The following is a 72,089-nucleotide window of genomic DNA, read 5'->3' on the forward strand; positions in this document are numbered from 1 at the left end:
GAGATGTTGCTTCAATATATCCACATAATTTTCTATTTTGTGAAGTGCACCAGTCCCTCCTGCAGCAAAGCACCCCCACAACATGATGCTGCCACCCCCGTGCTTCACGGTTGGGATGGTGTTCTTCGGCTTGCAAGCATCCCCGTTTTCCTCCAAACATAATAATGGTCATTATGGCCAAACAATTCTATTTTTGTTTCATCAGACCAGAGGACATTTCTCCAAAAAGTACAATCTTTGTCCCCATGTGCAGTTGCAAACCGTACTCTGGCTTTTTTATGGCGGTTTTGGAGCAGTGGCTTCTTCCTTGCTGAGCGGCCTTTCAGGTTATGTCGATTTAGGACTCGTTTTACTGTGGATATAGATACTTTTGTACCTGTTTCCTCCAGCATCTTCACAAGGTCCTTTGCTGTTGTTTTGGGATTGATTTGCACTTTTCGCACCAAAGTACATTCATCTCTAGGAGACAGAACGCGTCTCCTTCCTGAGCGGCTGCGTGGTCCCATGGTGTTTATACTTTCGTACTATTGTTTGTGCAGATGAACGTGGTAGCTTCAGGTGTTTGGAAATTGCTCCGAAGGATGAACCAGACTTGTTGAGGTCTACACATTTTTTTTCTGAGGTCTTGGCTGATTTCTTTTGAATTTCTCATGATGTCAAGCAAAGAGGCACTGAGTTTGAAGGTAGGCCTTGAAATATATCCACAGGTACACCTCCAATTGACTCAGATTATGTAAATTAGCCTATCGGAAGCTTCTAGAGCCATGACATCATTTTCTGGAATTTTCCAAGCTGTTTAAAGGCACAGTCAACTTAGTGTATGTAAACTTCTGAACCACTGGAATTGTGATACAGTCAATTATAAGTGAAATAATCTGTCTGTAAACAATTGTTGGAAAAATTACTTGTGTCATGCACAAAGTAGATGTCCTAACTGACTTGCCAAAACTATAGTTTGTTAACAAGAAATTTGTGGAGTGGTTGAAAAATGAGTTTTTATGACTCCAACCTAAGTGTATGTAAACTTCTGACTTCAACTATATATATATATATATATATAATATATATATATATATATATATATATACACATATACTGAAGAAATATATAAACAACATGTAAAGTGTTGGTTTCATGCACTGAAATAAAAGTTCCCAGAAATGTTCCATATGCACAAAAAGTTTATTTCTCTCACATTTTGTGCACAAATTTGTTTACTGAGCATTTCTCCTTTGCCAAGATAATCCATCCACCTGACAGGTGTAGCATATCAAGAAGCTGATTAAACAGCATGATCATTACACAGGTGCACCTTATGCTGGGGACAATAAAAGGCCACTCTAAAATGTTCAGTTTGCCACACAACACAATGCCACAGATGTCTAAAGTTTTGAGGGAGCATACAATTGGCATGCTGACTGCAGGAATGTCCACCGGAGCTGTTGACAGATAATTTAATGTTAATTTCTCTACCATAAGATCCCTCCAATGTCGTTTTAGAAAATTTGGCAGTACGTCCACGTGTAACCATGCCAGCCCAGGACCTACACACCCGACTTCTTCACCTGCGGGATCATCTGAGACCAGCCACCCAGACAGCTGATGAAACTGAGGAGTATTTCTGTCTGTAATAAAGCCCTTTTTGTGGAGAAAACCTCATTCTGATTGGCTGGGCTTGACTACACAGTGGCTGGGCCTGGGTCTCCGACCCACCCACTGTGTAATTTGTTATAAGCTGTTTTTAAGGACACGTAAATGAGCCACATTTATGTGTCCTTAAAAACAGCCTATAACAAATTACAAAAACACGATTTCTTGTGTTTGACCGACATCCCTCGTCTTTTATTGGCGCTGGCTGCACCAGGTTGGATCTGAATGCATGATGTGGAGGCATAATCAAAGTGTGGATGTCCGTCATATGGATGTCCGTCAAATTTCTCAAATGTCCAGTAAATAAAAATATTCCCTGTCATTTTCACACAGGAAGCGGCGCAGGTCCTAATCCAGGCACTTGTCATCTCCCGTCTGGATTACTGCAACTCGCTGTTGGCTGGGCTCCCTGCCTGTGCCATTAAACCCCTACAACTCATCCAGAACGCCGCAGCCCGTCTGGTGTTCAACCTTCCCAAGTTCTCTCACGTCACCCCGCTCCTCCGCTCTCTCCACTGGCTTCCAGTTGAAGCTCGCATCCGCTACAAGACCATGGTGATTGCCTACAGAGCTGTGAAGGGAACGGCACCTCCATACCTTCAGGCTCTGATCAGGCCCTACACCCAAACAAGGGCACTGCGTTCATCCACCACTGGCCTGCTGGCCCCCCTACCTCTGAGGAATCACAGTTCCCGCTCAGCCCAGTCAAAACTGTTCGCTGCTCTGGCACCCCAATGGTGGAACAAGCTCCCTCACGACGCCAGGACAGCGGAGTCAATCACCACCTTCCGGAGACACCTGAAACCCCACCTCTTTAAGGAATACCTAGGATAGGATAAAGTAATCCTTCTAACCCCCCCCCCCCCCCCTTAAAAGATTTAGATGCACTATTGTAAAGTGGTTGTTCCACTGGATATCATAAGGTGAATGCACCATTTTGTAAGTCGCTCTGGATAAGAGCGTCTGCTAAATGACTTAAATGTAATGTAATGTAATTTTCCTAAAGGAAACTCTGAAATGGCATATTATTTTTATGAATAATTTTAGAATATTCACATTAAAAGCTGTCGCCAATTGGATGGAAACCTAGCTATAGACACCCTAAAGACTGGCAAGTGCACTAGTCCAGTCTCACTTTGATTATGTCTGCACATCATGGTTCACCAGCAGCCCCAAATATCTAAAGAATAAGCTACCAGCCAAACAAGCTTGTAAGAATTGTACTTAAACACCCCCTCAATCTCATCTGGAGGTTGAACATTTTTTCATCTCTCTCTGTAATGTGTCTATCTATGTAATTGTATACAGTATATAGAAAAGTACGTGGAGACCCCTTCAAATTAGTGGATTTGGCTATTTCAGTCACACCCGTTGCTGACGGGTGTATAAAATCAAGCACACCGCCATGCAATCTCCATAGACAAACATTGGCAGTAGAATGGCCTTACTGAAGAGGTCAGTGACTTTCAACATGGTACCGTCATAGGATGCCACCTTTCCAACAAGTCAGTTTGTCAAATTTCTGCCCTGCTAGAGCTGCTCCGGTCAACTGTACATGCTGTTATTGTAAAGCAATAAGGAGCAACAACAGCTCAGTAGTGAAGTGGAAGGCTACACAAGCTCACAGGACAGGACCGCCGAGTGCTGAAGCCCGTAAGAATTGTCTGTCCTCTTTTGCAACACTCACTACCGAGTTCCAAACCGCCTCTGGAGCTTTATGAAATGGGTTTCCATGGCCAAGCAGCCGCGCACAAACCTAAGATCACCATGTGCAATGCCAAGCATTGGCTTGAGTGGTGTAAAGCTTCCCACCATTGGACTCTGGAGCAGTGAAAACACATTCTCTGGAGTGATAAATCGCGCTTCATCATCTGGCAGTCTGACGGACGAATCTGGTTTTGTCGGATGGCTGTGTGCTCGATTGTATACACCCGTCAGCAACGAGTGTGACTGAAATAGCCAAATCCACAGGAGAACGCTTCAGCATACAATGACATTCTAGACGATTCTGTGCTTCCAACTTTGTGGCAACAGTTTGGGGAAGGCCCTTTCCTGTTTCAGCATGACAATGACCCTGTGCACAAAGTGAGGTCCATACACAAATGTTTCGTCGAGATCGATGTGGAAGAACTTGACTGGCCTTCACTGAGCCCTGACCTCAACCACATCGAACACCTTTGGGATGAATTGGAATGCCGATTGCAAGCCAGGCCTAATTGCCAACCATCAGTGCCCAACCTTACTAATGCTCGTGGCTGAATGGAAGCAAGTCCCCACAGCAATGTTCCAACATCTAGTGGAAAGCCTTCCCAGAAGAGTGGAGGCTGTTATAGTAGCAAAGTAGCAAAGACCAACTGGGTAAGCCTACAAGGTAGGGAGGGATGTATTTTCTGTTTGTCGAGATTGACATAGTCTATTTATTGTGGTGTTAAAAACGCAAACCATGATATTTTAGTGCCTGAAATCGGTATGCTTTGATTATTGGTTGTGTGGTGCATTGGCACAGAAACATGTTCATGGAAAATTTGTTGCATATATTTTATATAATTATAAATATGGCATCAAAATGTTGAAAAACAGATTTTCCCCTAGCTGATCATTGACATATAATTACAATATGAGTGATTAATTAAAAAGTAGCTTTTCTGTGTTGGAATGGTGTGGGCATACCCTAACAACAGAATGGTGTCACTACAGACACCCTGGTTCGAATCCAGGCTGTATCACAAACGGCCGTGATTGGGAGTCCCATAAGGGGGGTGCACAATTGGTCCAGCGTCATCCGGGTTTGGCAGGTGTAGGCCTTCATTGTAAATAAGAATTTGTTCTTAACTGACTTGCCTAGTTAAATAAAGGTTAAATTAAATAAAAACATAAATAAATGGTGTGGGTGTATACCAATCATAAATAATATTCATATTCATATATATTTTTTTATTCTGGGGGTTTGGAGGGGCCTTCCACTTATACTGTGTTTTCAAAAATGTCAGCTAAAGAATGGTTCCCAGATATCCCCTGTGTACATCTCAAGCCACACTGCTACGATTTCTCCCCGTTGTGAACACTCCTATGTCTGATGAGGTTACTCAGGAAAGAGAAGCTCTTGTAACATAGTTTGCACTTGAAGGGCCTCTCCTTGGTGTGAACAGTCTGGTGCTCCTTCACATAGTTTGCTTTAGCAAAGCGCTTCCCACACGTGGGGCAGGTGTACGGCTTGTCATCGTCCGTCCTAATGCTCGGCCTCCCACGTTGTGACTCAATGACAGAGGAGGTAGAAGCAGGAGCCACCACCCTCAGGTGGTTAGTCTTTGAGCTCCCTCCTTGAGCCCTTGTTTGGGTGTTGTTGGGATTGTGTGCTGTGCTATAGGCTAGGTGCTTCTTGTGGTAAACGCCCATCCTGAACCTGTCTGTATTGGTGGGGTAACCATGTGGTAACTGAGGAAAGCTAGATCCAGGTCCAGGCTTTCTATGAACCCATTCACCAGGCATTAGATGAGATCCTGAAGGAGAAGACAGACCTGCTGATAGACTACCACCAGGGGGGTCTCCCACCACTCTCTGTGAAGGCTGAAGCCCAGGGTGACCTGCTCTGTTCATCATGGATACTGTGGTGTTTGTATCATAGGAACAGGAGGGTCTATCTCTACCAGGCCCTGCTTCATCCCTGCATTGAGACTGTGAAGAGAAGGGTCTGGGCTGCAGACTGGATCCCTGACTGGAGCCTCCGTCTCTCTGATGACCACCAGGACTGAGGTTGTTCAGTCCACCTGTCCACTGGTTGTGTTCAGTGTGGTGGAGTCTCTGTCCCTCGTGGTTCGGTCCCGGTTCCGACTCAGGAAGGAAGAGCGACGGCTCCTGATCCAGAGTTCTGATCCGGGGCCAGGGTTTGTGATCAGCCACTTCAGAGGTCCATTCTCTCCCGCAAGCAACACCGGATATCAGCAGATCCTCATGGACTGCAGACTGCATAGAACAGAAAAGCTTAAAGGTTTAAATAAGAAATTATTTCCTGTACACACAGAAACATGAAATGATATAAAGTGTTAACCACAGTCAAGCCCATCTCTAACACTGTGATTCAAGTACCTAACAATATGGAGTCAAACCATGTTTTGGTTTGACTGAGATATAGGAAACTCAGTCCCAGAATTTTTATTTTGTTTTGTCAGTCAGCATAGAGTCGATTTTGTATTTAATTTCAACATGGTTTCAAATGGTCATACACTTACATAAAGAACTGAAGTAGGGGACAGTGGGGTAAGTTGAGCCAAAGGGTTAGTTGTTTATAAGAAACCATACACAAAATGAATCATGTGACCAAATATTTAGGAAGAGGTCATCATTTCATGGTCCATGCTATCTGATATCCGTTGGAAGTCCGAAATCTGACGTTACCCCATTGAAGTTGACATTTAAAATGGCTAAGGTTAGGGTTTAAGGTAGGGAAGTCCAAAGGATTCCGGATAGCACTAACCATTATTTAATTGAGTCTGTGAAGGAAGAAACCACATGGAAAAAGTGGTAAGCAAGTTAGCTTTAAAAAAAAAATACGATTTTCACAAAGTCAAATTCATTTATTGTTGTAGGTTTCATGACGCTTGTATCTAAACCAAAGAAGATTGTTTTACCATTGTTTTATACATCAGTTGGGGTCTCTAAGCTTCAATATGAGGTCCTAAACATGGCATGAAAGTGCATCCTTGGAGCTATTTGGGCTAATATAGTCAAAATGTATGCCTTGGGGTAAGTTGAGCCAATGGCCATGGGGTAAGTTGAGCCAATGGCCATGGGGTAAGTTGAGCCAATGGCCACCATACCGCATATAAATGATGATTACATTCTGTCAGTTTTATGCACAGTATTTTTGCAATGTGTAATGCATATGAACTCAAGATGCATTTTTATTGTTACAGAGCAGACATCATCATGCCCTGTGTATACAAACGTAAAACAAAGAGGGGTCTAGACCCCTTGAGGTTCTTGAGAGCAGCCAAGGACGTGAGAGAAGGGAAGAAGTCCATTGGAGCGGCAGCAAGAGATGAACAAATACACTGAATGACACCGAAGAGGTACATTGACAAAAAAGAACAACAAACATGGACCTGTGTGAAAGAGAGGCTATGGTAGAGTAGCAGAGGCACCAATGTCTTATCTGATGACATGGCGTCTGAGCTTGCTAAACATATCAAGAAACTTGCGGACCAGTTTCATGGGCGTAGTAGGCTCAAATGCAGAGAACATGCCTACAAACTGGCACATCAAAACAACATCCCTGTCCCAGACAACTGGTCAAGAAACTGAAGGGTAAGTGATATTGAACAGACAGATCTACTGTATACAATTAAGATATACAATATACCAACCCCATTCCATTAATTCGAACTTTGACGACCACCATCATCACCCACAGTCACAGGAAACTATCACCCACTTATCCCAAGGCAGCTCAACTTACCCTGTCCCGATGCTCTACTTACCACATACCTTAGGTAAGTTGTGCCAAGAGACCACCTTTTTTGGACAAGCTATGTTTTCAAAACTGTAATGTTTACATGAATTCTGATTATTTCCAGGGATACACATCCTGAAATATATGTAGATATCTTTGTTAGAAAGAATACTATATTTCCCTTGACATAGTAATGCTGATTGTAAAAAATGGCCCTGCATACCCCACTCTCCCCTACTTTTATTGCACAAAACAATACCTGTGACGAGAATAACTTTTCTCACTATGGTAACACTTTACATTTTCTGTAAATCTAGTACCCTCGCTCTGATAAAATGAATGTTAGAATATTTTGGAAAAGGTTCAACATTACACACATCTTCACTACTCCATGTCAAGTAAACACGAATTAAGGCACTATAATTTCCTCATTATAAAACACCACCATCAAACAACAGGTCAGGGTTGCCACTTTTCATCAGTGAAGCATTTTTAAAGACACACCAACCATCACCATATCATCTACTCTGTCCAATCATATAATACATCCAAAATCAACATAATTAACTACAAAACAAACAAGTACTACATAGAAAGATGTGGATTGTGGTGTGAGGGGATGACAGAGGCTCGTCTAGAAGGAGACTGTTGCTGATTACTGCCCAGGTGTGGTGGCCTCCAGGCACTTACTGCTGCCGATGCATCACCCAGATGGGGGCTACACATTTGGTGGTGGATGTTCCAGCCTACCTACCTACAGAGGAGGAGGAGGAGCTGTGAACTGCAGAGACAGATGTGCCTGATAAAGCTCCGGGACTGTCTGACTGATGTGTCTCCCTCCCTGGCTGTACCATCGACGCTGCCTCCAATCAAGCTACAGCTTTACTGAACTGCATCATCTAGCTGTGGAAGACCCTCTCCCATGAACTGCCAGCTCCCTTGTTTTTTTTTAAAGTGAGAGATTCTGTATGAAAAGCACTATATACAGTTGAAGTCAGAAGTTTACATACACTTAGGTTGGAGTCATTAAAACTTGTTTTCAACCACTCCACAAATTTCTTGTTAACAAACTATAGTTTTGGCAAGTCGGTTAGGACATCTACTTTGTGCATGACAAGTAATTTTTCTAAACAATTGTTTACAGACAGATTATTTCACTTATCATTCACTGTATCACAATTCCAGTGGTTCAGAAGTTTACATACACTAAGTTGACTGTGCCTTTAAACAGCTTGGAAAATTCCAGAAAATTATGTCATGGCTTTAGAAGCTTCTGATAGGATAATTTACATAATTTGAGTCAATTGGAGGTGTACCTGTGGATGTATTTCAAGGGCTACCTTCAAACTCAGTGCCTCTTTGCTTGACATCATGGGAAAATCAAAAGAAATCAGCCAAGACCTCAGAAAACAAATTGTAGACCTGCACAAGTCTGGTTCATCTTTGGGAGCAATTTCCAAACGCCTGAAGGTACCACGTTCATCTGTACAAACATTAGTACGAAAGTATAAACACCATTGGACCACTCAGCCGTCATACTGCTCAGGAAGGAGACGCGTTCTGTCTCCTAGAGATTAACGTACTTTGGAGCAAAAAGTGTGAATCAATCCCAGAACAACAGCAAAGGACCTTGTGAAGATGCTGGAGGAAACAGGCACAAAAGTATCTATATCCACAGTAAAACGAGTCCTATATCGACATAACCTGAAAGGCTGCTCAGCAAGGAAGAAGCCACTGCTCCAAAACCGCCATAAAAAAAGACAGACTATGGTTTGCAACTGCACATGGTGACAAAGATCGTACTTTTTGGAGAAATGTCCTCTGGTCTGATGAAACAAAAATAGAACTGTTTGGCCATAATGACCATTGTTATGTTTGGAGGAAAAAGGGGGAGGTTTGCAAGCCGAAGAACACCATCCCAACCGTGAAGCACGGGGGTGGCAGCATCATGTTGTGGGGGTGCTTTGTTGCTGGAGGGACTGGTGCACTTCACAAAATAGATGGCATCATGAGGGAGGAAAATTATGTGGATATATTGAAGCAACGTCTCAAGACATCAGTCAGGAAGTTAAAGCTTGCTCGCAAATAGGTCTTCCAAATGGACAATGACCCCAAGCATATTTCCAAGTTGTGGCAAAATGGCTTAAGAACAACAAAGTCAAGGTATTGGAGTAGCCATCACAAAGCCCTGACCTAAATTCCATAGAAAATTTGTGGGCAGAACTGAAAAAGTGTGTGTGAGCAAGGAGGCCTACAAACCTGACTCAGTTACACCAGCTCTGTCAGGAGGAATGGGACAAAATTCACCCAACTTATTGTGGGAAGCTTGTGGAAGGCTACCTGAAACGTTTGACCCAAGTTAAACAATTTAAAGGCAATGCTGCCAAATACTAATTGAGTGTTTGTAAACTTCTGACCCACTGGGAATGTGATGAAAGAAATAAAAGCTTAAATAAATAATTCTCTCTACTATTATACTGACATTTCACATTCTTAAAATAAAGTTGTGATCCTAACTGACCTAAGACTGGGAATTTTTACTAGGATTAAATGTCAGGAATTGTGAAAAACTGAGTTTAAATGTATTTGGCTAAGGTGTATGTAAACTTCCGACTTCAACTGTAAATAAATATATTATTATTATTAATATTCATGGGCCGTGTGCATTTTTTGCTGGTCTATGCTGAGGTAGCTCCTCTCTGAGAAATTCTTCCCGCAGTGTGTACAGGTGAACGGCCTTTCTCCCGTGTGGACTTTCAGGTGTAGCTTCAGATGGTGCTGGTGGGAGAACCTTTTCTCACACTGGGGGCAGCTGTAGGATTTCTCCCCTGTGTGGACCCTCTGGTGTCTCTTCAGGTTGGACAACTGGGAGAAACTGGCCCAGCAGTCAAACTATTTCTCCCATGTGCATCTTCTGGTGGATCTCCACCTGTTTGGGCAAACGGAAGACTTTCCCACGGAATGAACACAGGAAGAGCTTCTCTTCGCCACCAGATCTACTGATAGTGTAACTACTACTGTCATTTGTCAATGGGCTTGTGTAGCCATTTAGTGTTGAGGCACTGGCATTATCTGAGTTCTGGTTTAACATTAGGAGAGTGTGAGGAGGATGAAGACCAGGGAGTGTCTGTGTTGTTGCAGGGTCCATGTTCCAGTTGATAGATCCTATAGAAGGCAGGCTGAAGGCAGCACCTGTTAGGGGGTTAACCTGAGGCACCATCAGTCTCTCTGAATCACAACTATAGGAGCAGGACGGATCATCAGTAGCCGAGCCTGTGTCTGCTCTTTTTCGTTGCATACGGACACCTCCCTGTCCCAGCAGACTAAATCTACACCTCGCCCTGGTCTCAGCTAGTCTGTTGTCATGGAGACTAAGTTCGGTTGTTGTTTTGTGTTCGTCAGTCTGTTTTTGGTTGTGGTTAACAGTGTTGTTCCCCAGCCCAGAGTTGAGGACACTGACCCATCCACTGACCTCCACTATGTCACCTCTGGTCCTGGCCTGCTCAGTGATGTCGTCTCCCGGGCCCTTGGCTGCACCGGTCTGGGTCTGGGAATCCAAGATGGCCGCCCAGTCTCCTCTGTTTGCCTCCAGCCAATCACCTACAGAAAGAGGTTACAAAATAGACTTTACAAACATGGTAGAGAACGCTACATATGGAGTTTTTGTTGTTGTTAATTACCAGGTCAAGTTCATACATTATAATGTGTGTTTTTGTATGTAAACATAAGTTGTATTGATTTCATTTTATGAATGAAGAAAAAATAATAGCCAGGCGCATCACTATTCCCATTGAAGATCTATTACTGTATGTAGGCTATATGTATTTCTCCCTTACCTTGCTCCCCCATCTTTAGTCCACTCAGCAGATCAATGCTCTCTGGTTCATCTTCTATTGTCTCCTCTTTGACTATCAGCAAATCAGGCTTCCCATCCTCCATGTCTACTGACTGTAAGAGATACAGAGTGAGAGGATGTTGGATCAAGAAATCTGATATGAGCACCCTGCTATGGAGCATCTTCTGATTGGACAATGAGGGATTGCCATGAGTAGTCTCGCATTGCCATACCTTCGAAATCACATCATTGTCACGCCTCCCTTGAAGGTCTGGATAATTTTTGTATTGCAAAAATGTTTTGAATGTGCCACTGGCTCCCAGGGGCAAGATTCTGATTGGATGTTACAGTTCAAGAACCCTCCCCCATAGCCCTGTTGAATTGGTGCTGTGTGTTATGTGTGTCGGGGTAGGACACATTTTGTAGAGTTGTTGCGTATGCTGGTTTCAAGTGTGGCCGACAGACTTGCGATTTATATTTATTGAAACTGAAAGTGGATTACGCTGGTAAAGTCAAACGTCACAACACATTCCAAACCGCTCTGGTGACATACACACTTTTTGCCCAGTCGTCCACATGGTTACTGGCTGCGCTTTGCTACCACCGTAAATATCTTGAAGATTGCCCATTATTTCGTTTTTGTAAGGACCCAAAAAACAGAGGCAGTGGGAGAACCTTTTCAAGTAAGTAAATACGTAGTGCAAATGTAAAAAAAACGATTTATTACAGTACTAGTAGGAGGCCACTTTGTAGGCTAACTCAACTGAGCTGCTATCTAGTTAGCTAACTTTACATAAGTGTTCACCAACCTTTTTTGAGTTAAGATCACTCTCGGAGTCTAAATGCAAGCCAAGATCTACCACAACATTAACCAATTAAAAACAGTACTGTAGCAATGAGGTTGGTGCAATAGGCTATAGGCCCAATACATTATCACTGCATATTGGCTATGTTTAAATTGCCCTGCCAATGCTGTTCTTCTTAGAGTATTTTAGGTATATGATCACACTGGTAATAGATAATTTGTTGTATTACTTGTGAGGCACAACTGAGTGAGCATATTTTTTTTTTTTACTGGACTGATGGCCTGCATCTGATGGTCAGTCTGAGGGGAGGGAGCAGCGGTGAGGCTGCCTCTCACCTAACTCACCGTCCCCCCACTCTGCCTCCCTCCGCTGAGAAAAGGGGACACAGTCTTCCAGTTGATGGCGAAACTCATTATTTCTGCCACATGCACCAATTGATGTTGTTACTCGTATGACCAGAGAAAGTGAAATACTCCTTCATATAAAAAAAGACCATCCACTAATAATAACAACGCTAGCTTATCGGAACACATTGCTATACTCATTCAATGCAGCTGCAGTGCTGGTTGTAGCATGAGTGGAAGTAGGGAGAATGCACATTTTATGGCTTATAAAAGTTTTGAACAAAGTGTTGACAGTGCTGAATAACTTAAACATGAACTTACTCATAAAAACAGAAGATATTTGCTGTATTCATTGGGTCTGTAGTCGTGGATTTAAAAGTTTTGAAAATCTCACAGTATCAACTTTGCTGTGCGTTCAAGGTTTCTTTTTACAGTCTATGGCTCGAAGAAACTGTGCAAACACGCTGATCTGAGCTATCTGATTGGCCCGCGGTTGGTGCACTTGTTTTAATCTACCTTCAGACAAATGAAATGGTTCAAAATGGGAACACTTTGCCTTTCTGGCACAAGGGCTGCTGAATAAAGTGCACCTACTACCAACAGCGCAAAACAAATTAAAAAAAATATGCACGCAAGGCTTTATCGTTGTATTTTTTACAGAAATGTTTGGTGATCCACATGGACTGCCTTGGTGACCACTGCTTTACACACTGTTTAGCTAAGGGAATTAAATGTAATCAGGAAGCTAGCGTTCTATTAGCTGGAAATATGGATGTAATCATTGTAAATTAAAAACACAGTCTCCAAATGCATTTGTAGATAACAGCCATAGAAGACGGTGAAATTGCAGCTCCAGCTGTCAGTAAAGGGAGAGTGTAGGCTACCGGACAGGGCAGGTCATTTTGTGGCGAGGACATTATGAAAAGATTTTCCAGTTCCAGCCCCTAGAGGAAAACTATGAGGACAGAGAGATAATAGCAACATAATATTCAGTAATGTCTAATTTGAGCATAATGAAGCCTGTGTCTTTGTGATGTTTTCTGTCCTCAGATATGGAAAGCTGTGAAAGCCTCTGTTTGCAGATGAAGAGAGAGGTCCCAATGAATGTCCCATGAGACTAATGGCGCATTTCCATATCAGAGTTTTCTGTTTCCATCTACGAGGGCCAGCACCCGTGTCTCACTGGGCCATGGTTCCAGCGGACCTGCTCTCACTTTGGGCCCAAGGCAAGCCACTGGTACTTTTCAGCTAACTGTGAACTTTAACACCTTCTCACAAAACAACTGTGTATACCATCAGGATTTTTCCATACAACATGTGCTAACATGTTCTAGAGTGCATTCGGAAAGTATTCAGACCCCTTGACTTTTTCCACATTTTGCTACGTTACAGCCTTGAATTGACTGAATGACATTCTTTCGCCATCAATCTACACACAATACCTAATAATGACAAAGTGAAAAAAAAGTTTTTTAGAATTTTTGGGCAAATTTATTAAACATAAAAAACAGAAATACATTATTTACATAGCTATTCAGAAACTTTGCTATGAGACTCGAAATTGAGCTCAGGTGCATCCTTTTTCCATTGATCATCATTGAGATGTTTCTACAACTTGATTGGAGTCCACCTGTGGTAAATTTAATTGATTGGACATGATTTGGAAAGGCACACACCTGTCTATATATAAGGTCCCACAGTTGACAATACATGTCAGAACAAAAACCAAAACCATGAGGTCGAAGGAAATGTCTGTAGGCCTTTATGGTAGAGTGACCAGATGGAAGCCACTCCTCAGTAAAAGGCACATGACAGCCTGCTCTGAGTTTGCCAAAAGGCACTGTATGTAAGGACTCTCAGACCATGAGAAACAAGATTCTCTGGTCTGATGAAACCAAGATTGAACTCTTTGGCCTGAATGCCAAGCGTCACGTCTGGAGGAAACCTGGCACCATCCTAACGGTGGCAGTATCATGGTGGTGGCAGCATCAAGCTGTGGGGATGTTTTTTTAGCGGCAAGGACTGGGAGACTAGTCAGGATCGAGGGAAAGATGGACGAAGCAAAGTACAGAAAGATCCTTGATGAAAACCTGCTCCAGAGCGCTCAGGACCCCAGACTGGGGTGAAGGTTCACCTTCGAACAGGACAATGACCCTAAACCACAGCCAAGACATCGCAGGAGTGAGTTGATTTGGGACAAGTCTCTGAATGTCCTTAAGTGGCCCAGCCAGAGCCCGAACTTGAACCCGATCGAACATCTCTGGAGAGGCCTGAAAATAGCTGTGCAGTGACGCTCCCCATCCAACCTGACAGAGCTTGAGAGGATATGCAGAGAAGAATGGGAGAAACTCCCCAAATACAGGTGTGCCAAGCTTGTAGCGTCATTCCCAAGACGACTCGGCTGTAATCGCTGCCAAAGGTGCTTCAACAAAGTACTGAGTAAAGGGTCTGAATACTTATGTAAATGTCATATTTCATGTATTAATTTTTTGCACAAAAAAAATTAAATGTTTTTGCTTTGTCATTATGGGGTATTTTGTGTTGATTGAGACTTTTAAAAATACATTTTAGAATAAGGGTGTAGTGTAACAAAATGGGGAAAAAGTCAAGGGGTATGAATACATTCCGAATGCATTGTATATGCCATGGGTTATACTGTACGTGCAGGCCTACCTATGTTAGCACATGTTGTATAAAAAAAACACAGTTAAACATCACACACAATGTATAAACCTATTACAATTGGAGCAGGCCAACCCTGCTGAGTGTGCAGGGTTCTGTTTCAGCCCAGCAATAACACACCTGATTCAACTTCTATTGAGTTGGTCATCTAGTAGTGTGCTATTGCTCATCTGGAACAGAAGTCTGTTCACCCAGTAGATCAGGCATCAGTGGAGCAAGGTTGGCCACCGCTGGTATGGAGTTTGTTTTGTTCACCTGAAATGACGCTTTAGTAATAGTAGCCTACTTGTTACTACTCAATCATCTATTGTTGTTTAGACTAAGATATCTAATCTTTACATGCGAGTTAGCGTATTTGTACATTACGTGTTGATTCTTTGAAGTGAAGTGTTTAAACTTGATTTAATTGTTAAACTATTATTCAAAATGTATTAATCACATATCACAATCCTGCAATAAAGATGGGAAGGGGTTCTGTCTGTAATGTGTCTGTGTGTCTGTGTTGTATTCTCAAATTAACATTTCCTTCGTGTCTAGCTGTAAAATCTCCAGTCTTTTATTTGGTTGTCACTCTGTCGCAGTATATCAGCTATCTGAATCCATTTTGCAGCTTATCATACGGCTTGCATCACCAATGCAGCCACAGGCTTACAGTATAATGGCATTACTGGTCTTATGGGCATCTGTCATCTGAAGCAGAGAATATCTAAACTCACACATTGTTTACATGTTGAGCTATACGTTCTCAGTTTAAAATGATACCAGTAGACAATGTTGATGAGGCAAACCATATACCAGATTTTGTACATGCCATTTAAGTGCTGACATGTAAAATGGTTTAGTGCAAATCCAACTCCTGTAATTTAGGTAGAGTACGACAATAAGGAGATGACAATTAGGCTACAGGAGATGAGTATTACAGGTAACATATTATGACGTTCATTTTATTTTATTGATTTTAGCAATGTTGCTTGCAAAAAGATTGCAGTTGTTCCCATAGTAGATAAACCAGGGGTATTCAACTCTTACCGTACATCGTCCGGAGCCTGCTGGTTTTCTGTTCCACCTGATAATTCATTGCATTCACCTGGTGTCCCAGGTCTTAATCAGTCCCCGATTAGAGGGGAAGAATGAGAAAACGTTTTAAAATGTTTTGTCACTAGTGCTTGTGTTGTTGACATGTTTAGTCCTCACGCACTGTTGCTCTTACGGCACTAATCTGGTGAGCATCTTTGGAGCTCCGTCCAAGCAAGTCATTTGACTGGTTTGACGTGTTGCGTTACGTCACTGGTTTACACCGGGTTTCTCACCCCTCTTTAGCTAATGTCTGCCATGGAACTTTGCCCGGCTTTCCGTTTTAGGGAAACCTGGATAGCGACGAGGCTACTATGAGTACTATGCAAAAATGATAGTTCATATAATACTATGCAAATGTGCTATTTGATTTGATTACTTGACACTCTTCAATGGTTTGATAATTCAAAGGCATGGTCCCACACTTACGACAACATTTATCAAGACCTGGGCCCATATCCACAAAGAGTCTCAGAGTAGGACTGCCGATCTAGAATCTTTCCAAGTAATCTTATTCATTATGATCTAAAAGGAAAAACTGATCCTAGACTACTTCTGCTCTGAGAGGCTTTGTGGATATGGACCAGTGGAGGCTCCTCAGAGGAGGAAGAGGAGGACCATCCTCCCCAGTGAATTTCATAAAAATATATTTTAAACATGTACCAAGTTCTCTTTTTTAGATAAAACTACTCCAAATAATTGATTAAAACACACTGTTTTGCAATGAAGGTCTACAGTAGCCTCAACAGCAATCTGTAGGGGAGCACCATGATGTAGCCGGAGGACAGCTAGCGTCGGTCCTCCTCTTGGTACATTGACTTCAATACAAAACCTAGGAGGCTCTTGGTTCTCACACCCTTCCATAGACTTACACAGAAATTATGACAACTTCCGGAGGATGTCCTCCAACCTATCAGAGCTCTTGCAGCATGAACTGACATGTTGTCCAACCAATCAAAGGATCAGAGAATGAATCTAGTACTGAAAGCATAAGCTACAGCTAGCTAGCACTGCAGTGCATAAAATGTGGTGAGTAGTTTACTCAAAGAGAGAGAAAGACAACAGTTGAACAGTTTTGAACAAATTAATTTCTTCAAAAATGAAGGAGAAGCAAGAGAGAGAGAGTCATTTTTTTCACTTTCAGTTTCACTTACTTAGCTAGCAAATGCAGCTAGCTAGTTTAGCTTACTCAAAACACCTGGCTCAAACAGAAGGATGCTATGTTAGCTAGCTGGCTATGAATATCCAACACAACACTGGAACTCTTCCAAGTCAAGGTATGCACGCAAGGCTTTATCGTTGTATTAATTTATTTCCACCGGGGCCGCCGGTATAAACGCTAAACTGCTGAGTGACTAAGATTACTGCATGATTGTAGCGTGTTTACTAATGCATAAGTTCTATTAGCTATGTTGACTAGGATGATACTTTAGCTAATATGGGGACAAAAATGTAGGCTGTGTGTAGCGGTTATGATATGATTTGAAAAGGTTTCTTCACCTGGACACATACAGCTGATGTGTTTTGCATTGAAATCCACAAACGAAGGGAAAGGGTGAGAGGAGGAGAGCGCATTGATGCGAGAAAGAATACAACGTGGCTGCTATGAAAGTGAACAAAACAGGGATAAACATACCTGAATTTGTCCAATAGAAACTCTCATTTGCAATTGTTGGACTAATGATTACACCCTAGATCAGCTAGATGTGTCACTGTCTGTCACCTCAACATTTTCTCTCGACCTGTGTGCAGCTACGTTGTAAACTTTAATTCATAGGCTAGGTTGTAACAACCTCATGATGGGTATAGGGAAAAATGTTGCATCACGTAGTAGCCTAAACCTATCGATGTTACATTGAACTGGGTGCTCATGAAAACAAATCGTCCTCCCTCATCATCAAAACCCCTGACAACCACTGACATGGACCTAATACCATAAAGACAGTAGTTCACAGTGGGCTCACCTCAATGAGACTGTGTGTGGTCCTGTGCTGCTCAGCTGGTTCCTCTGTTGGTTCAGGTGTAGTCTGGTTGTCCTCCATGACCATGGTCCACTCAGGGTTCCCCAGACCCTCCTCACACCCCTCCTCCTTCACCAGCAGCACCTCTGGACACTCCTCCTCCTGGAAGAGACAGATGATACAGATTATGACACAGACATACACTCCCTCAGGTACGTACATACGTCACTACGTTTGAGTCCTATATTGTAGTTACAGAATTACTTTATTGTTCAGAAAGTATTCACACCCCATTAGTTTTTCAAATGTTGTTGTTTTACAGCCCGAAATTGAAATGGATTAAATTTAGATTTGTTGTCACTGGCCTACACACGATACCCCATAATGTCAAAGTGGAATAATGTTTTTGTAAATGTTTACAAATTAATTAAAAATTAAAGGCTGAAATGTCTTGAATCAATAAGTATTCAATCTATTTGTTATTGCAAGCCTAAATAAGTTCAGGAGTAACAATTTGCTTAACAAGTCACATAATACGTTGCATGGACTCATTCTGTCTGCAATAAAAGTTTAACATGAAATTTAAATTACTACCTCATCTCTGTACCCCACACATACAATTATCTGTAAGGTCCCTCAGTTGAGCAGTGAATTTCAAACACAGATTCAACCACAAAGACCAGGGAGGTTTTCCATTGCCTCGCAAAGAAGAGCACCTATTGGTAGACATTGAATATCCTTTTGAGCATGGTGAAGTTATTAATTACACTTTAGATGGTGTATCAATACACCCAGTTACTACAAAGATACAGGCGTTCTTCCTAACTCAGTTGCCAGAGAGGAAGGAAACAGCTCAAGATTTCACCATAGTGACTTTAAAAGAGTTAAAGTGTAATGGTTGTGATAGGAGCAAACTGAGGATGGATCAACAATACTGTCGATACTCCACAATACTACGCTAATTGACAGAGTGAAAAGAAGGAAGACTGTACAGAATACAAATATCCAAAACAAGCATCCTGTTTGCTACAAGGCACTAAAGTAATACTGCAGAAAATATGGCAAAGCGATTCACTTTTTGTCCTGAGTACAAAGTGTTATGTTTTGGTCAAATCCAGTAGAACACATTAGAGTATCACTCTCCATATTTTCAAGCATAGTGGTGGCTGCATCGTGCTATGGGTATGCTTATAATCGTTAAGGACTGGGTAGTTTTTTTAGTATAAAAAATGTATTGAATGGAGTTAAGCACAAGCACAACCCTAGAGGAAAACCTGGTTCAGTCTGCTTTCCACCAGACACTGGGAAATGAATTGACCTTTCAGCAGGACAATAACCTAAAACACAAGGCCAAATCTACACTGGAGTTGCTCACCAAGACAGTGAATGTTCCTGAGTGGCTGAGTTACAGCTTTGACATAAATGTACTTAAACATCTATGGCAAGACCTGAAAATGGTTGTCTAGCATTGATCAACAACCAATTTGACACAGCTTGAAGAATTTTGAAAATAACAATTGGCAAATGTTGCAAAATCCAAGTGTGGAAAGCTCTAAGAGACTTACCCAGAAAGACTCAGCTGTAACCGCTTCTACAAAGAACTGATAAGGGGTGTGAATACTTATGTAAATAAGATATTTCTGTGTTTAATTTTCAATAAATTAGCAAACATTTATAAAAACATTTAACTTTGTCATTATGGGGTATTGTGTGTAGACGCGAGGAAAAAATACATTTAAACCATTTTCGAATTCAGGCTGTAACACAACAAAATGTGGAATAGATCGGGGTATGAATACTTTCTAAGGGCACTGTAAATATATTGTGGTTAAATATGAGTCTGCTATGATAAGTCATCAGACAAACCTGACTAAACTATTTTGATGTGTATAGTGAGTGTTTGTGTGTTGGTAATGTATTTATTTATATTTAAATGTATATTGGTAATGAAGTACTGTTGTATGTATGCAGAATAGGGTGAGATCAGATGTGATGTATACTAAAGAGAGTCTCAATGAAAGTATTAAAATGAAAAGTCCCATGTTGTGTTTATTAAACATAAGTGTTAATCACACCATACAAAAACCTCACACACGTCTCAACAACAAAAAAATCATTGTGAACTTGATAAACTGCATTAATTTAAAAATAAAATAGTTCAATGGAAGTAATGAAATAGGCATTTGTGAACATCATATAGCCTACACAGTACAAACACTATGTAAGAGACTCATTAGGCTTATATATGCCTTATATATCACACAATGTTTTGATGCAATGTTCTACCCGGGAATTTTCCACCCTGAAATCTGTTTCAACACCGAAACTCTTGTTATTCCAAATCCATCTATGGGTCTTTTGAGCTGACAACAACCAAAATGAATCTGTCTTTAATGCAGGGTTTGATCTAAACATCAGAAGCTATTGAGTGGAATGGTTACTTTCTATATTACAGAGTGGGATGGTTTTTCTGCTGGTGTATCCTGAGGCATCTCCTCTCTGAAAAACTCTTCCCGCAATGCATACAGGCGAATGGCTTCTCTCCCGTGTGGACCTTCAGGTGCATCTTCAGCTGGTCCTGGCGAGAGAACCTCTTCTCACACTGTGGGCAGCTGTAGGGTTTCTCCCCTGTGTGGACTCTCTGGTGCCTCTTTAGGTGGTGCTGGTGGGAGAACCTCTTCTCACATTGGGTACAACTGAAGGGTTTCTCCCCTGTGTGGACCCTCTGGTGGATCTCCACATTCTGGAGGCAGCTGAAGCCCTTGTGACAGAACATGCAGAGGAACCGTTTCTCTTTACTATTGCCTGATGTTGTTGCCCCTCCCCGAGCCTGGGCTCTAGCCCTGTCGTTTGAGTTCAATAGCTGATCAAAAAGGACGCGGACGTGTGAATCGGAAGGCTCTATCGACGTGGACACTGGGTCACGTTCCCTGAACGCGTGTAAAGGGGAGTGGGTTGCGACATTTGGATTTGTCTCTAAGCTTTCCCTGTAGTCAAAGAAGTCACTGGTGTTGTCCTGCGAGTGTCCTTCTCCTAAGTGAGTTTCGTCTGCATTCCATGACAGAGAAACGTCGCTCTCCACTTTCACAGTCACTTCATCTACGACCAGACCCTCCCCTTTCTTATCTAGGAACCCTTCAGAGTTTACACTACTACTGTACCGGTTCCAGTCACCTCTCATTGGATTAGTCGGTGTATCTAAGCCCAAAGGCATGTCACCAGGTATCATCTCTGTAGCGTATGAACAGGACGGATCATTGTCAGTCTGTGACACGTCACCTGAGTCCTGATGGGACAGAACAGTCCTCGGGCTTGGGTTACCATAAAGTATATACTCTGAGCGGGGAGCAGGAGCACAGCTCAGTGATTCCAGCCCAGTTAAAGTCTCGGTGTCTGTCTCTGACTTGAGGGCGGCGTTCTGCGTTCCACTGACCTCCGTGATGCTGCGTCTGATCCTGGGCTGCGCTGGCGCGGTGGGGGGGTCCTCCATGGCTACAGGGGGTGCCACTTCAGCCACAGCATCCACCTGGATGTTTCTGCTGTGACGTGGGTCCTCCTCTCCTTCAGACCTCTCCTGCTTGACCCCATGACCTGCAGCCTCTGCATCTGCAGACTGACACAAGAAGAGAGGAGGTTATTATCGGTACATGAGTTGAATACCCTATGAATGTCCCGCCTACTTCCTGGTCGAGTCCTGTATGGTTTTTGAAAGGCAATCAAGCTTATACTATCAAATTCATGAAAACGCGATCATATAAGACATATATAAAATTCGATTTGTATATTTGATTTGCTCATACCCGATGCCTTTTATTCAAATATTTGACGGTCAAGAAGTAAGACACATTGGCGAAAGTTAGAAAAGTCTCATTTAACCACAACTCAGCACACTTGTTAGCATGGTTGCTCAAGTTTGACGACGATAAAAACCTGTTAGTTACAGCCAGTACTTTTTAACCCCTTAACCCTATTCTCAACCGGCTGGTAGAGCATGTTTTGACAATGGATTTAGAATTGGATTTGAAAGAAATCTTCACTCCCCCAGCCCTCCTGCATCAATTTACATAATTTGTATCATTTTGGGTTGCTACAGTTCAGTGTTGTGGCATTAACTTTGCCCACTCAGAGGGCTGTAAGAAAACAAAAAGTGAGTCACCAAAGATATGGGATAAAGGCAGGAATTACATTTGTGATGGATTAATATTGTTCCATTCCTGTTAGTAGAGACCTTGAAGAGTAAGAATATGAAAATAAATAGTTAAAATGTAAAAAAGCTAACAAGCAACAAAAAAAAATAAAAAAAAGGGACATAAAAGTACGGTGGACTGAGATTAGTTTACATTATCTTTTTAATTAAAAATACTTATTTTGCTGAAAAATATGATTGAATTGTTGACAACGCACTATAGTAGGCAACATGAATTGGTTAAACCACATTTCATAACCCATGGGGTCAATTAATCAATATTCATACTTTAAGGTCACCTATAAAATAATGCCTATAATAGTAATTTTAAAAAAAATACACTTTGCCATATATTCTCAAAATGTAGTCTGAACATGTGAGAAATATGGTGGAAGAACCTGGATCATTATTAATTTAAGAAAACCATTTTGAGGGACATTGCACTATACACTGCCTGAAAACACATTGAAAACATTTTAATATAGACTGAACAAAAATGTAAACGCAACATGTAAAGTGTTGGTCCCATGTTTCATGAGCTGAAAAGAAAGATCCCAGAAATCTTTAATATGCACAAAAAGTTTATTTCTCTCAAATGTTTTATTTATATCCCTGTTATTGAGCAATTCTCCTTTGCCAAGATAATCCAGCCACCTGACAGGTGCGGCATATCAAGAAGCTGATTAAACTGCATGATCATTATACAGGTGCATCTTGTGCTGGAGACAATAAAAGGTGCTCTAAAAATGTGCAGTTTTGTCACACAACACCAAAGATGTCTCAAGTTGAGGAAGGGTTCAATTGGCATGCTGACTGCAGCAATGTCCACCAGAGCTGTTGCCAGAGAATGTAATGTTAATTTCTCTACCATAAGCCGCCTCCAACGTCATTTTAGAGAATTTGAACCCGGCCTCACAACTGCAGACCACGTGTAACCACTGTGGTGGTTATTTCTTTATTATCAAATGAGGAGAGACAAACTTATCACACAAGTCAAAGTTATACTTAAACTAAATCTTTATTCACATATTAATAAGGAAAGCATGTCACCCCACACACACAAGTGAATGATGTGAGTGCTCTGCAATAACTATGGCTGGTCGACACAACACTCTTGACTGTGGTGTTGAGAGCCCCGACACAAAGAATACAAATACCTTTTATAGCAAAGATACACCCTCTTAGTCTACATGACAAACAACAGAAGTGTGGAATAGGTCACAAGGTTAAGATTCGTACAAAGGAAATTAATAATTCACAGCAGACAGTATCTGCTGTTAAGATTGTTCTCATTGTGTGGAAACAAAAGTCATTATCCATACTCGAGTCATCTCCACCCTGGTACTTCCCAGTAAACAAACACCAACTCATGCTATGGAATGGGGTCTTTAGGTTTTATCACCAAAGGCATCGTAAATCCAGTGTCAGCATTAAGCGCCAAAGGCCCAACTCTGTAGGACACACACAGATGAGCGTGTTCTAAGAACCCCCTGGTTTGCACAACCAAAGAATTTCTGTATAAACTGTCAGAAACGGTCTCAGGGAAGCTCATCTGTGTGCTCGTCATCATCAGTAGGGTCTTGGCCTGACTGCAGTTCGGCGTTGTAACTGACTTCAGTGGGCAAATGCGTAACTTCGATGGCCACTGGCACGCTGGAAAAGTGTGCGCTTCACGGATGAATCCCGGTTTCAGCTGTACCGGGCAGATCGCGTGTATGTCGTCGTCTGGGCGAGCGATTTGCTGACGTCAACTTTGTAAACAGAGTGCCCCATGGTGGGGTAATGGTATGGGCAGGCATAAACTACGGACAACAAACACAATTGCATTTGATAAATGGCAATTTGATTGATTTGCTTATGTCAACAATAACTCAGTAAAATCTTTGAGACTGTTGCAAGATGTGTTTATATTTTTGTTCAGTATATATCTTATATGACCAGGTTTTCATGAATTTGCCGATGCAAATTTGGAGAAAAATCTTTGCCTACAAAACGAGGAACCTGGAAGTACCACTTTCATGGCGTATTGGATAATGTTGTAGGGAGGTCTCTCAAGCTCCCCATGGCAGATAAATAAAGACGTAAATGCAAGCAAGTGAATAGCTGAGGGGAGCCTTTCTGAAATAGACGGGCCACATTTAATTAACTGTAATTCTTAATGCAAAACTATTACACTGACCACCAGTGGTGCCTGAAGAAGTGGGTACATTCTAATTTTTAAAAGAAAAATCCCAAAACGGCCCACCCGGAGAAGGATAGGCGCCCTGTGTGAAAAATTATATGAAAAACAGTCACATACAGTGCATTCGGAAAGTATTCAGACCCCTTGACTTTTTCCACATTTTGTCACATTACAGCCTTGTTCTAAAATTTATGAAATAGTTTTTTTCCCCCTCATCAACTTACACAACACCCTATAATGACAGAGCACAAACAGATTTTAATGTTGGCAAATTTATAAAAATAGAAACCTGAAATATAACATTTACATACAGTACCAATCAAACATTTGGACACCTACTCATTCCAGGATTTTTCTTAATTTTTACTATTTTCTACATTGTGAAGACATCAAAACTATGAAATAACACATATGGTATCATGTAGTAACCAAAAAAGTGTTCAACAAATCAAAATATATTTCATATTTGAGATTCTTCAAAGTAGCCACCCTTTGCCTTGACAGTTTTGCCCACGCTTGGCATTCTCTCAACCAGCTTCATGAGGCAGTCACCTGGAATGCATTTAAATTAACAGGTGTGCCTTGTTAAAAGTTCATTTGTGGAATTTCTTTCCTTCTTAATGAGTTTGAGCCATGGTAGGGGTGGTATACAGAAGATGGTCTTTTACCATATAGGGCTAAGTCCATATTATGGCAAGAACAGCTCAAATAAGTAAAGAGAAATAACAGTCCATCATTGCTTTAAGATATGAAGGTCAGTCAATACAGAACATTTCAAGAACTTTGAAAGTTTCTTTAAGGGCAGTCGCAAAAAAAAAAAAAACGACTCTCATGAGGACCGACACAGGAAAGGAAGACCCAGAGTTAACTCAGCCACAGAGGGTAGGTTCATTAGAGTTAACTGCACCTCAGATCGCAACCCAAATAAATTCTGCAAAGAAACCACTACTAAAGGAAACTAATAAGAATAGACTTGCTTGGGCCAAGAAACACGAGCAATGGACATTAGACCGGTGGAAATCTGTCCATTGGTCGAATGAGTCCAAATTTGAGATTTTTGGTTCCAACCACCGTGTCTTTGTGAGACGCAGATTAGGTGAACGGCTGATCTCCACATGTGTGGTTCCCACTGGTGAAGCATGGAGGAGGAGGTGTGACGCTGCTTTGCTGGTGACACAGTCTGTGATTTATTTAGAATTCAAGGCAGACTTAACCAGCATGGCTACCACAGCATTCTGCAGCGATACACTATCCCATCTGGTTTGCGCATTAGTGGGACTATTATTTCTTTTTCAACAGGACAATGACCAAACACACCTCCAGGCTGTGTAAGGGCTATTTTACCAAGAAGGAGAGTGATGAGTGCTGCACAAGATGACCTAGCCTACACAATCAACTGACCTCAACCCAATTGAGATGGTTTGGGATGAGTTGAACCGCAGAGTGAAGGAAAAGCAGCCAACAAGTACTCAGCATATGTGGTAACTCCTTCAAGACTGTTGGAAAAGCATTCCAGGTGAAGCTGGTTGAGAGAATGCCAAGTGTGGGCAAAGCTGCAATCAAGGCAAAGGGATGCTACTTTGAAGAATTTGTGTATCACTTTTTTGGTAACTACAGGATTCCATTTGTGTCATTTCATAGTTTTGATGTCTTCACTAATATTCTACAATGTAGATAATAGTAAAAATAAAGAAAAACGCTTGAATGAGTAGGTGTGTCCAAACTTTTGACTGGTACTGTAAGTATTCAAACCGTTTACTCAGTACTTTGTTGACGCACCTTTAGCAGTGATTACAGCCTAGAGTCTTCTTGGGTATGACACTATAAGCTTGGCACACCTGTAATTGGGGAGTTCCTCCCATTCTTCTCTGCAGATCCTCTCAAGCTCTGTCAGGTTGGATGATGAGCGTCGCTGCACAGTTATTTTCAGGTCTCTCAAGAGATTTTCGATCCGGTTCAAGTCCGGGTTCTGGCTGGGCCACTCAAGGACATTCAGAGACTTGTCCCGAAGCCACTCCTGCGGTCTTGACTGTGTGCTTAGGGTTGTTGTATTGTTGGAAGATGAACCTTCGCCCCAGTCTGAGGTCCGGAGCGCTCTGGAGCAGGTTTTCATCAAGGATCTCTCTGTACTTTGCTCCGTCATCTTTCCTTCGATCATGACTAGTCTCCCAGTCCCTGCCTCTGAAAAACATCCCCACAGCATGATGCTGCCACCACCATACTTCACTGTGGGGATGGTGTTCTCGGGGTGATGAGAAGTGTTGGGTTTGCGCCAGACATAGCGTTTTCCTTGATGGCCAAAAAGCTCAATTTTAGTCTCATCTAACCAGAGTACCATCTTCCATATGTTTGGGGAGTCTCCCACATGCCTTTTGGCGAACACCAAACGTGTTTGCTTGCAATGGCTTTTTTTCTGGCCACTCTTCCGTAAAGCCCAGCTCTGTGGAGTGTACAGCTTAAAGTGGTCCTATGGACAGATACTCCAATCTCCGCTGTGGAGCTTTGCAGCTCCTTCAGGGTTATCTTTGGTCTCTTTGTTGCCTCTCTGATTAACGCCCTCCTTGCCTGGTCTGTGAGTTTTGGTGGGCGGCCCTCTCTTGGCAGGTTTGTTCTGGTGCAAATATTCGTTCCATTTTTTAATAATGGATTTAATGGTGCTCCGCAGGATGTTCAAAGTTTCAGATATTTTTTTTAACCCAACCCTGATCTGTACTTCTCCACAACTTTGTCCCTGACCTGTTTGGAGAGCTCCTTGGTCTTCGTGGTGCTACTTGCTTGGTGGTGCCCCTTGCTTAGTGGTGTTGCAGGCTCTGGGGCCTTTCAGAACAGGTTTGTATATATACTGAGATCATGTGACAGATCATGTGACACTTAAATAAAGTCCACCTGTGTGCAAACTAACTAATTATCTGACTTCTGAAGGTAATTGGTTGCATTGGATCTTATTTAGGGGCTTCATAGCAAAGGGGGTGAATACATATGCACGCACCACTTTCCGTATTTAAAAAATAAATCCATTTAAACAAGTAATTTTTTTCATTTCACTTCACCAATTTGGACTATATGTCCATTATATGAATCCAAATAAAAATCCATTTAAATAAGAGGTTGTAATGCAACAAAATAGGAAAAATGCCAAGGGGGGTGAATACTTTTGCAAGGCACTGTTTCCCATATTGGTCTTTCACAGTCAGGCCAACCCAAGCTGTACTGTGCAAGTAGGCTAAACTGAGTCATACATTCACAGGTTTCAGACTTTTATTATTATTATGATTTTTTTTAAAGGCTTTTGCTATCAAAGTCACACGTTTTTAATTAAAAAATAATAAAAATACAATTGGATGTAAATCCATAACAATGATTAAGCCACATCTTGGGCGCAGCCATATACATACGGGGGATGTTCCCACATTAGGTCTGGGAAAAACAATTGAAGGAAATCATTTTTTTGTATAGTTAACCTTTAATTCAAGTGCACAGGCACCTAGCACTGTTGTTTGGTTAACAGTGTTTCTGTAGCAGGGGAGAACGCATGGGTGGGGCTTTTATTTGTTATTTTTATGTTCTTTACCTGTCAGTATTCCAAACAGGACATTATTTGTCTTTTTACTTAAACATGCAAACACCATCAGATAGAATTCATCGCAAGCAATGCACTGGGTTAGTCAGATTTGATCAAATATAACAGAACAGATTAACTGGAATGACATTCACTCTCACAGGCTGGGTTGCCAAAATAACTAACTGAAAGCCACACCCCCAATAAGTGATGAATATGACTGCTTGAGGCATATGTCACTGTGCTATTATGGCTATATGCGCCATGCCACTGCCTATTTCATTTGTTTATTTAGCAAACAAGACAGCTCATAATCTAATGCCGTTATCAACCAACAAACCTATATTTTAGTTTTAATTAGCTTTAAAAATGCAAACTTTTCTCAGCCTCGTGGCAAAATGTGGAGAATAGCATCGGGTGAGCTATAAAACTGCACATTTTTCCCTCTGCCCTATGGCAAAATGTGTAGAACTGCAGGAAATGTGCTTTAAAACTGAACATTTTTCTCTTTGCCCCATGGCAAAATATGCAGGAAGGTACATGCTCCGCACCAAAATGGCCACTGGATTGATGGAAATAATCATGATATCATTCTGAAAGGTAAGCTAGTCAACATTTAATTGAGACGGTTATTGGGAAAGTCTTTCCATCTACTCGAGTACGGTTAGGCCAGGATTAGCGTCGCTATATTTTTGCTGTTCCTTAATTGTTTGAAACCTGGACTTTTTACTTCATATTATGAGGCATGTTTAACCTTGGCTCAAAATAGCCTATAGGCAAAATCCCACCATAGAAACGTGGAGTCAATTATTTTATTAAGGCTTCCTCATATGCTTTCTCCTTTCTATTGGTTTTCTTTCTTTCATTGTCTAGCAGCCAAGGCATTATCCTTGTCATGTTAGAAACCGATGATAGTTGTTGCATCTTTAGATCTCCCCTCTTTATACATTTTGAACGGATATTTCCATCTCTGTCCATGAAACCTCTCGCATGTGCAGTGCGCATTTTAGAAAGGTGTTTTCCGCAAATTGCATTTTGCAACATCCCCCGTATGTATATGGCTGCGCCCAAAATGTGAAGAAATAATAGTTTATCAACATTTTAAGCTAAACATTCTGATATGTTTCATCAGCCTTATTAATTGATACGGCGTATACCTCCACTACACTACTTTGATACATATCAGTGGGGATTAAGAAGTGAGTATACGCAATGCTCACTGAAAAATAAGTGGGTATACGGCTAACCTCTATCACGATAACGTGCTGGGTCGAGGTTCCACTCCCCTCATCAACAGTGATTGGTTGGTCATCTCTCCATGTATTTTGTCCTGCTGCCTTCACAAAGCTCCTGTGGCCTCCAGTGAGATCTCCTTCACCTGAGAGTTATTGGGGGAAAGAGGTAGTTAGTTTAGCTACTGTCAATGCTTAACGGTACACTATTTACATTTTTGACACTGTCTAGAATTGGCAAGGATGTAAAGTAACACTTCTCATAACTTTCTATACTATTTAGTGATCGATGTACACTGAACAAAAATATAAACGCAACATGTAAAGTGTTGGTCCCATGTTTCATGAGCTGAAATAAAAGATCCCAGAAATGTTTCATATGCACAAAAACCTTATTTCTCTCAAATTTTGTGCCCAAATTTGTTTACATCCGTTAGTGAGCATATCTCATTTGCCAAGATAATCCATCCACCTGACAGGTGTGGCATCTCAAGAAGCTGAAGACAATAAAAGCCCACTGTACAGTTGTCACACAACACAATGCCACTGATGTCTCAAGTTTTGAGAGAGCGTGCAATTGGCATGGTGACTGCAGGAATGTCCACCAGAGCTGTAGCCAGAGAATTTAATGTTCATGTCTCTACTACCATAAGCTGCCTCCAATGTCGTTTTAGAGAATTTGGCCGTACTTCCAACCGGCCTCACAACCGCAGACCACGTGTAACCACACCAGCCTAGTTCCTCCACATCCGGCTTCTTCACCTGCGGGATCGTCTGACACCAGCCACCCAGACAGCTGATGAAACCGAGGAGTATTTCTGCCTGTAAAAAATGTATTCTGATCGGCTGGGAATGGTGGGCCTATGCCCTCCCAGGCCCACCCATGCCTGCACCTCTGCCCAGTCATGTGAAATCTATAGATGTGGGCCTAATTTATTTATTTAAATTGACTGATTTCCTTATATGAACTGTAACTCAGTAAAATATTTGAAATTGTTGCGTTTATATTTTTGTTCACAATATTATGTTCCATTCATCACATTGTTTTCATTGAGAAAATAATAGGAAATGCAGTAAATCAAGAATCTGGTTAGAATATTTTAGTGTTTTTGCGCAAGATAGCTAAGTAATCAGGGGCGTTATTGCATACTATCCAAAAACTGACCAAGACCCAATTTTAGGTAACACATCGGAACTGGAGCGACAGGAACGAAACTATATATGAAAGTCGACAGGCCGCGTAGCCTTGGCCTTCTGCGAAATGTACCTCTTTCCATTCCTCTGTATCGGTCTAGGATCTTGACATTACTGGGACGACTAGCGAGGATGCGTTCTCGCATTGTCCTGTCTGCGCGCTCCCTTGCTACCTTCAGTTCAAGTAGCTGTAGTTTCCTACGCAATCCCCTGTTTTCTTTCTGGCTTTGAGAAATTTCCAAACGAAACACTGCATAGTCGTCGTCTACGAGTTTACAGATCTCTGCCACGGCTGAATTTGCAAGCACTTCCATGATGGAGGCTATTTGAGTGTGAAAAACCATACAGTTAGCCATTGTTAGTTCAGCGTTACCTAAATAATATCTATCAACCAAGTCCTGTCTCCAACGCGAATTAACGACTACATGGGGTAAGTATGTGATGCTGTGCAGTTAAATTAGTCATATTTGTTTGTCCCATGTTGTTAATAAACGTCTAAATAACAACAAAAACGCTAACGTGGAAATTGTCCTTGGTCACTGTTCACTTCCGTTTAAACTGAAGAGAAAGGATGTTATTGGGTAACGTCATAGCTCAAAGGGTGTGTCTAAATGAAAAAAGTATGAGCGCTGTTTTTAAAAAAAATAAGGTACCACTAAGAAATCTGTTCCCAAGTATTTCAACACATAATGGAGAGAAACGTGATCGTATACAAATGTGAGCAAGGTTATACATTATTGTACAAATTATTTGTAATTATGTTCTGGCCCCCAACCATCAGCTCAAGAAAAAAATCGGATCAAATCAAAATTGATTGGTCACATACACATGGTTAGCAAATGTTTGTGCTTCTAGTCCCGACAGTGCAGTAATATCTAACATGTAATCTAACAATTCCACAACAACTACCTAATACACACAGATCTAAGTAAAGAAATGGAATAAGAATATATAAATATATGGATGAGCAATGACAGAGCGGCATAGGCAAAATGCAATAGATGGTATAAAATACAGTATATACATATGAGATGAGTAATGCAAGATATGTGAACATTATTAAAGTGGCATTATTAAAGTGACTAGTGTTCCATTCCTTAAAGTGGCCAGTAATTCCTAGTCTATGCCTATAGGCAGCAGCCTCTAATGTGCTAGTGATGGCTGTTTAACAGTCTGATGGCCTTGAGATAGAAGCTGTTTTTCAGTCTCTCGGTCCCAGCTTTGCTGCACCTGTACTGACCTTGCTTTCTGCATAGTAGCGGGGTGAACAGACAGTGGCTTGGGTGGTTGTTGTCCTTGATGATCTTTTTGGCCTTCCTGTGACATCGGGTGCTGTAGGTGTCCTGGAGGGCAGGTAGTTTGCACCCAGTGATGCATTGTGCAGACCGCACCACCCTCTGGAGAGCCTTGCGGTTGTGGGTAGTGCACATGCCGTACCATGCGGTGATACAGCCTGACAGGATGCTCTCAATTGTGCATCTGTAAAAGTTTGAGGGTTTTAGTGACAAGACAAATTTCTTCAGCCTCCTGAGGTTGAAGAGGCGCTGTTGCGCCTTCTTCACCACACTGTCTGTGTGGGTGGACCATTTCAGTTTGTCCGTGATGTGTACGCCGAGGAACTTAAAAACTGTCCACCTTCTCCACTGCTGTCCCGTCGATGTGGATAGGGGGGTGCTCTCTCTGCTATTTCCTGAAGTCCACCTTCATCTCCTCTGTTTTGTTGACGTTGAGTGAGAAGTTGTTTTCCTGACACCACACTCCGAGTGCCCTCACCTTCTCCTTGTAGGCTGTCTCCTCGTTGTTGGTAATCAAGCCTACTACTGTTGTGTCGTCTGCAAACTTGATGATTGAGTTGGAGGCGTGCATGGCCTCCAACTCAAATGGTGCCAACGGAGAGGGCTGCCTCGCTTCTAGTCCTTAGGAAACTCTGCAGTATTGTTTTTTTATGTACTATTTCTTACATTGTTAGCCCAGAAAATCTTAAGTGTTATTCCATACAGCCGGGAAGAACTATTGGATATCAGAGCAACGTCAACTTACCAGCACTACGACCAGGAATACAACTTCCCGAAGCGGAACCTTTGTCTGTACCACCGAGGGCATTTTAACTGATTCCAGAGGCTGACACAAAACAACGCTGCAGGAGAAGAGGTAGACGGAGCGGTCTTCTGGTCAGACTTCGGAGGCGCACACCACCCACCGCTCCCGAGTATGTTACTCGCTAATGTCCAGTCTCTAGATAACAAGGTTGCCAAAATTAGGGCAAGGGTTGCTTTCCAGAAAGACAACAGGGATTGTAACATACTCTGTTTCACGGAAACATGGCTCTCTCGGTATATGCTGTCAGAGTCGGTACAGCCACCTGGATTCTTTGTGCGTTGCGCCAACTGGAATAAACATCTCTCCGGACAAGAAGGGCGGGGGTGTATGTTTCATGATTAACGACTCATGGTGTAATTGTAACAACATACAGGAACTCGAGTCCTTTTGTTCACCTGACCTAGAATTCCTTACAATCAAATGCCGACCACATTATCACCCAAGGGAATTCTCCTTGGTTATTATCACAGCCGTGTATATCCCACCTCAAGCCGATACCACGACGGCCCTCAAGGAACTTCACTGGACTTTATGCAAACTGGAAACTATATATCCTGAGGCTGAATTTATTATAGCTGGGGATTTTAACAAAGCAAATTTGAGAACAAGGCTACCTAAATTCTATCAGCATATTGACTGTAGTCTACTCTAACTTCCGCGATGCATACAAGGCCCTCCCCCAACTTTCTAGAGGCAAATCTGACCACGACTCCATTTTGCTCCTCCCTTCCTAGAGGCAGAAACTCAAACAGGATGTACCCGTGCTAAGGACTATTCAACGCTGGTCTGACCAATCCACGCTTCAAGATTGTTTTGATCACGCGGACTGGGACATGTTCCGGGTAGCCTCAGAGAATAATATCGACGTATACACTGATTCGGTATGTGAGTATATAAGGAAGTGCATAGGAGATGTTGTACCTACTGTGACTATTAAAACCTACCCTAACCAGAAACCGTGGATAGTAGAATCTAATACATTTGTTCTGCACGAATGGCGGCATTCGTGCAGAACTGAACGTGCAAACCACCGCATTTAACCATGGAAAGGTGACTGGGAATATGGCTGAATACAAACAGTGTAGTTATTCCCTCCAAGGCAATCAAACAAACAAAATGTCAGTATAGAGACAAAGTGGAGTCGCAAATCAAAGGCTCAGACACGAGACGTATGTGGCAGATTCTACAGACCATCTAGTTGATGACCCCTGCGGTACTGCTTATTACATTACATATCAAATCTCCTGTTCATGAAATGTCTAGAATATCATTGTATGCTGTAGCGTTAAGATTTCACTTCACCGGAACTAAGAGACCTAGCTTGAACCATGAAAAACATCATTAATCAAACTCGGAATCGGTCAGAAAAACGCCTCCAAGACTGAAATCTAATCTAATAATCGAATGAGCAGCATAAAAACACACGTGCCAATCGGAGTGTTCAGTGGCTCATTAAACATGTAAAATGTGTTGTACCGCAGGGCAGCTCTCTTGGCCCTCTACTCTTTTCTATTTTGACTAACGACCTGCCACTGGCATTAAACAAAGCCTGTGTCTATGTACAGTACATTCGGAAAGTATTCAGACCCCTACACTTTTTCCACATTTTGTTATGTTACAGCCTTATTCTAAAATGTATTAAATAAACAATTTTCTTCATCAGTCTACACACAATATCCCATAATGATAAGTGAAAACAGGTTTTTAGATTTTTTCAAATGTATTAAACATAAAAAGCAGACACCTTATTTACATAAGTATTCAGACCCTTTGCTATGAGACTCAAAATTGAGCTCAGGTGCATTCTGTTTCTATTGATCGTCCTTGATGTTTTTACAACTTGATTGGAGTCCAGCTGTGGTAAATTTAATTGATTGGACATGATTTCCATATTATCAAAGGAAATTGAAGGACTAACAGTACAGTTAGATAGCAATAAAAACTGTACCATAGAGGCAAGTTAGAGGAAAAACTAAAAGAAATGTAGGAACTTATTCAAGAAAGATCCAGTGTAATATATTATAAAAAATAAAGCGAACTGGATGGAATATGGGGAAAAATACACAAAATTATTTTTCAATCTTCAACATAGAAATGCTACCAAAAAAATGTTATTGAAACTTGTTACAAATGATGGAGTCACACATGATTCACCGAACGATATTTTGAAAGAGGAAGTAAAGTACTTTAAGAATATGTTTTCGTTTCAGTCCCCTCCATCTCCACTAACTGAAGCTAATTGTATGGATTTTTTTCCTATTAATAATGTAAAATTAACATCTATACAGAAAGACTCATGTGAAGGCCAAATTACAGAGGAGGAACTTAGATGCAATTAAAGCCTTTAAGTCTGGGAAAACTCCAGGGCTGGATGGCATACCAGTGGAAGTATACCAAACTTTTTTGATATACTCAGAGGACCATTATTAGCATGTTTTAACCACTCCTGTATAAACGGTAGATTATCGGACACGCAACAAGGTCTGATTTCATTATTACTGAAACAGGATCCAAGTGGTATATATAAAGATCCAGTCCATTAAAAACATTGGAGGCCTCTTACACTTCAGTGTTGTGATGCAAAAATTCTAGCTAACTGCTTGGCGCATAGAATTAAAAAGGTATTGTCAGATATTATTCATCCAAATCAGACAGGTTTTTTACATGGACGATACATTGGAGATAATATAAGTACTGGAAACAATAGAATACTATGAAATATCGGGGAAACCCTGCCTGGTTTTCATTGCTGATTTTGAAAAGGCTTTTGATAAAGTACGACTGGAGTTTATATATAAATGCCTAGAATATTTCAATTTTGGAGAATCTCTTATAAAATGGGTTAAAGTTATGTATAGTAACCCTAGGTGTAAAATAGTAAATAATGGCTACATCTCAGAAAGTTTTAAACTGTCAAGAGAAATAAAACAAGGTTGTCCACTATCGGCATATATATTTATTATTGCCATCGAAATGTTAGCTGTTAAAATTAGTCCAACAATAATATTAAGGGATTAGAAATCCGTTGCTTAAAAGCAAAGGTGTCATTGTACGCTGATGATTCATGTTTTCTTTTAAAACCCCAATTAGAATCCCTCCACAGCCTCATAGATGACCTAGATACTTTTGCTAACCTCTCTGGATTAAAACCAAATTATGATATTACATATTGGATCACAAACATTTTTTACTTTTACATTACCGTGTAGTTTACCAATAAAATGGTCTGACGGGGATGTGGACATACTCGGTATACATATCCCAAAAGAAAGAAATTATCTCACTCCAATACATTTTTATAGAACATTAGCAAAAATAGACAAAATCTTGCTACCATGGAAAGGAAAATACCTGTATTTGTGGAAAAATCACACTGATTAACTCTTTAGTCATATCACAGTTTACCTATTTTCTTATGATTTTGCCTACACCTAGTGACCTGCTTTTTAAATTATATGAACAAAAAATATTCCATTTTATTTGGAATGGCAAGCCAGACAAAATTAAAAGGGCCTATTTATATAACGAATATGAATTCGGAGGGCAGAAATGATTAGATATTAAAGCATTAGACCTCTCACTAAAGGCATCAGTCATACAAAAGTTATACTTAAATCCAAAATGGTTCTCTAGTAAATTAGTAAGAATGTCTCACCCCATGTTCAAGAATAGTCTTTTTCCCTTTATTCAGATTACAACTGATCACTTTCAGTTATTCAGTTATCTCCAAAATATCGTTATTTTTTAAACAAGCCTTAGAAAGTTGTTTGCAATTTCAGTTTAATCCACCTAAAAAGACAGAAAAAAATAATACAACAAATATTGTGGTAAAACTCAAATATACTAATTGATAATAAAAAAAAACATTTATCAAAAAAATCGTGAAAAAAGGTATAATTTTTGTAAATTATATCATAAATAGGACTGGTGGAGTTATGTCACACATGCAGTTAACACAGACATATGGAAATGTCTGCTCTACCCAAAATTACAACCAACTAATTGTCACATTAGCACAAAAATGGAAGAGGCAAGTGGAAGGGGGAAAAAGTAAGGAACTTGTCTGTTGGGCCCTGCATTAAAGACCAAAAATGGTTAAAAAAATTGTGATAAATAAAAATATATACCAATTTCATTCAAAGACCAAAAAATTGACAACTGTGCCATGTAAATCGCAAAATAGTTGGGAAGAGATTTTCAATGTGCCGATTCCATGGCACATGGTTTATGAATTGACACGCAAAATGACGCCAGATTCAAAACTTCAATTTTTTCAATTTCAATTATTATACAAAATTCTTGCAACCAATAGAATATATATATGTATGTATGTGTGTGTGTGTGTGTGTGTGTGATTGTGTGTGTGTGTGTGTGTGTGTGTGTGTGTGTGTGTGAGGGATACAATCTTCCCAGCTCTGCAGATTTTGCTGCGAGGAGGAAGAGACATTAGATCATTTATTTTGGTACTGTCCATATGGAGCTTGTTTTTGGTCACAGGTCCAGGAATGGCTGAAGAATTGCAACATTTACCTAGAACTAATGCTGCAGATAGCAATACTGGGTGATTTGAAAAGTCATAGTCAATTGATCAATAATATAATCATTATTTTAGAATTTTTTTATCTTTAATTTACAATCTGTAGAAGCTATGAAAATAAAAAGGTTCAGTACTTTTGTGAAGCATCACAGCACAGTTGAAAAATATATGGCAAATAGAAATCCAAAATGGATGGTGTTAAGAGATAGATGGGTGGGGTTGAATGGAGCTGAAGGGTGGGACTAATAACAACAAGATAACCACTGTAAAACATACGGGTCTGTAAAATAGGTTCAGAAATGTTGTGAAATAGCACAGTTACAAACTGGATGGACATCGGAAATAGAGGAAGGACTAAAAACAAACAAAACATAACTATTGTAAAATAGATCATGTATATAATATGTATAAACTGAAGGTAGAAGCCTAAGTGTTATTGTTTCTTAGTTTACTCCAATTGGGGGAGGGGTGGTAGGGTTTGCGGGGCATAATAAAGGTATAGTAAAAAAAAGTGTGTTACAAAAAAATATATGGGGGATTGGAAATTTTGCAGACAATTACATTGATGTAAGCAAAAATCTATCTGCAATATTAAAGCTGATCCACCCCCTGAAAAAAAAACACACAAAAAACGCACACCTGTCTATATAAGGTCCCACAGTTGACAGTGCATGTCAGCGCAAGAACCAAGTCACGAGGTCGAAGGAATAGTCCGTAGAGCTCCGAGACAGGATTGTGTTGAGGAACAATCTGGGGAAGGGTTCCAAAAAATGAAGGTCATTGAAGGTCCCCAAGAACACAGTGGCCTCCATCATTCTTAAATTGAAGAAATTTGGAACCACCAAGACTCTTCCTAGAGCTGGCTGCCTGGGCCAAACTGAGAAATCGGGGGAGAAAGGCCTTGGTCAGGGACGTGACCAAGAACCCGATAGTCACTCTGTCATAGCTCCAGGGTTCCTCTGTGGAGATGAGAGAACCTTCCAGAAAGATAACCATCTCTGCAGCACTCCACCAATCAGGCCTTTATGGTAGAGTGGTCAGACGGAAGCCACTCCTCAGTAAATGGCACATGACAGCCCGCTTGGAGTTTGCCAAAATGCACCTAAAGTACTCTCAAACCGTAAGAAAGAAGATTCTCTGGTCTGATGAAACCAAGATTGAACTATTTGGCCTGAATGCCAAGCGTCACATCTGGAGGAAACCTGGCACCTTCGATACAGTGAAGCATGGTGCTGGCAGCATCATGCTGTGGAGATGTTTTTCCAGAGGCAGGGACTGGGAGACTAGTCATGATCGAGGGAAAGATGACGGAGCAAAGTACCGAGAGTTCCTTGATGAAAACCTGCTCCAGAGCACTCCGGACCTCAGACTGAGGCGAAGGTTCCCCTTCCAACAGGACAACGACCCTAAGTACAGCCAAGAAAAAGCAGGAGTGGCTTCGGGACAAGTCTCTGAATGTCCTTGAGTGGCCCAGCCAGACCGGACTTGAACCCGATCAAACATCTCTGGAGAGACCTGGAGAGCTGTCCAGTGACACTCCCCATCCAACCTGACAGAGCTTGAGAGGATCTGTAGAGAAGAATGGGAGAAACTCTCCAAATATAGGTGTGCCAAGCTTGTAGCATCATGCCCAAGAATACTCAAGGCTGTAATCGCTTCTAAAGGTGCTTCAACAAAGTACTGAGTAAAGGGTCTGAATACTTATGTAAATGTGATCTTTTCATTTTTTCGAAAAAACCTGTTTTTGCTTAGTCATTATTGGGTATTGTGAGTAAATTGATGAGGGGGAAAAAAAACGATTTAATCAATTTTAGAATAAGGCTGTAACGTAAGAAAATGAAGGGTTCTGAATACTTTACGAATGCACTGTATACTGACTGTACCCTGATGATTCAACCCTATATGTGTCAGCAACCACAGCTAGTGAAATCACTGCAACCCTAAACAAAGAGTTGAAGTCCGTTTTAGAATAGGTGGCCAGTAATAGACTAGTCCTGAACATCTCTAAAACTAAGAGCATTATATTTTGTAAAAATCATTCCCTCAAATCATTTAAGTTCTATACCTCATCTGAATCTGATCATGAATAATGTGGCCGTTGAGCAAGTTGAGGAGACTAAATTACATGGTGTGACCTTGGATTTATTAAAAAAATATATTTAACCAGGAAAAGATTGTAAACTGGCATGGTCAAAACATATTCATTGAGTGGTTGTAAAGATGGGGAGAGGTCTGTTTAAAGAGATGATTGGCTTTTTTGACACCACACTCCGCATATAAAGGCTCTAGTTTTATCTTATCTTGATTATTGCCCAGTCAGGTGCTGCAAAGGACATAGAAAAACTGAAGCTGGCCCAGAACAGAGTGGAACGTCTTGCTCTTCACTGTAATCAGAGGGCTAATATCAATACTATACATACCAGTCTCTCTTGGCTAAAAGTAGAGCAGAGACTGTTTCTTATGAAAAAAGGTGATGCAGTCAATGTGTTAAATTCCAAATTCTTTGCATTGTCAACTTACACACAGCTCTGACACACACACTTAGCCTACCAGACATACCACTAGGGGACTTTTCACAGTCCCCAAATCCAGAACAAATTCAAGAAATGTACAGTATTATATAGAGCCATGATTACATGGAACTCTCTTCCATCTCAAATTGCTCAAGTTTACAGCAAACCTGTTTAAAAAAAAACAGATTAATGAACATCTCACGGCACAGCACCTCTCCCTTATTTGACCTAGAGTTTTTGTGTGTATGTACTCATTTGTAATCTGTGTGACATTTTAAATGTATGTAGTTCTGTCCTTGAGCTGTTCTTGACTATTAATGTTCTTATTGTATCATGTTTTGTGTGGACCCCAGGAAGAGAACCTGATGCATTTGCAACAGTTAATGGGGACCCTAATAAAATACCAATACATCTCAAACCACACTGCTATGATTTCTCCCCATTGTGGACCTTCCCACTGTCTGATAAGGATACTCAGGAAGGCGAAGCTCTTGAAACATACACATATATACATAGGTATGTGGACACCCTTCAAATGAGTGGATTTGGCTTTTTCAGCCACACCCATTGCTGACAGGTGTATAACATTGAGCACACCGACATGCAATCTCCACAGACAAACACTGGCAGTGGAATGGCCTTACTGAAGAGCTTAGTGACTTTCAACGTGGCACTGTCATAGGATGCCACCTTTCCAACAAGTTAGTTTGTCAAAGTTCTGCCCTGCTAGAGCTGCCCCGGTCAACTGTAAGAGCTGTTATTCTGAAGTGGAAACGTCTAAGAGCAACAACGGCTCAGCCGTGAAGTGGTAGGCCACACAAGCTCACAGAACCGGACCGCCGAGTGCTGAAGAACGTAGCATGTAAAGATTGTTTGTCCTCGGTTGCAACACTCACTACCCAGTTCCAAAATGCCTCTGAAAGCAACGTCAGCACAAGAACTGTTCGTCGGGACCTTCATATGAAATGGGTTTCCATAGCCAAGCAGCCGCACACAAGCCTAAGATCATCATGCGCAATGCCAAGCGTCGGTTGGAGTGGTGTAAAGCTCGCCGGCATTGGACTCTGGAGCAGTGGAAACGCATTCTCTGGAGTGATGAATCACGCTTCACCATCTGGAAGAACGACTTCACCATCTGGCAGTCCAATGGATGAATCTGGGTTTGGTGGATGCCACGAGAACGCTACCTGCCCGAATGCATAGTGCCAACTGTAAAGTTTGGTGGAGGATGAATAATGGTTTGGAGCTGTTTTTCATGGTTTGGGCTAGGCCCTTAGTTCCAGTGAAGGGAAATGTTAACGCTACATCATACAACAACATTCTAGAAGATTCTGTGTGTCCAAGTTTGTGGCAACAGTTTGGGGAAGGCCCTTTCCTGTCTCAGCATGACAATGCCCCCGTGCACAAAGTGAGGTCCATACACAAATGGTTTGTTGAGATCGGTGTGGAAGAACTTGACTGGCCTGCACAGAACCCTGACCTCAACCCCATCGAACACCTTTGGGATGAATTGGAACGCCGACTGCGAGCCAGATCTAATCGCTTAACAACAGTGGCCGACCTCACTAATGCTCTTGTAGCTGAATGGAAGCAAGTCCCCGCAGCAATGTTCCAACATCTAGTGGAAAGCCTTACTAGAAGAGTGCAGGATGTTATAGCAGCAAAGGGGAGACCATATAAATGCCCATGATTTTGGAATGAGATGTTCGACGAGCATGTGTCCACATACTTTTGGCCCTGTAGTGTTTGGGAGCTAAAGAATGGTTCCCAGATATCCCCTGCGTAAAACTCAAGCCACACTGCTATGATTTCTCCCCTTTGTGGACACTCCTATGTCTGGTAAGGTTAGTCAGGAAGGAGAAGCTCTTGTGACATAGTTTGCACTTGAAGGGCCTCTCCTTGGTGTGAACTGTCTGGTGCTTCTTCACATAGTTCGCCTCAGTAAAGCGCTTCCCACACGTGGGGCAGGCGTATGGCTTGTCAGCGTCCGTCCAAATGCTCAGCCTCCCACGTTGTGACCCGATGACACCAGAGGAGGTAGAAGCAGGAGCCACCGCCCTCAGGTGGTTAGTCTTTGAGCTCCCTCCTTGACCTCTAGTCATTGTTTGGGTGTTGTTGGGATTGTGTGCTGTGTTATAAGCAAGGTACATCTCGTGGGGAACGCCCATCCTGACCCTGTCTGTGTTGGTGGGGTAACCATAAGGTAACTGAGGAAGGCTAGACCCAGGTCCAGGCTTTCTATGAACCCAGTCACCAGGCATTAGACGAGACCCTGAAGAAGACAGACTTCCTGAAAGGCTACCATCAGGAGGGTCGCCCACCACCCTCTTAGAAGGCTGAAGCTCAGGGTGACCTGCTCTGTTCATCATGGATACTGTGTTGTTTGTATCATAGGAACAGGACGGTCTATCTCTATCAGCCCCAGGCCCTGCTCCATCCCTGCACTGAGAATGTGAAGAGAAGGGTCTGGGCTGCAGACTAGATCCCTGATTGGAGCCTCTGTCTCTCTGATGACCACCAGGACTGAGGTTGTTCAGTCCCCCTGTCCACTGGTTGTGTTCTGTGTAGTGGTGGTGGTGGTGGAGTCTCTGTCCCTCACGGTTGGGTCCTGGTTCCGACTTGGGAAGGAAGATTGACGGCTCTTGATCCACTGTCCTGATTCGAGGCCAAGGTTTGTGACCAGCCGCCTCAGAGGTCCAGTCTCTTCCGCCAGCAACACCTGATATCAGCAGGTCTTCATGGACTGCAGACTGTAAACACAAATTGTACAGAAGAGAATATAAAGGTTTATATAAGAAACAATTTGCTGTACACAAAGAAACATGACATGATATTATAAAATATCATGTTTAGCAACGGAGGCCAGAACAAATGGACGCTTTTCGCCGGCAGCTTTCATCAGCGGCACCCGCAGAACTTTTGTCACTACGAACATTTGAACTGAGCACACCCATTTCTCTTTCTATGATAAAACATTAACCACAGTCAATAGAACAAGCTCCCCAAGGAGCGAAAAGATGCAGAAACGATTCTACAGACACTGCCGATTTGGAAACAACTCTGGTTGAAACCAATGTACTACAGTCCTTCAAAAAGAAATGATCAATGCTATAAGTTGTGTAACATCTGTCAATGGTATTACATGCCTACGATTGAAAAAAATACAAGGAAAGAAAACCCGCCAAAAGAATAAGGATGGCTCCTTATATTTGTAAACTCATCAAAAAAAGAAACATCCCTTTTTCAGGATCCTGTCTTTCAAAGATAATTTGTAAAAATCAAAATAACTTCACAGATCTTCATTGTAAACGGTTTAAACACTGTTTCCCATGCTTGTTCAATGAACCATAAACAATGAATGTACATGCACCTGTGGAACGGTCGTTAAGACACTAACAGCTTACAGACGGTAGGCAAATATGGTCAAAGTTATGAAAACTTAGGACACTAAAGAGGCCTTTCTACTGACTCTGAAAAACACCAAAAGAAAGATGCCCAGGGTCCCTGCTCATCTGCGTGAACGTGCCTTAGGCATGCTGAAAGGAGGCATGAGGACAGCAGATGTGGCCAGGGCAATAAATCGCAATGTCCGTACTGTGTGACACCTAAGACAGCGCTACAGGGAGACAGGACGGACAGCTGATCGTCCTCGCAGTGGCAGACCATGTGTAACGATCGGTACATCCTAACATCACACCTGCGGGACAGGTACAGGATGGCAACAACAACTGCCTGAGTTACACCAGGAACTCACAATCCCTCCATCAGTGCTCAGACTGTTCGCAATAGGCTGAGAGAGGCTGGACTGAAGGCTTGTAGTCCTGTTGTAAGGCAGGTCCTCACCAAACATCACCGGCAACAACGTAACCTATGGGCACAAACCCACCGTCACTGGACCAGACAGGACTGGCAAAAAGTGCTCTTCACTGACGATTCGCGGTCTTGTCTCACCAGGGGTGATGGTCCGATTCACGTTTATTGTCAAAGGAATGAGCGTAACACCGAGGCCTGTACTCTGGAGCGGGATCGATTTGGAGGTGGAGGGTCCGTCATGGTCTGGGGCAGTGTGTCACAGGCTCATCCTGACATGACCCTCCAGCATGACAATGCCACCAGCCATTCTGCTCATTCTGTGCGTGATTTCCTGTAAGACAGGAATGTCAGTGTTCTGCCATGGCCAGCGAAGAGCCCGGATCTCAATCCCATTGAGCACGTCTGGGACCTGTTGGATCGGTGGGTGAGGGCTAGGGCCATTCCCCCCAGAAATGTCCGGGAACTTGCAGATGGCTTGGTGGAAGAGTGGGGTAACATCTCATAAAGAACTGGCAAATCTGGTGCAGTCCATGAGGAGGAAATGCATTGCAGTACTGGTGGCCACACCAGATACTGACTGTTACTTTTGATTTTGACACCCCCCTTTGTTCAGGGACACATTATTCAATTTCTGTTAGTCACATGTCTGTGGAACTTGTTCAGTTTATGTCTCAGTTGTTGAATCTTATGTTCATATAAATATTTACATGTTAAGTTTGTTGAAAATAAACGCAGTTGACAGTGAGAAGACGTTTCTTTTTTTGCTCAGTTTATAATAAATCGTTTAGTTCCTCCAAATGTGGGAAGGTGGAGGTTTGGTAAAATAATAAATAAAGTCTAGCCAATCTCTAACACTGATTTCAAGTACCTAACAATATGGAGCCAATGTCCATATGTGTTGATTAAAAAATGAAGTATAATGTTTTGGTTAGACTGAGAAAGGCAACTCAGTCCCTAAAATAATACAAAAATAACCAAGTCAGTCAGCACAGTCAATATTGTATTTCATTTCAACAAAATGGTCATACACTAACATAACTTTGAAGTACAGTACTTTTATTGCACAAAACGATACGTGACAAGTATAATAACTTTTCTCACTACGGTAACACTTTACATTTTCTGTAAATCTGGTACACTCGCTTTGATAAATTCATTTGAGAATACTTTGGAAAAGGTTCAACATTACATTACACATATTTTCACAACTTTACACCAGTGAAGAATTCTTACAGACACCTTCACACCAACCATCACCATATACTCTACTCTGCCTTATCATACTCATTCTTTCCTCGGTTCACTTCATTCAGTTCCCTACTACATCCAAAACCAAGGGAATGAATTACAAACTAACTAGTACTACATTACATGTTAACACTACACACTATACATGGGCCGTGTGCATTTTCTGCTGGTGTATCCTGAGGTAGCTCCTCTCTGAGAACCTCTTCCCACAGTGCGTACAGGCAAACGGCCTCTCTCCCGTGTGGACCTTCAGGTGCATCTTCAGCTGGTGCTGGTGGGAGAACCTCTTCTCACACTGGGGGCAGCTGTAGGGTTTCTCCCCTGTGTGGACCCTCTGGTGTCTCTTTAGGTGACCAGCCTGGGCAAAGCGCATGTGACAATGGGTACAGCTGTAGGGTTTCTCCCCCGTGTGCATCCTCTGGTGGATCTCCACCTGTTTGGGGAAACTGAAGGCTTTCCCACAGAAAGAACACGGGAAGCGCTTCTCTTTTCCACCGGATTTACAGATAGTGTTACTACTACTACTGTCATTTGTCATCGGGCTTAAATAGCCATTTAGTGTTGAGGCTCTGGCATTGTCTGAAGTCTGGTTTAACATAAGGTGAGTGTGAGGAGGACGAAGGCCAGGGAGTGCCTGTGTTGTCGCAAGGTCCATGTTCCAGTTGATAGATCCTATAGAAGGCAGGCTGAAGGCAGCAACTGTTAGGTGGTTAACCAGAGGGGCCATCAGTGTCTCTGAATCACAACTATAGGAGCAGGACGGAGCATCACTAGCCGAGTCTGTGTCTGTTGTTCTCTCCCCCCGTATACAGACACCTCCCCGTCCCTGCGGACCAAATCTACGCCTCGCCCTGGTCTCAGCCAGTCTGTTGTTATGGAGACTAAGTTTGGTTGTTTTGTGCTCGACTGTCTGTTTCTGGTTGTGGTTAACAGTGTTGTTCCCCAGCCCAGAGTTGAGGACGCTGTCCCATCCACTGACCTCCACTATGTCACCTCTGGTCCTGGCCTTCTCAGTGATGTCCCCTGGGCCCTTGGTTGCACCCGTCTGGTTCTGGGAATCCAAGATGGCCGCCCAGTCTCCCCTGTTAGCCTCCAGCCAACCACCTGCAAGAAAAGGTTAGAATATAGACTTATTTAGATTTTTTTTGTCACTTACCAGGTCAAGTTTATACATTATAATTTTTGTTTTTGTATGTAAACATAAGTTGTATTGATTAAATTTTTTGAATGAAGAAAAAATAGCCAGTTGCATCACTATTCCCATTGAAGATCTATTACTGTATGTAGGCTATATGTACACTGAGTATACAAAACATGCTCTTTCGATGACATAGAGATGACATAGACTGAAAGGGAGGAGACAGGTTAAAGAATGATTTTTAAGCCTTGAGACAATTGAGACATGGCTTGTTTATGTATGTGTGCCATTTCAGATGGTGAATGGGCAAGAGAAAAGATTTAAGTGCCTTTGAACGGGGTTTGGTAGTAGGTGCCAGGCATAGGGCTGTTGCGGGGACCGTATTACCGCCACATCGGCGGTCACGAGTCATGAAGGCAGTCAAATTCCATGTGACTGTTTAGTCATGGTAATAAGGCTTCTCCAAGCTCTGATGCTGCTGCTGGTCATTAGCGGCCTACCAAACTTGCTAACTGCCTGGTACTCAGCATTCTATTGTCCCTCTAATCACTCTTACATTGCAAATGTAATCAAAAATCAAATCAAACACTTCATGAGAGCCCATGAGCTCATGTTGCGCAACATTTCAATAGGCTATGCAATTGCTTTCTATAGGCTTGGCCTACTATATTTATTTCGCAACTTCCCTAATATTAAGCACATTGCTTCTCTTTACAACAGGAGTATAGCCTACCTAGTTGAGATGAAAATGAAGCACGGGGAACAATGTCCTGTATTCGCTATTTAAGTGCATAGATGACATGTATTTGTTCCCGCTGCCCGTTTCGATACAGGTGCATGATAATGGCCGATTCTAAATCAAAACAAATTTCACACATTATTTAGAGACAAGATTAAATCAAGAATAGTCTGATGGGTGACAATATTAGCCTATCACTTGTGAATTATAAACTCAGCAAAAAAGGTCATGGTCTGGGGCGGTGTGTCACAGCATTGTCGGACTGAGCTTGTTGTCATTGCAGGCAATCTCAACGCTGTGCGTTACAGGGAAGACATCCTCCTCCCTCATGTGGTACCCTTCCTGCAGGCTCATCTTGACATGACCCTCCAGCATTACAATGCCACCAGCCATACTGCTTGTTCTGTACGTGATTTCCTGCAAGACAGGAATGTCAGTGTTCTGCCATGGCCAGCGAAGAGCCCGGATCTCAATCCCATTGAGCACATCTGGGACCTGTTGGATCGGAGGGTAAATGTGGACAGTTCTTTCAATATCTTCAATATGCACCTCGGAAATGGATAAGGATGCACGTAGTTGCGTCCCCCGATGTGTGTCTTCACTTGTAGCCTGTGAGAAAGACCTGATCACGTGACAGAGCGCGCAGCACTCCAGGAGAAGGGCACAACTGCCACTGGCTGCAAAAGGCATGGATTGTTTTAGGGTGCATTACGGCCACACAAAGGGGATACCGCCGTGAAATTCTAGGCATTATCAAATGCTTGTCAAATTGTGAATGCGTGACTAATGTAGCGCGTGTACAGCGTGCGCAAAAAAACTAAGCAGAGCACATGCCTTTCAAGCAACTTTTTTCAAATCATCATTAGTGTCCTCATGCAGCAGTACAATGTATTAAAAATCAAAACATATAGCCCAACATTTGTAGAACAACTAAAGGGACATTAATAACCCTAAATTAAGCATATAGGAGTACCTATTTCTTTGTTAACCACTCAACCCAGAATAGCCGCATGTGCGCACTCCCTCAAATAATTTGGAGAAAATATCCTTTATTCTGCTTTGTTCAATTGTATTCTTCATACTATAAAATAATGCCACGGAATTCTAAGAAAATCTTGTCTGCTAAATGAACTAGTGTAGCCCACAGCCATTTGGCATAGCCAGATCAGGACCTAACATAAGGACAATTCAGAGTATGCTATTCTGTTCTTCTGAAATAGACTACATTTTCTTCATATCATGCTTTAGAGCTGTCTAAAATAAATAATGGATTTATTGTGATGGTGTAGGCTATATTAAATTGATTTATTAGACTTTTTAAAATGTAGATGTTCCAAAGGTCAACATCAGTGGGCTATGTGTGGTAGCCAGGAGATGCTAAATGTGTTTGTTAATTAACGGTCAATTACCGTGAGACCAACAGTTATTTGCCACCGGCTGATGGCACTTAGCCAGGCACACCGGTTTGTGTCAAGAACTGCAATGCTGCTAGGTATTTCACGCTCAACAGTTTCCCGTGTGCATCAAGAATGGTCCACCACCCAAAGGACATCCAGCCAACTTGACACAACTGTGGGAAGCATTGGAGTCAACGTGGGCCAGCATCCCTGTGGAACGCTTATTATACCTTGTAGAGTCCATGCCCTGACGAATTGAGGCTGTTCTGAGTGGGGAGGGGAGGTTATAACTCAATATTAGGAAGGTGTTCTTAATGTTTGGTACACTCAGTGTATTTCTCCCTTACCTTGATCCCCCATCTTTAGTTCACTCAGCAGATCAATGCTCTCTGGTCCATCTTCTATTGTCTCCTCTTTGACTATCAGCAGATCAGGCTTCCCATCCTCCATGTCTACTGACTGTAAGAGATACAGAGTGAGAGGATGTTGGATCAAGAAATCTGATATGAGCACCCTGCTATGGAGCATCTTCTGATTGGGCAATGAGGGACTGCTATTAATACTATGCAAACGTGTTAGTTGATTTGATTACTTGACACTCTTTAATGGTTTGATAATTCAAAGGCATGGTCCCACAATCAATCAAGAAAGACCTGGCCCCGTATCCACAAAGAGTCTCAAAGTAGAAGTGCTGACCGAGAATCAGGTCCCCACCCATCTACATAGCCTTATTCATTACGATCTAAAAGGCTAAACTGATCCTAGATCAGCACTCCTACTCTGAAAGGCTTTGTGGAACCGTCCCTAACCTAATACCATATAGACAGTAGTTTACAGTGGGCGTACCTCAGTGAGACTGTGAGTGGTCCTGTGCTGCTCAGTGGGTTCAGGAGGAGGTGTAGTCTGGTTGTCCTCCATGACCATGTTCCCCTCAGGGTTCCCCAGACCCTCCTCACACCCCTCCTCTTTCACCAGCAACACCTCTGGACCCTCCTCCTCCTGGAAGAGAGAGGTGATACAGATTACACAGACATACACTCCCTCAGGTACATACACACACAAGATAATAAACACACTCCACATGGAGGGGCCACACTTGCAAACATAAGCAAGCATTTAAAGTTAAACAGGTTCTCACGTAGAAAATGCACATCAGCCAATTAAAATGTTTGTTTTACTTGCATGTGACAGAAAGCTAAATTGTAGCTGGTCCCATCAGATAACATGGCACACATTAGCCCTTTGCTAACCTCACCAGGTGGCAACGATTAAATCCCGGCACAACTTCTGCAGCCAATTAAAGTCGTAGACATAGTTGGATGTGTTCATGGAAGCGTCCTTAGCAATAAGGCTGTCACGTGCATTTCATTGACTTGTCAAATTGCTCTCTGTGTAAAGTGCTTAGTCCATGTAATTTTCGCAGATCGTGGCAAAGGGTTCGAATCTCACATGAGTCGCCTCCCGCACACACAAATGCACTGCTATTGTCAAATAATCATATTGCATAGGCTATATTACATGGACGTGTACACCTAAATGTAGGCCAAAGTTTTATATGCATTTTCATAATCTCCTTTGTCACGTGTTATGAATTGTCTCAAGGCTTAAAAGTCCTTCTTTAACCTGTCTCCAGCCCTTCATCTACACTGATTGAAGTGGATTTAACAAGTGACATCAATAACGGATCATAGCTTTCACCTGGTCAGTCTATGTCATAAAAGAGCAGGTGTTCTTAATGTTTTGTACACTCAATGTATATTAAAGGGAGTCTCAATGAAAGTCAGAATAAAAAGTCCCATTTTGTGTTTATTAAACATAAACATGAGTTAAATACACCATATGTCTAAACCAAAACTATATTCACTTTCTCATTACAAAAGTGTCTTGGGAAAAATGTTTATTGTTGAATGGAAGTAATGAAATAGGCATTTGTAAACATTACAGTACAAACACTATGTAAAATACTTTTCAGACTTATATATCACACAATGTCTGGATGCAATATTCTAACCAGGAATATTCAACACTGAAATCTGTGACTCTCATTATTCCAAATGCATCTGTGGATCTTTTCTGCTGACAATTCTTTAAATATTTTTTTATTTATGCAGGCTTTGATATAAACGTCAGAAGCTATCGAGTGGAATAGGTATGTTTCTATGCTATAGAGTGGAATGTTTTTTCTGCTGGTGTATCCTGAGGTAGCTCCTCTCTGAGAACCTCTTCCCGCAGTGTGTACAGGCAAACGGCCTTTCTCCAGTGTGGACCTTCAAGTGCATCTTCAGTTGACCAGCCTGTGCGAAGCGCATGTGACACTGTGAACAGCTGTATGGTTTCTCCCCTGTGTGGATCCTCTGGTGCCTCTTCAGGGTGTCCTGGCGAGAGAACCTCTTCTCACACTGGGTACAGCTGAATGGTTTCTCTCCTGTGTGGATCCTCTGGTGCCTCTCCACCTTCTGGGAGCTGCTGAAGCCTTTGTTACAGAACATGCAGAGGAACCGTTTCTCTTTACTATTGCCTGATGTGGCTCCCCCTCCCTGAGCCTGGACTCTAGCCCTGTCGTTTGAGTTCAATACCTGATCGAAAAGGACACAGCCGTGTGAATCGGAAGGTGCCATCAACGTGGACACTGGGTAGCGATCCTTGAACACGTGTAAAGGGGAGTGGGTGGCGACATTTAGATTTGTCTCCAAGCTTTCCCTGTAATCTAAGAAATCTCTGCCCTGTGAGTGTCCGTCTCCAAGGAGACTATCTGCATTCCATGTGGGAGGAACGTCGCCCTCCACTTTTACAGTCACCTCATCTGCTAATATAACCTCCTCTTTCTTATCTAGGCACCCTTCAGAGTATGCATTACTACTGCGCCGATTCCAGTCCCCTCTAGACAGATCAGTCTGTGTCTCTAAACCCAAGGGCATGTTGCCAGGGTCCATCTCTGTATTGTAAGAACAAGACGGATCATCACTGGCAGTGTCTAACGCGTCACCATCACCATCCCCACGGGAATTAACCGTCCTCTGGCTCTGGTGAAATACTGGTAAATACTCTGAACCAGGAGCAGGAGGACTGCCCAGTTTACCCAGCCCCGGTCTCTCTGGATCTGATCTATGGTCAGATCCTGGGTGTAGGAGCCTGTGTGTTACAGTTAAAGTCTTGGTGTCTGTCTCTGACTTGAGGACGGCGTTCTGTGTTCCACTGACCTCCGTGATGCTGCGTCGGGTCCTGGGCTGCGCTTGGTTGGTGGGGTCCTCCGTGGCTGCAGAGGGCGCTCCAGACTGAATTTCTCTGATGTTCCGTGGGTCCTCCTCTCCTTCAGACCTCTCCTGCTTGACCCCAGGACCTGCAGCCTCTGCATCTGCAGACTGACACAAGAAGATAACAATATCATCTCACAAGCTTCCTTATGGCAGATTTAAAAAAAATAATGTTTTACCTTTATTTAACTGAGGATAAATGACGATGTTACATGTAAGCAAGTGAATAGCTGAGGGGAGATTTTCTGAAATAAACAGGCCACATTTGCTAACTGTAATTTCTGTGTAACACTATTACACTAACCTCAATCACCATACAATTCTGGGATGTGGTTCCACTCCCCTCATCAACAGTGATTGGTTGTTCATCTCTCCATGTATATTGTTCCGCTGGCTTCACAAAGCTTCTGTGGCCTCCAGTGAGATGTCCTTCACCTGAGAGTGTGATTTGGAGAAAAGAGGTGGTTAGGTTAGCTACTGTCAATGCTATATTATACATGTTTGACCCTGTCTACAATTGGTATGGATTTAAGGTAACACTTCTCATAACTTATTGATATACTATTTATTGATTATTTTCCATGCATCTTATAGTTTTCATTTAGTAAATAATGGAAAATGCAGTAAATCAAGAATCTGGTTATAATATGATAATGTCTCTGCACAAGATAGCTAAGTAATCAGGGGATTTATTGTATACGACCCAAAAACGGACAATTCTGGGTAACATCTGAACACATATACAGAGGGGAACGAGGCGACAGGCACTGATCTATAAATGAACGGCGACAGGTCGCACAGCCTCTGCTTTCTGCAAAATGTACCTCTTGCCATTCCTCTGTATCGGTCGAGGATCTTGATACTACTTGGACGACTGGCGAGGACCCGCTCTCGCATTGTCCTCTCTGCGCGCTCCCGTGCAACCTTCAGTTCTAGTAGTTTCCTCCGCAGAGCCCTGTTTTCTTTCTGGCTTTGATTTATTTCCAAACGAAACACTGCATAGTCGTCGTCTACGAGTTTACAGATCTCTGCTACGGCGGCATTCGCTAGCACCTCCATGATGGAGGCTATTTGAGTGTGAAAAACCATACAGTTAGCCATTTTTTGCTAACGTTAGCAGCTAGCTAGCTAGCTAGATAACAGCTATCAACCAAGTCCCGTCTCCAACGTGAATTAAACACAACATGGGGTGTAATGCGATGCAGTTAAATGAGTCATATTTTGAGTCCATGTGTGTTAATACACGTCTAAATAACAACAATAAAAACGATAAGGTGGAAATTGTTTTTTCATAACTGTTCACTTCCGTTTACTTCTTCGTGTGAGTTTCCGGCAGACTAGACGTTGTTTTGCGTATTTCCGCCTTTCACAGGGTTTCCACTAGTTACCACAGCCACAAAGTAACAATTGTCTATCGTAAAAGTTCATTAAAATAAATAAAAAAACGTTTTGGTCTTAATACGTGTGCGTGGGGTAAGGTGACTAGGCATCAGGATAGATAATAAACAGAGTAGCTGGAGCGTTATTTTATTGAAACTTAATTTTAACAGGGAAATAATATTGTGCACTGTATAATACAATATAACCACACATATTGTACACACAATAATTATTTTATATATATAGCACAAATAAAACATCACAAATTACCCTGAAAAACAGTTACATTCCTCCACAAAGTCCCCAATCAATACTTTAAATTGCCCGAATGGCACCAGAACATCAGATGAAATGTGTTTTGAATTTTGTTCCAGCAATACAGTGCATTAAAACTAAAAGCAGATTTACCTCGCTCTGAGGAGACCCTAGGAACCTCAAGAGTTAACCAATCATGTGAATGGTTTAGGAAACTCAGGTGTCTATACTTCAACAACAAAGTTAGATAAAACTGCCGTGTAAGTAGGGCCTTGTAAACAAAAAGGAGTAATGTAGAAATCTACGGGTTTTTAGTGAAGTACAGCAAACCTTTTGATACAGGATACAGTAATGAGTATCAACACTGTAACATGTAACAAAATGAATGGCACTATGGTAGATGGCATCCAAAGGTTTAAGAGTACTAGCAGCTGCACTTTGATAAATAATATCACATTAATCAAGAACAGATAAAGGTTGACTGAATAACCTGCTTAGAGAAAGGCACAATCTGTTTCTGTAGAAAAAGCCAAATCTAAATCTTAATTTCTTGCTCATCTGTATGTCTTTTAAACGTCAAATCCATATCCATCCAAATGCCTAAGTATTTATAAACGGGAATACGTTTGATTGGAGAACCATCTAATGTGTGAACATGTAGTTAATCTGAAACATTCTTACGAGAGGTTAAATTTAGTTTTGCCCGTAATAAGCACAAGTTTTAAATCAGCAAGGGATTCCTGCATAGGTATAAAATCTGACTGTAGTTTAGACACAGCCAATCAACAGTCGTGGCACAGCCAATCAACAATAGCATTGATAGTTTAGACACAGCCAATCAACAATAGCATTGATAATAGTATCATCCACATATACAGTGCATTTGGAAAGTATTCAGACCCCTGGACTTTTCCCACATTTTGTTACATTACAACCTTATTCTAAAATTGATTAAATAGTTTTTTCCACCTCATCAATCTACACACAATACCCCATAATGACAAAGCATAAACAGGTTATTAGACATCTTTATAAAAACTGAAATATAAAATGTACATAAATAGTCAGACCCTTTACTCAGAACTTTGTTGAAGCACTTTTGGCAGCGATTACAGCCTCAAGTCTTCTTAGGTATGAGGGCTACAAGCTTGGCACATTTGGGGAGTATCTCCCATTCTTCTCTGCAGATCCTCTCAAGCTCTATCAGTTTGGACGGGGAGCATTGCTGCCTAGCCAATTTGAGGTCTCTCCAGAGATGCTAGATCTGGTTCAAGTCCGGGCTCTGGCTGGGCCACTCAAGGACATTCGGAGACTTGTCCCAAAACCACCCCTGAGTTGTCTTGTGGCTGTGTGCATAGAGTCGTTGTCCTATTGGAAGGTGAACCTTCGCCCTAGTCTGAGGTCCTGAGTGCTCTGGAGCAGGGTTTGATGAAGGATCTCTCTGTAATAAGGACCCCTTAATCTGAAGTGTTACCTAGTTCAATCTTGGTTTCATCAGACCAGAGAATCTTGTCTCTCATTGTCTGAGAATACCTTAGGTGCCTTTTGACAAAATCCAAGCGGGCTGTCATGTGTCTTCCATCTGACCACTCTACCATAAAGGCCTGATTGGTGCAGTGCTGCAGAGAAGGTTGTCCATCTGGAAGGTTCTCCCATCTCCACAGAGGAACTCTGGAGCTTTGTCAGAGTGACCATCAGGTTCTTGGTCACCTCCCTGACCAAGGCTCTTTTCCCCCGATTACTCAGTTTGGCTGGGCATCCAGCTCTAGGAAGAGTCTTGGTGGTTCCAAACTTCTTCCATTTAAGAATATTGGAGGCCACTGTGTTCTTGGGGACCTTCAATGCTGCAGAAATGTTTTGGTACCCATAATCCTGTCTCAGAGCTCTACAGACAATTCCTTCGACCTCATGGCTTGGTTTTTGCTCTGACATGCACTGTCAACTGTGGGACCTTATATAGATCTGTTCACCCCGCTATCATCCAGAAGGCGAGGTCAGTACAGGTGCATCAAAGCTGGGACAGAGAGGCTGAAAAACAGCTTCTATCTCAAGGCCGTCAGAGTGCTAAATAGCCATCACTAGCTCAGAGAGGCTGCTGCCTAAAAACACATACTTGATATCATTGGCCACTTTAATAAATGGAACACTAGTCACTTTAATAATGTTTACATATGTTGCATTACTCATCTCATATGTATATACTGTATTTTATACTATTCTACTGTATCTTAGTTTATGCCGTTCTGACATTGCTCGTCCATATATTTATATGTTCTTAATTCCATTCATTACTTAGATTTGTGTGTATTGGGTATATGTTGTGAAATTGTTAGATATTACTTGTTATATACTGCTGTAGTGTCAGAACTGTAAGCACAAGCATTTCACTACACCCGCAATAACATTTGCTAAACACGTGTATGTGACCAATAAAAATCTATTTGATTTTGTGTGCTTTTCCAAATCATGTCCAATCAATTGAATTTACCACAGGTGGACTCCAATCATGTTGTAGAAATATCTCAAGGATGATCAATGGAAACAGAATGCACCTGAGCTCAATTTCGAGTCAAAGGTCTGAATACCTTTGTAAATAAGGTATGTATATATATATATGATATATATATATATATATATATATATCAATCTATATATATTTTATTTTATACCAGATTTTTTTTACTTTGTCATTATGGGGTATTGTGTGTATGTAGATTGATGAATAAAAAAAATAAGGCTGTAACGCAACAAAATGTGGAAAAAGTCAAGGGGTCTGAACACATTCTGAATGCACTGTAGATTGACCCCTGTGGTACACCTTTATGTATTTCAAGAAATTCAGACTTAACACCATCAATCACAATGGCCTGAGTTCTGAAACCATAAACAGGCGTCAGAGCTCAGGCCTATCGAGGACAACTTATTCAATAAATTGGCATGATCAACAGTATCAAAAGCTTTTGACAAGTCCACAAACAAAGTGGCACATTTATTTGAGTGTCTTTGACAAGATCATTAAGAACTGAAGTGGGTGCTGTAATAGTTTTATGCCCAGGCCTAAACCATGATTGGTTTAGGCCTGGGCATAGCAAAAAAATACCTTTCTCACATAAAAAAGAACAAAGTTGTACATTTACAAAATATTCCAGAATCTCAGCTAGACATGGAAGCCTTGAAATGGGGTGATAATGATTAAGATCCCTACTATCCCCACCTTTATGGAGTGGCGGCACAAGAGCTGATTTCCATACTTTTTGAATATTTCCTGATAACAGTGTAAAATAAAAAATGTGGGTTATTGAGCCAACAATGATGGGCGCTGCACACTTATGCGGACCAGGATCCAATTGGTCAGCCCTTGTGGATTTATTGTTGTCTATTGCTACCAAAGCATCCAGGCCTTTCTGTAAATGGCCTAAAAGAAAAGATTTGACTATCATTTTTCTGATCATTCAGCAAGTATCGCCTATCAGCATCCAGCCCAATATCATTGTGAATAGGCTTCAGAGTTATTTTCAAGAGATAGCCCACTGAAATAAAATGGTGATTAAATGCATCATTGATGGCCTTTTTCTGCGTAATGAGGCCAGTGAATTAATTTGTTGTGGCAGAGAGGAGGAAGTAGAACTCTTCAGGGATTTGACAGTTTTCCAGAATGTAGCCGGGTTCCCATTACAATCGAAAAGAGTGTTTACATAATAATCAGATTTAGCCTTTCTGATTTGTCTTACACAATGATTCCTCATTCGTCAAATAATTATTGTATGTGATTGTGTGTGTAGAGAAACATAATATATTTAAATAAAATAGAAAGACATGTAAATATATTTGGAAAATATATTTATCTAATATATAAATAAAGAAAATATATCTACATATACAGTGCCTTCAGAAAGTATTTACACCCCTTAACTTTTTCCACATTTTGTTGTTACAAAATGGGATTAAAATGATCTACACAAAATATTCTAATGTCAACGTGCAAGAAAAATAGGTAACACTTCAGTTTAAGGGGTCCTTATTACAGTGTAATTATATATGTAACTCCACTGTAACAAGTATTGTAATTCATTTTAATATTTTATAGTTACACTGTAATAACAACATGTAACTGGTAGTAATTGCAGTCTGTAATTACAGGGGTGTAATAATTAATGCTTGTTAGCATGGTTGTTACAAATGTTAAAGTTTCTGATAGCATCCCAATGCACCATACTTCAGGCTGCACAAACCATGTGTTATCCAATTGAAAACCGACCAACTCATTGACACAACTCTGCAATAAAGGGCTCTGGAGTCTGATGCCCAGGCCCAATGGCAAAAACGGGTTCACAAATTGTTAAATCATTTAATGGTGCATTTGACAATGGGTCCATTATTTTAACCATCAATTAAACATTTTTAGACACATTAATAAAAAGTGATGGTTAAAATTGTCAGAGACATATATGCTTGTAAAATTGTACGCCTATTAAGCTTGGTTGACTAATGGTCTATAAATGAACTTAAAATGGTCATAAGACAAACTTTTATTCCATCATGCAACCTTTCATGCAACCTGGTGAGGAACATTCTCACTTTTGGATGGGATGCATTCCTGCAATTATTTAAACCCAGGAATAAGGCATCATGTCAAGATCTGCCGAAGTGCCCAACTCGCTTGAAATAACGCCAACATCAAACTTGCCTACATGTGCTGACACTCACATCATGTAACAATGCGCAAAGAATGGGGTCGAAAAGAAGGTAAGTGTGCAAAACCCAGACATGAAAGATTGCTGCGAAAGAAACAGAAGAGTTGTAGATCCAAAACTTCAACACAGGAGATAGAAAGTACGTTTTCTACGCAATTTGTTTAGCTTTTTAGGATACATGAATTCTGCTGGACGATTTAGCATAGGTAGTTAACTAGAATTTGTAGTCAGCTAGCCTAGTGCTGGCTAGCTAGCTAACTGTAGCTAGCTAGATAGAAAACATTAGCTGGAGTTTTTGTTGGGCCTACCAACTAGGCTAGCTAGTTAGCATCTACATCTAGACTTTCCATTCAATCTCTTGAGTTTTTGGGGATTAGCTGGCATGCTAGCTAGCTAGCTAGCTTTCTAACCATGACTAGCTAGCTAGCTAAAGCTGGATAGTCTTATCTTCCCTGAACCTTTATCTCACAGTATCTGTTACCTAAGGGTATTATGTGAGTAGGCCTATATCTTTGTTTAATCTAACTAATCTAATTATTAATCTAACAATAAAAATCCTTATTATTTTGTAAGAAATGTAATGTGATGTTGCAATGAAGTTTATTAAAGTTGAAGCTCATCTTTTGTTTGTAGGTATTTTCACTCTATAATGAGTAATAAGTAATTAATGAATAAGGCACTAAAGTAATACTGCAAGATATGGGGCAAAGAAAATAACTTTTTGGCCTGAATACAAAGCGTTATGTTTGGGGCAAATCCAACATAACACATCACAAAGTACCACTCTTCATATTTTCAAGCATGGTGGTGGCTGCATCATATTATGGGTATACTTGTCATCGGCAAGGACTATGGAGTCTTTTTTTAGGATAAAAATAAACGTGATAGAGCTAGGCACAGGGAAAATCCTAGAGGAAAACATTGTTTGGTCTGCTTTCCAAGAGACACTAGGAATTCACCTTTCAGCAGGACAACGACCTAACTCACAAGGCCACAAAAACACGAGTTGCTTACTTACCAAGATGACATTGAATGTTCCTAAGTGGCCTAGTTACAGTTTTGACTTAAATCGACTTGAAAATCTATGGCAAGACTTAAAAATGATCAATGACAACCAACTGGAGCTTGAAGAATAAAAAAAGGGACAAATATTGTACAATCCAGGTATGCAAAGCTCTTAAAGACTCCGCCAAGCAAGTTCTTGTTGGGAAGCTAAATGTTATTGTGTGTGTACAATAAGTGTGGCATACTAACTCTTCCACCTGTCCTGTCACAGGATGAGATTATAGTTGTGTATAGTAATGTCAGTGTTGGAAAAAGCTGGTGATAACAATGTAAATAAAACCACTACTTCTTTGTACTTTATACCATCGATGACTACTCTGTTGCTGCTCTATACTTCCTATCTGATTATGTTTAGCTAACATCCTGCTACTTTCACCATAATCTGTTTTCCTCTCACAGGAACACCTTACAGGCTTCAAATCAAATTAAATTGCATTTGTCACATGCGCCGAATACAACTGGTGTAGACCTTACTGGGAAATACTTACTTACAAGCCCTTAACCAACAATGCAGTTCAATAAATAGAGTTAAGAAAATACTTACTAAATAAACTAAAGTGAAAATAAATAAATAAAATAAAATATTAACACAAAATTGTGTGTGTGCGGGTGGTCAATGTAAATAGTCTGGGTGGATTAATTGTTCAGCAGTTTTATGGCTTGTGGGTAGAAGCTGTTAAGGAGTCTTTTGGTCTCAGACTTGGCACTCAGGTACCACTTACCGTGCGGTAGCAGAGAGAGCAGTCTATGACTTGGGTGACTGGAGACTTTGACAATTTTTTGGGCCTTCCTCTGACACCGCCTAGTACATAGGTCCTGGATGTCAGGAAGCTTGGCCCCAGTGATGTACTGGGCTGTACGCACTACCCTCTGTAGTGCCTTACGCTCAGATGCCGAGCAGTTGCCATGCCAGGCGGTGACGCAACCGGTCAGGATGCCCTTGATGGTGCAGCTGTAGAACTTTTTGAGGATCTGGGGACCCATGCCAAATCTTTTCAGTTTCCTGAGGGGGAAAAGGTGTTGTCGTGCCCTCTTCACAACTGTCTTGGTATGTTTGGACCATGATAGTTCGTTGGTGGAACTTGATAGTTCGTTCAAGGAACATGAAACCCTCCACTACAGCCCCGTCGATGTTAATGGGGGCCTGTTCGGCCCTCCTTTTCCTATAGTCCACAATCAGCTCCTTTGTCTTGCTCACATTGAGGGAGAGGTTGTTGTCCTGGCACCACACTGCCAGGTCTTTGACCTCCTCCCTATAGGCTGTCTCATCGTTGTTGGTAATCAGGCCTACCACTGTTGTGTCATCAGCAAACTTAGTGATGGTGTTGGAGTTGTGCTTGGCCACACAGTCGTGGGGGAACAGGGAGTACAGGAGAGGACTAAGCACACACCCCTGAGGGACCCCAGTGTTGAGGATCAGCGTGGTAGATGTATTGTTGCCTACCCTTACCAACTGGGGACGGCCCATCAGGAAGTCCAGGATCCAGTTGCAGAGGGAGGTGTTTAGTCCCAGGGTCCTTAGCTTAGTGATGAGCTTTGTGGGCACTATGGTGTTGAACGCTGAGCTGTAGTCAATGAACAGCATTTTCACATAAGTATTCTTTTTGTCCAGGTGGGAAAGGGCAGTGTAGAGTGCGATTTGAGATTGCGTCATCTGTGGATCTGTTGGGGCAGTATGCGAATTGGAGTGGGTCTAGGCTTTCCAGTGTTGATGTGAGCCATGACCAGCCTTTCAAAGCACTTCATGGCTACCGTCGTGAGTGCTACGGGGCGGTAATCATTTAAGCAGGTTACCTTCGCTTTCTTGGGCACAGGGACCATAGTGGTCTGTTTGAAACATGTAGGTATTACAGACTCGGTCAGGGAGAGGTTGACAATTTCAGTGAAGACACTTGCCAGTTGGTCCGCACATGCTTTGAGTACAGGTCCTGGTAATCCGTCTGGCTTGAGCACATAACTTGAAAAGACACTTACATGCCATGATTTAGACTTTCATTATAACCTTGTTTACAATCTGTTTATTATGTTATGTCAAAAACTGAAAGGATAATGTATGACGAATAACAACAATCTTTCATTGCAGTCTAGTTTCTTTATTTACTTTCAACAGCAGAAAACATTTGAAAATGTGTATTCATTAGAAAAATGTAAATAAATTATAATCTCCCATTATCATCACAAAGTCTATTTCGTAAAATGTTGTTGACGTTCGCATAGCGGTTGTTTTGGCGGTGTCGGGGGTGGAACTGTGTTAGAGCTGTAGAATCCACAAGCGGCTCCTAGCATTATAACTAAAGCGTTAACAGAAATCCTATGCAGCCTTGTTTACAAGTTTGAACACTGGAACTTAAAATATAATCTACACCTCCTTTAGGATGATAGAGATCCTCATTATTTAGTTGAATGATTTTTAATTTTTAATGTAATTATTTCAACATACTTCAAAACAAGAAAGTGTAGGCAAATGCGAGGGGGCGGGTGTGGCTTCGTGACAATAATCACAAGAGCAGCTGCTCACCAATTTGACGGCTCCAACGCAGTTCCACCTCCGACACCACAAAAACATCTGGTATCGCCAGTTAACGCTTGATCTGATTGAATCTATGCCTTAGTGATGATACTGAAGATTATACCATATAGTCTGCCCTGTAGATAATCATTGCATTCTGCAAATAATTGTTTTATTTACTATGGATCCCTATTAGCTGCTGCCAAGGCAGCAACTACTCTTCCTGGGGTCCAGCAAAATAAAGGCAGTTTATACAATTTTAAAAACATTACAACACATTCACAGATTTCATAACACACTGTATGCCCTCAGGCCCCTACTCCACCACTACCACATATCTACAGTACACGGCAGACAGGGTATAGGTCTGGATGGTCCAGTATGTTCTGGTCCTGCATTTTCTGGTGACCTATTGGAAACTGTACAACAATGATATTAAGATTACTTTTGTTTTGATGACAAGACAAAGTAGCCTGCACACCTGTGGAAGTTATCTAGACCCCTGCTATCAGCCAATCAGGGCTGTGTATGTAAATATATAATTTCATATTCAAATTTGTTTCCTAATGACCACACGATCAGACTGAGCATTTCAGTGGCCCAAGGAGGCCCAGGGAAATAACTAAAACAATATATAATTTGGCGTTCTATTAAAGAAATAAACACCCAGTGAATTATTAGACATAAAGTGATGATACTTAATTAAAAAGACTGCTTTAAAATTAGTCATTGGGCATAGAGTTGTATAATTTGTTGAACTTTGAAATCAAGGGTTTTTGTTTGGTAACATGTTGAAGTAAAAAATCTGAGTCTCAGAAAAGCACGAAACGTTTATATAAGAAACTCTGCTGAACACAAAGAAACATGACATTATAAAATGTGAACCACAGTCAAGCCCATCTCTAACACTGTGATAAGTACCTAACAATATGGAGCCATTGGTGTTTACTATAAAAAATGGCTGTGTTGATTCAAGAATTAAGTATAATGTTTTGGTTCGACTGAGATAAGGGAAACTCAGTCCCTGAATGAAAAAAAAACCCCAAGTCAGTCAGCACAGAAATAATGTTGTATTTTTGAACAAAATGGTCATACACTCACAACGTGAAATACAGTACTTTTTTGCACAAAACAATACGTGACAAGTAGAAAAACTTTTCTCACCATGGTAAAACTTGACCTTTTCTGTAAATCTGGTACTCTCACTTTGATCAAATACATTTTAGAATACTTTGGAAAAGGTTTAACATTACATTACACACAGCTTCACTACTTCATGTCAAGTAAACATTTCCTCATTATAAAACACCAGAATTCAAACAACAGGACAAGGTTGTCCCTTTTCATCAGTGAATCATTTTTACTGACACCATCACACCAACCATCATCATGTCACGACTTCTGCCGAAGTTGATGCCCCTCCTTGTGTAACAGTGTAGGTTCCGTCCCTCTCTTCGCCCCAACCTGGGCTCGAACCAGGGACCCTTGCACACATCAACAACTGACACCCACAAAGCATCGTTACCCATCGCGCCACAAAAGCCGCGGCCCTTGCAACGCAAGGGGCAACCCTACTTCAAGTCTCAGAGCGGGTGACGTCACCGATTGAAACGCTATTAGCGCGCACCACCGCTAACTAACTAGCCATTTCACATCGGTTACACTCACCCCCCCCCCCTTTGACCTCCTCCTTTTCCGCAGAGTACTAACGATCCGGGTCACAGCATCAATGTAACAGTGTAGGTTCCGTCCCTCTCTTCGCCTTCGGAATCCAAGATAGCTTCCCAGTCTTCTCTGTTAGCCTCCAGCCAACCACCTACAGAAAGAGGATAGAAAATAGCCTTCACAAACTTGGCAGAGAAAACTCAAGTTTTTTTTAAATCAATTACCTGGTCAAGTTCATACAATATAATGTGTGTTTTTGTATGTAAACATAAGTTGAATTGATTTAATTTTATGAATGAAGAAAATGAAACAAATAATAGCCAGGTGCATCACTATTCCCATTGAAGATCTATTACTGTATCTAGGCTATATGTAATTCTCTCTTACCTTGCTCCCCCATCTTTAGTCCACTCAGCAGGTCAATGCTCTCTGATCCGTCTTCTATTATCTCCTCTTTGACTAACAGCAGATCAGGCTTCCCATCCTCCATATCTACTGACTGTAAGAGATACAGAGTGAGAGGATGTTGGATCAAGAGATCTGATATGAGCACCCACCTATGGAGCATCTTCTGATTGGGCAATGAGGGATTGCTATGAGTACTATGCAAACGTCTTAGTTGAATTGATTACTTAACACTCTAATGGTTTGATCATTCAAAGGCATGGTCCCACACTTCAGACACAATTAATCAAGACCTGGGCCTGTATCCACAAAGAGTCTCAGAGTAGAAGTAGGTACCCACCTGTCTACATAGCCTTAATCATTATGATCTAAAAGGCTAAACTGATCATAGATCAGCACTCCTGACATAATACCATTCAGACAGTAGTTCACAGTGGGCTCACCTCAGTGAGACTGTATGTGGTCCTGTGCTGCTCAGCTGGTTCCTCTGTGGGTTCAGGAGGAGGTGTAGTTTGGTTGTCCTCCATGACCATGTTCCCCTCAGGGTTCCCCAGACCATCCTCACACCCCTCCTCCTTCACCAACAGCACCTCTGGACCCTCCTCCTCCTGGAAGAGATAGGTGATACAGATTATACAGACATACACTCCCTCCGGTATGTACACACAGATAATAAACACACTTTCAACATGGATTGTTTACCCATCCCCACTACGTTTGAGTCCAATACTGTAGTTACAGAATGACTTCATTGTCCCCCACAATGAAATCAGAGAGGGGACCATGGAACTGTCTCTGTACGTACGTTAGTCACACGCAATATCTCAGACACCACTGGCCCGATTTTGACTAAAGTTGGGTTAATGAAACATCTTGCCATAGAGATCTGGGCCCAGTTTCCCAAAAGCACCTTAAGGCTAAGTTCATCGTTAGCACCATTTTGGGAAACCGGGCCCTAGCATTTACAAAATTACACTGACTGGCACCAAGAGGGCGATCAACTGAAGTTCTAAAGTTTGAACAAGCACCTCTCCTGTCTAGATATGTTTACTGTTGCTGTTAAACCCATCATGGTGGACATACACTGAGTGTACAAAACATTAGGAACACCTGCTCTTTCCATGACATAGACTGACCAGGTGAAAGCTGTGATCCCTTATTGATGTCACTTGTTAAATCCACTTCAATCAGTGTAGATGAAGATTAAAGAAATTAGACAATTGAGACGTGGATAGTGTATGTGTGCCATTCAGAGGGTGAATGGACAAGACAAAATATGTAAGTGCCTTTGAAAGGGGTACGGTAGTCGGTACCAGGCACACCAGTTTGAGTGTGTCAAGAACTGCAACGCTGCTGGGTTTTTCACGCTCAACAGAATGGTCCCCCACCCAAAGGACATCCAGCCAACTTGACATAACTGTGGGAAGCATTAGAGTCAACATGGGTCAGCATCCCTGTGGAATGCTTGTAGATGCCTTGTAGAGTCCATACCCCTACAAATTGAGGCTGTCCTTAGGGCAAAAGGGGGTGAAACTCTATATTAGGAAGGTGTTCCTAATGTTTTGTACACTGTTTAAATATGTTGTGGGTAAATATGTCAGCTTTGATAAGTCAAAAGTCATCATCAGACAAACCTGACTAAACTATTTTGATGTGTACAGTAGGTGTTTGTTAGTGTGTGAGTATGTGTAGGTATATTTAGTAAGTGTATATTGATTATAAAGGTAACTGTTGTCGGGTGTATGCGGAATAGGGTGAGATCAGATGTGATGTATACTAAAGAGAGTGTTCTGGAAGTCTTAGAATGAAAAGTCCCATTTTGTGTTTATTAAACATTTTAACAAGTTTTGAATACATGTCTCAACTACAATTCTGCATGAACTTGATAAACTACATTCATTTTCTCATTAAAAGCATCTTTGGAAAAACATTAAGTAGTTGAACGGAAGTAATGAAATGGGTATTTGTGAACATCATATATCCTACACAGTACAAACACAATATGTAACATACTTTTTAGGCTTATATATGCCTTACATATCACACAATGTCTGAGCTTCAACACTCTTAGTTGTTGCAGAAATGGACCCACTACTGCTGTTTACTTTTTTGTATTTCGTATTTTATTAGGATCCTCAATGAGCTGCTGCCAAGGCAGTGGCTACTCTTCCTGGGGTCCAAGCAGGAAACAGCACAACAAATAAAATACATAAATATATACTGAACAAAATTAGAAATGCAACATGCAACAACTTCATTGATTTTACTGAGTAACAGTTCATAAGTTAAATCAGTCAATTTAAATAAATTCATTAGATCCTAATCTATGGATTTTACATGACTGGGAATACAGATATGCATCTGTTGGTCACTGATACCTTAAAACAATGGGCCTCGCAATTGGCCTCAAAAGTTCGTTACTGTATTCTTGTGCATTCAAATTGCCATTGATAAAATGCAATTGTGTTTGTTGTCCATAGTTTATGCCTGCTCATACCATAACTCCACCGCCACCATGGGGCACTCTGTTCCCAACAGCAAACCGCTAGCCCACACGACGCCATACAAGTGGTCTGCGGTTGTGAGGCCAGTTGGATGTACAGCCAAATTCTCTAAAACGATGTTGGAGGTGGCTTATGGTAAAGAAATGAACATTCAATTCTATGGCAACAGCTCTGGTGGACACTCCTGCAGTCAACATGCAAATGGCAAGCTCCCTTGAGAAATCTGTGGCATTGTGTTGTGTGGCAAACTGCACATTTTTGAGTGTCCTTTTATCGTCCCTAGCACAAGGGGCATCTGTGTAATGATCATGCTGTTTCATCAGATTCTTGATATGCTACACCTGTCAGATGGATGGATTATCTTGGCAAAGGAGAAATGCTCACTAACAGGGATGTAAGCAAATTTGTGCAGAACATTTTAGAGAAATAAGTTTGTGCGTATGGAACATTTTGGGGATCTTTTATTTCAGCTCATGAAACATGAGGCCAACACTACATGTTGTGTTTATATTTTTGTTCAATGTACATACATAGCAATACATTTACATTACAATTGAGCCATTCAGCAGATGCTCCCATCCAGAGTGACCCACAGCTGGTGTATTCATCTTAAGATAGTCAGGAGAGACAACCACATATCACAGTTGCATTCCAACCACATATCACATACATAATACAATACAAAATGCATAAAATTGTCTGTGTGTTTCTTCACAGTCACTGTTGTACTTTTCGTTTTTTTTTATCACTATCTTGAGTTACCTGGGTTGGCAGAGAGTTTAGTCCTGATACTGTGTGTTTCCCAGCCTCTGTTCTGGACCTGGGGACTGTGAAGAGACCTCCGGTTGCATGTCTTGTGTGATACCGATAAGTGTCTGTACTGTGTGCCAACTGCTTGAACAGACAGTTCGGTACCTTCAACACCTAGCACAAAGACCAATAGTGATGCAGTCAATCTCTCCTCAACTTTGAGCCAGGAGAGATGGACATACATGTCATTGACATTCGCCCTCTGTGTGCAACTAAGTGCAATACCTGCTGCTCTGTTTTGGACCAACTGCAATTTGCCTATGTTCTTTTTTGCTGCACCTGACCACACAACAGGACAGATTTGATTTGACAGTAGTCTATGTGCGACAAAACCTGGACCTGTAGGACCTGTCTGGTTGACTGAGATATCAAGAAAGCAGAGTAACACCTTCCCATTTTAGTAACTATTGAGTCTATATGTTTTGACCATGATAGCTTGCTATCTAGAGTGACACGCAGCAGTTTAGTCTCTTCAACTTGCTCAATAGCCACATTATTCAATAATAGATCCAGATGAGGTTTAGGGTTGAGCCAGTGATTTTTCCCAGAAATTATGCTTTTAGTTGTTGAGATATTTAGCCCCAGACTATTGCTAGTTACCCATTCTAAAACTGACTGGAGCTCTATGTTAAGGGTGTCAGTTATTTATTTTACTGTTGCAGCCAAAGCGTATACTGTTGAGTCGTCAGGGTACATGGACACACAGGCTTTTTTTTAAGTCAGTGGAAGGTCATTAGTAAACACAGAAAACAATAAATGGTCCAAGCCGGCTGCCCTGCGGTACACCACACTCAAACAAATTTGCATTAGACAGGCTTCCATTAAAGAAAACCCTCTGTGTTCTATTGGATAGGTAACTGTCCATCAATGATAAGGCAGAGGATGTTAATAACACCTACATTTTTTCAGCAATATGTTATGATCAATGATATCAAAGGCCGCACTGAAGTCTAACAAAACAACTCCCACAATCTTCTTAACAATTTCTTCCAGCCAATGATCAGTCATGTGTGTCAGTGCCGAGTATGTTGAGTGCCCTTCCCTATTAGCATGCTGAAAGTCTGTTGCTAGATTGTTTTCTGTAAAATAACATTGTATTTGGTCGAAGGTGCTTTGCTATTTTTGGGCAGCGAAATGACCTTTGCCTCCCTCCAGGCCTGAGGGCACACTCCGTATTCTAGGCTTAGATTGAAGATCTGGCAAATAGGAGTCGCAATATATTCTGCAACAAACCTGATTAATTTGCCATCCAGGTTGTCAGTTCCAGGTGGTTTGTCCTTAATTTTAGATGACAAACATTTTTTTACCTCTTCCACACAAACATTGCGGGAATTCAAAGCTACAGTGCTTGTCTTTCATAATTTGGTCTGTTATGTATGAAAATGGAGGCTCAGCATTTCTTGTTTGCATGTCATGCCTAAGTTTGCTAATCTTGTCAACAAAAAAGTTATTAAAGTGGTTGTCAATATCAAAGGGTTTTGTTATGAATGAGCCATCAGCCTCAATGAAGGATGGAGCCGAGTTAGCTTTAATGCCTAGAATTTTATTTAAGTACTCCAGAGATTTTTATTATAATTCTTTAAATCATTTATCTTATTTCCATTGTATAGTTTCTTCTTCTTTTTGTTTAGTTATGTGATTTGTCAATTTACTGTATGTTTGCCAATCTGCTGTGTTGCCAGACTTATTTTCCATTACCTTAGTGGACAGGCGAAAAACCTCACTACTGTGTGGACCTTCAGGTGCCTCTTCAGATGGTGCTGGTGTAAGGACAGACGCTGGGAGACGAGAAGCAAGTACAGGGAGTGAACATTTAATAAAATAACCGACATGAAACAAACAAGGACAGTGTCTGGACAGGGGAAACATAACGACAATAATGCTGATTCAGGGATCAAACCGAGGAACAGACAGATATAGGAGGGGCAATCAACAAAGTAATGGAGTCCAGGTCAGTCCAAAGAAGCGCTGGTGCACATAACGATGGTGACAGGTGTGCGTAATGATGGGCCGCCGGGCGCCCTTGAGTGCCAGAGAGGGGGAGCCACCCGGCATCCCACCTGGGCGAGCCCGACGGGCCGGCTGAGGCGTGGGAGCCCGACGAGCTGGCTGAGGCGGGGGAGCCTGACGAGTCGGCTGAGTCCGACGAGCAAGTTGAGGCGTAGAAACCTTTCGAGCCAGCTAAGGCGTGGAAGCCTGACAAGCCATTGGAGGCACCCCCGGTTCCATCGGCAGCCGGACCCGACGTCACCAACCAAAACAAAAAAACAAAACTCCCTGATGCTTCCGATATTGGGGTCAGCATTCTGTAAGGACAGACGCTGGGAGACGAGAAGCAAGTACAGGGAGTGAACATTTAATAAAAAAATGAAATGAAACAAACAAGGACAGCATCTGGACAAGGGAAACATAACGACAATAATTCTGACACGGGGATCAAACCGAGGAACAGACAGATATGAGGGGCAATCAACAAAGTAATGGAGTCCAGGTGAGTCCAAAGAAGCGCTGGTGTGCGTTACGATGGTGACAGGTGTGCGTAATGATGGCCGCCTGGCGCCCTCAAGCACCAGAGAGAGGGAGTGGGAGCAGGCGTGATAGCTGGTGTCAGAACCACTTCTCACAGTGGGGGGCAGCTGTAGCGTTTCTTCCCTGTGCTTCTTCAGGGTGCCAGCTTCAACGAAGCACATGTGACACTGGGTACAGCCCTCCCCTTTCTTAGCTAGGCACCCTTCAGAGTATACACTACTACTGTACTGGTTCCAGTCCCCTCTAGACAGATCAGTCTGTGTCTCTAAACCCAAGGGCATGTTGCCAGGGTCCATCTCTGTGGCGTAAGAACAAGACAGATCATCTAACGTGTCACCATCACCATGGTTATGGACTGTCCTCTGGCTCTGGTGATATACCAGGAGGACAGCCTAGTCTCCCCAGACCCAGTCTCTCTGGGTCTGATCTGTGGTCAGATCCTGTGTAAAAGCCTGTGTGTTACAGTTAAAGCCTTGTGTGTCTGTCTCTGACTTGAGGACGGCGATCGGCGTTCCACTGACCTCCGTCATGCTCCGTCGGGTTCTGGGCTGCACTGGGGTGGTGGTGGGTCCCTCTGTGGCTACAGGGGTCGCTCCAGCCTTTCCAGTCTGGATGTCTCTGCTGTGCCGTAGGTCCTCCTCCACTTCAGATATCTCCAGCTTGACCCCAGAACCTGTAGCCTTTGCATCTGCAGACTGACACAAGAAGAGAGGAGGTTATTACCGGTACATGAGTACAATTGGATAACAATATCCTTGGGAAGTTTCACAAGCTCCCCTATTGCAGATGTACATGTAAGAAAGTGAGCCTTTCTGGGGGACAAAAAGTGGAGCCTTTCTGGGGGACAAAATAATAATAATAAAAATAAAATAATAAAATACAAAAATAGACCACATTTTACAAAGTACTTGCAACAATATTACCCTGGACCTCTATCATGTGCTGGGTTGAGGTTCCAGGTTAGCGGTTGTCAGCTCAAAGTTATAGACCCCTTTTTGTGTTTCCAAACATTGCTGCACGAGGGCGATACGCGCAATTTGGTTGCAGAACACGGGGAGTTATCATAGAACTCCGCCCCCAAAGAAATCTATTTACATGTTTCTTATGAATGTATGTCAAACTACTTTTGGAGTATAATTGTATTTTAAGGCTCATATGAATGTCCTGCTTTGTGTCATCATCGCAAATCAACTGCATAATACTTTTTAAAAAAACACTTAAACTTGGCCCAGTAAAATGGCTCTTTGGCTAACTTTGCTACAGCCTATGTGAATGAGTGTTAGCATTCTAGCTAACAACTGCTACATCCAAAATAGATATTGTACAAAGATCACAACCAAATATAATGTTGGTGACTGTTCCAGCAATAATCAAAACAACAACCCCAAAAATATATTGCTGTGGTTACAACAACCTATGAATGTTTCTTCGTGGAGCTGACTGACCTGGGTGACAGATTATTCTACAATCTGCATCCAAAAGTCTCACGCATCTGGTTAGAATATTCAGGGTTGGGTAGGTTACTTTCTAAATGTAATCCAGTACTAGTTACCTGTCCAAAATTGCAATAGTAACGTAACTTTTGGATTACCCAAACTCAGTAACGTAATCTGATTACTTTCCCCTTAAGAGGCATTAGAAGAAGACAAAAATGAATATTACAAATTGAACGACATCTATTGCAGGATAAATCAATGTTAGAGTTTACATTGCTGGCCATAAATGGATGTTGTATTTTACTTTATGGGTTGGTTACGTAGGCTTCTAACACATTGCTCTCTCCTACATAATAATAATACAATTAGACTAGATCTTTACATTCAAAACCAAATTCTGTCAAATTTCCAGTCATTACAATTCATTCAATACCCCTTGATCTTTAAGAATAGGACTTGGAATTATGGAAATATTAGATTAGCCAAATTGTTTTGGGATTATGCTCAGGTAAAACAAAGGATTTATTAGCCTACTCTGTTGTTTATGATTTTGTTGTCAGGGAGGACTGATTGGGCTCATAATTGATTCGAGATGAAAAATAAATGCTGCTCTTAGAATTGCATGCTTTGAGCACTACCGAAAAGTGCTATTTGCATGTGAAAATTGTATGCCATATGCTGCATTTGCTATAGGCCTATTGTTTACATTTTGTTGGTGATATACTTAGATATTTCAATAATTTTCAGCTGTCTGTCAAAAGTGTGTGAGTTTGAGCAGACTGTATTTGCAAGCTGACGGCTTGAGCGCAAGTGCCAAGACCAGAGTACATTTGCTATTTAACGCAACAGTTTGTGACAAAACTATCGGAAGAGTTGAAAATGGGATGGAAACATATTGAACATTATATTTTTATTCGGTGTATTGAAACTTAAGCGAAAAATGCGTCATCATGCACTGATTTTTGTGTGAAACGAGTCTGTTTGGTGGAAACACCCCTGGTGGTAAAATGCGCGTACCTTCTTTATGCAGATTTTAGAATAGTCGCATGAAAATCTGCCACCAATTGGATGGAAACCTATCTATTGAGAAAACAGAAAGGTCTCAAATAATTTTTGCGCAAAACATATTTTCTGCATTTTTAAGGAATCCTCAATGTAATCATCTAGTTTTTCAAAAGGAATCTGTAATCTGATTACAATATTTTAGCTGGTAATGTAATGGATTAGGCTACAATTAGTATTTTTGTAATCTGTTACATGTAATGGTTTACATGTGATCCGTTACTCCTCAACCTTGAATATTATATATGGTCTTTGTGCAAGATACACTACCTGACCAAAAGTATGTGGACACCTGCTTGTCGAACATCTTGGTACAAAATCATGGCCATTCTATACAGTGCCAGTCAAAAGTTTGGACACACCTACTCATTCAAGGGTTTTTCTTTATTTGTACTATTTTCTACATTGTAGAATAATAGTGAAGACATCAAAACTATGAAATAACACATATGGAATCATGTAGTAACCAAAGAAATGTTAAACAAATCAAAATATATTTTATATTTGAGATTCTTCAAATAGCCACCCTTTGCATTGACGACAGCTTTGCACACTCTTGGCATTCTCTCAATAAGCTTCATGAAGTAGTCACCTAGAATGCATTTCAATTAACAGATGGGTCTTGTTAAGTGAATTTGTTGAATTTCTTTCCTTCTTAATGTATTTGAGCCAATCAGTTGTGCTGTGACAAGGTAGGGGTGGTATACAGAAGATGGTCTTTTACCAAATAGGGCTAAGTCCATATTATTGTAATAACAGCTTAAATAAGCAATGAGAAACAACAGTCCATCATTACTTTAAGACACGAAGGTAAGTCAATCTGGAAAATTAAGCACTTTGTGCAGTTGCAAAAACCATCAAGCGCTATGATGGAACTGGCTC

The 72,089-nt window shown here is 41.6% G+C and overlaps 2 protein-coding genes across 3 annotated transcripts; both read right to left on the reverse strand.

Moving 5' to 3' along the window:
* Positions 1 to 4,017: 4,017 nt before the first annotated feature.
* Positions 4,018 to 33,790, reverse strand: LOC106602496 (uncharacterized). The gene is made up of 7 exons (XM_045717533.2): positions 30,228 to 33,790; positions 28,976 to 29,106; positions 21,235 to 21,414; positions 17,805 to 17,963; positions 10,936 to 11,047; positions 10,572 to 10,699; positions 4,018 to 5,613 (listed from the first exon to the last, which is right to left on the reverse strand). Exons 1-7 carry the CDS (start codon positions 30,508 to 30,510, stop codon positions 4,690 to 4,692), a joined length of 1,917 nt encoding a protein of 638 aa, XP_045573489.2. The 5' UTR covers positions 30,511 to 33,790; the 3' UTR covers positions 4,018 to 4,689.
* A 2,125-nt stretch (positions 33,791 to 35,915) lies between these two features.
* On the reverse strand, positions 35,916 to 52,249 carry LOC106602493 (uncharacterized). 2 transcript variants are annotated; one of them, XM_045717534.2, is made up of 7 exons: positions 51,718 to 52,249; positions 51,198 to 51,328; positions 50,840 to 51,001; positions 48,486 to 48,638; positions 47,987 to 48,098; positions 45,345 to 45,469; positions 35,916 to 42,054 (listed from the first exon to the last, which is right to left on the reverse strand). In XM_045717534.2, exons 1-7 carry the CDS (start codon positions 51,992 to 51,994, stop codon positions 41,107 to 41,109), a joined length of 1,908 nt encoding a protein of 635 aa, XP_045573490.1. In that variant the 5' UTR covers positions 51,995 to 52,249; the 3' UTR covers positions 35,916 to 41,106. The 2 variants fall into 2 exon arrangements, with proteins under 2 accessions (XP_045573490.1, XP_014050636.1); XM_014195161.3 differs by lacking the exon at positions 35,916 to 42,054 and having other exon boundaries at positions 44,153 to 45,469; positions 51,718 to 52,248.
* Positions 52,250 to 72,089: the final 19,840 nt, after the last annotated feature.

The sequence above is a fragment of the Salmo salar genome, chromosome 04 (assembly GCF_965601325.2).
Source record: "Salmo salar chromosome 04, fSalSal1, whole genome shotgun sequence".
Lineage (NCBI taxonomy): Eukaryota > Metazoa > Chordata > Actinopteri > Salmoniformes > Salmonidae > Salmo > Salmo salar.

What these genes read in the sequence shown, in the direction of transcription:
- LOC106602496 (XM_045717533.2), bottom strand. Translation starts at nt 30,510, where the DNA reads ATGGCTAACTGTATGGTTTTTCACACTCAAATAGCCTCCATCATGGAA. An exon ending in ATACAGAGGAATGGAAAGAG is followed by an intron (nt 29,107 to 30,227) that starts GTACATTTCGCA and finishes AATAACTCTCAG; the next exon opens with GTGAAGGAGATCTCACTGGA. An exon ending in CCAGAGGTGACATAGTGGAG is followed by an intron (nt 5,614 to 10,571) that starts GTCAGTGGATGG and finishes TGTTCTATGCAG; the next exon opens with TCTGCAGTCCATGAGGATCT.
- LOC106602493 (XM_045717534.2), bottom strand. Translation starts at nt 51,994, where the DNA reads ATGGCTAACTGTATGGTTTTTCACACTCAAATAGCCTCCATCATGGAG. An exon ending in ACTAAAGATGGGGGATCAAG is followed by an intron (nt 45,470 to 47,986) that starts GTAAGGGAGAAA and finishes CTTTTCTTGCAG; the next exon opens with GTGGTTGGCTGGAGGCTAAC. An exon ending in CCAGAGGTGACATAGTGGAG is followed by an intron (nt 42,055 to 45,344) that starts GTCAGTGGATGG and finishes TTGTGTTTACAG; the next exon opens with TCTGCAGTCCATGAAGACCT.